This window comes from Ylistrum balloti, unplaced genomic scaffold (assembly GCF_031769215.1).
Source record: "Ylistrum balloti isolate Yb309-2 unplaced genomic scaffold, AGI_CSIRO_Ybal_v1 Utg369840, whole genome shotgun sequence".
Classification (NCBI taxonomy): domain Eukaryota; kingdom Metazoa; phylum Mollusca; class Bivalvia; order Pectinida; family Pectinidae; genus Ylistrum; species Ylistrum balloti.
This window is the reverse complement of record NW_026781998.1, coordinates 1,559,272-1,631,360: the sequence shown is the minus strand read 5'-3', so window position 1 is coordinate 1,631,360 and position 72,089 is coordinate 1,559,272. Positions and strand designations below refer to the sequence as shown.

General features: G+C 36.7%; 2 protein-coding genes and 1 pseudogene across 3 annotated transcripts; 1 reads left to right on the top strand and 2 right to left on the bottom strand.

Moving 5' to 3' along the window:
- Positions 1-37,295: 37,295 nt before the first annotated feature.
- On the bottom strand, positions 37,296-38,270 carry LOC132545330 (uncharacterized). The gene has a single exon (XM_060209006.1). It carries the CDS (start codon positions 38,268-38,270, stop codon positions 37,296-37,298), a length of 975 nt encoding a protein of 324 aa, XP_060064989.1.
- A 17,656-nt stretch (positions 38,271-55,926) lies between these two features.
- LOC132545329 (uncharacterized) lies at positions 55,927-60,193 on the bottom strand (annotated as a pseudogene).
- Positions 60,194-64,906: 4,713 nt separating this feature from the next.
- LOC132545301 (cholecystokinin receptor type A-like) lies at positions 64,907-70,724 on the top strand. Of its 2 annotated transcripts, XM_060208978.1 has the most exons (3): positions 64,907-65,018; positions 66,495-67,715; positions 70,278-70,724. In XM_060208978.1, exons 2-3 carry the CDS (start codon positions 66,518-66,520, stop codon positions 70,289-70,291), a joined length of 1,212 nt encoding a protein of 403 aa, XP_060064961.1. In that variant the 5' UTR covers positions 64,907-65,018; positions 66,495-66,517; the 3' UTR covers positions 70,292-70,724. The 2 variants fall into 2 exon arrangements, with proteins under 2 accessions (XP_060064961.1, XP_060064960.1); XM_060208977.1 differs by lacking the exon at positions 70,278-70,724 and having other exon boundaries at positions 66,495-70,191.
- The last annotated feature ends 1,365 nt before the right edge of the window (positions 70,725-72,089 follow it).

The window sequence follows — 72,089 nt, the reverse complement described above, 5'->3', positions numbered from 1 at the left end:
AATACTGTAGCATTAAAAGTCCCGTTTACCCGACTAACCTGAGTAGACTATGCTTGATAGCCCTATTTACTAAATCAGCCAAGAACATTAAACGTAATTGTAGAAGAGTGGTCAAACCCAATACGATTTTACCTAAAGCTGAGTATTTAACGGAAGGAGCGTGGCTCGTGGCCACCCAGATTAGACTGCGCTTTACGATCGTGTGTAAAAACTACAACGGGATAGCAAAAGCTAATGACCGTACTATTAACGTCGATCCACCTATGGGTGTAGTCCGTTTAAATAACTCGTGTTCGGCTTCCAACGATTACATAACACTGTTACCATCCTCGCAAAAAGAGAGTCAATATAACATCATTGATCCTATTGATAAGTTGATTGAAACCTATACTAATGTAACTAGTGGTGATTTATGGACACCACTACGTGTCGCGTTACCTAACGTAACCCGTATAGAACTGCCGGACGCCTTAAAGGATATCCAGCAAATATCGATGGATGGCTTGATCAAAACGTTGCATAACTTACGATCTATTGAGAAAGACGAACCATTTCCGGTGTGGAAAACGGTTGTCATTGGCGCGGCCATAGCTATAGGGGTGGGGCTAGTAATATTGATTTACTGTTATTGTAAAAGGTTAAAAGGGAAAAAGCACTGGTTGACCATGTTTAGGTATGGTAAGAAAGATGCCAGAGCTGCACCCAGCTACGAGATGGCTGTCTTGCAGAACAGACAAGGAGCATCACCATCGGATAACGTTAATCCAAGCGCTCCTACCATGAGCACAGAGGCGACGGAGCCACAGAGGATGACAACATCAATATACCCGACTGCATTCCAACTAAGGACTGATGAGACTGGTTAGGGAAGTAATATTACTCCCGTTAACAGGGGCATGGGGATTGCCTTCAGTCCATGGCAGTGTAGAGGGATTGGAGATATATGTATACATGGATGTATACCACCTGACAAATGTGCCTAGAGCAGAACTTGTGTGCAAAGTTCAAGGTCAGGGAGTTTTGAAAACGTTGCTGATCAGCGATGGGCTAGACGAGGGAGAGACAGTACCTATTTGTCTAGAGCCAGAAGAAAACGTGTTGTGATTGGAACTCTCTGTGTATTCGGCCGTGCCTGAGGAACTGTGTTAAGTATATATATATTCTGTGAAGAACTGTGATAATTATATCTTGTAAGTGAATTTATATTTCTAGGTAATATAGGTGGTGATAAACGAACTGTGTTAATTGAACTGTGTTAAACTTAATTACAGGCCTATTGTTTTGGAACTTTTTATATGGATTGATCTCCCGATAAATCTTAGGCAAGGGAGGAATGTAACACAATGGCCTTATTACGTAATGATTACATGATCATTACATGATCCTGTTTCATTACTATTTCAAGATATGAATTCTATATTATATATATTAGTGCAACATAATCATGTTTTCCTGTGGTAGCGTAAACAATACTAATACGGTGTGTATTGTGCATTAGGGTAATGGGTTAACTGGACGATAATGGACCATGGAGATAACACAGGCTAATAAAATAGATGGGTAGAAAGAATGAACGTACGTGGCAGTTGGTCAAGAGCCAAATAGAGTACCATTTCAAGATGGTCAAAGTATCAATTAATACAAATCAATTAAGTTCAATTTACACAATTTGATTGTATAGATACAGGTCAGCCGACCTGGGGCAGAACAGGTATGCTGACTCCCGCTGGAATGTTGTGGGCAGGGGAGTTGACCAATCGCTGACATTCATATGTCACAGATATTATAAAAGCAGCCTTGGAGACTTGCGGAGTTAGTCAGCTCGGAGAACCTTTGCTGACGCCAACCTGCGGTCTCCGGCTACTCACATTCGGCCATATGTAACCTAAAATGTTATAGGAACTTTTGAACTTTTCGCCAAGAAAATTACTTAGTTATACACCAGTGTGACGGGTCGTCGGTCCACTGTTTTACTATAGTTGTAACGTATCCTGTTGTTATTCTCGTGGAGCCATACCTGGTGAATTATGTTAAATAAAACTTCGAACCTTTGGAACTTGGGTTGTTGAACTTTTGTCATTTCAATACGCATATGAACACCTGAAGTGTTATAAAAAGTGTAGGTTTGAAGATATGATTGAAGGTACTTCAGAAGATCATAGTTTGATAATATTTTTACGATATCCGGTATGAAGCCAGCTTGATGAGTTGGACTGTTTTCAAGGTACTGATACAAGCGCGACAGAAATATTTGCTTTGAAAGGGTGTTCGTAGGGAGATCGATCAATGAGCGAAGGAATAAAAGTTTCTTTCTGTCTAACTCCGCAGTTATTCTATGTATGCCGAGCATGGATTCGGCTATGTCGGACCGCGTTAACTTACGAAAACACTGAGTTCTTTTCGCGATTTCATGTTGGAAGATATTTAGATTGTTTATATCTTTTCGCAAAGGATTATTCCAAAACTGTGATCCAAATAGTACACTCGGTAAAATGACTTTCTTATAAAGGTCAGCTGTTATGATTGGACTTGTAGTTTTACAGTCTTGACCAAATCTTGTCATAAGGTTAAATGTTCTTCCTTTTTCGCACCCGTTGGTAATCGCCTTCTCAGTTTTTAGATCATTCGATATAATCATCCCGACGTGTTTATATGAATCACATATTTCCAATTTTATTGTGTTTAAAGTCCATTCAAAGTTTGTTTTATTTCTGATTTTCCCAAATATCAAGACAGCGCTTTTACTTGCGTTATATTCAAATTTCCAAGTTTTTGAATATTGACTACATAAGTCGAGGAGAACCTGTAGCGAGGCAGGATTTGTAGCAAGAAGAGCAAGGTCATCGGCCAGCGCTGGATTACCACAGTTAATATCCGAGGTACGGGCTCCAGCTTTTGAAGATTCAAGCTCAACTAGTAAGTCATTGATATATATGAGGTATAGAAATGTTGACGTCACTCCCCCTTGACGTAATCCGGAACTGACCGAGAACCACCGAGAGCGAATCCCGTGGGTCATCACGGCACTGCAGATATCCAAATAAGAATTACGAATGATTTCAAACATGTGTCCTCTCATACCAAAGCTGTGTATTTTTCTGATTAGTCCCTCCTGCCAAACAGTGTCAAACGCTTTCCGCGTATCAAGGAAAGCGGCGAAAACATTACTGTGTTTTTCAATATTGTAATGGATACATTCTCTAAGATTGAATGCAACAATTTCGCAACTCAAGTTTTTCTGAAAGCCTTGCTGCTGGGTACATAGTTTGTGTTCGGTAAGTTTCATCCAGTCTTGCAGTCTCACATGCATTACTTTTTCTAAGAGTTTGTATAACACCGGAAGTAAGGAAATTGGCCTGTAATTGTCAGGGCAATTTTTAGATTTTTTACGGTCTTTTAGAAGTGGGATGATAATTCCACATTTCCATGTTTTCGGTATGTAATGCTGTTCTTGTATTGCATTGAATAGACGAAGTACACACATCAGTAAATTGCGGCCACCATAACGTAAATGCTCATTGCATACATTCCATCGCATATGACCACCAGAATAGGAAATCGAAGATACGTCAGACCCTGCTGCATCAACCTTTCCCCTCGATATTTTCCCACAACGAAAACAATTCGATTCCATTTACTCTATTGTAAACTTTCCTTTTCTGGATAGCAGCATTCCTTAATCCTTGACCTATGGGGTTTTAACACATATCACAGTTGACAGTAGTGATATTATAATGTCGGCATCATTCTATTACAAGGTTTGGCTTTTAAATGCAGATTGTGAAATTCCGTAAAATGCATTTTACTGAATACAAAACCAATATGAATTTTCATGACATTTTGTTTGGTTTGGTTTATGCTAAGTGAGTGCATTATTTGTTTTAGAGGCTGCAATGTATTCAGAATTCCCCGTTTAGCCTAAACGATTTAAGTTATTGATAAGAAGTTAAGCAATATATAATCCCAGGAAAACATCAAGAAAACGAATTCTTAACTTATGGTGTTTAGACTTCCAAAGCACAGATTCCAAACCCGCATCTACACATTCATTACTTCAATATGCAGCTTTCCCTTTCCTTCTCCTCTTGTCCAAATCTTAACTATAAGATAAGCGAAATTAACCAGATGAAGGAAAAAGGCCTTTATCCTCCCCATTTCCCTGGAGTCTGAATAAAGAAAATCAAGCTGTTATAACATAAATGTTAGAGTTCTCTTTCATACCGAAAAGAAGTAAATGTCAAACCATATCAACGAGATTGTACTCACTAACGAAATTAACTTAAGTCTCGACTCCACAAATTAAACAATATATTGAAACAAACATCGATTTGTTTAGAAATGTCATATTCCCCTGTGTGCCTTTACGTAACCCTGAGATGTAAAAAACAACAATTGATGGTACACGTAGATGACAATTCTATCCCTTCTGAAATACAAGGACGAGGCTTAGTAGATTTTGTTTTTGTTGGCGATTTTGCATCTTTGAAACATCAAAGCCTTTTAATTAATGCGCATTCAATTTCAAAATATTTTGCATCCTGATAAAAACAGGTAAATAGAAGACAAAATACACAGCACACAATACAAAGAGCTAAGAGCAAAGAGTTGGGAAACAATTGATTTCGAAAACCTATTCCTTACTTATCAACAACATTATATATTCAGAATAAAAAACATCAGCATTTGTAACTGTGTTAGTCCTCTTGACAAAACAATCATCAATGTATAAAACAAGGAGGAAACTATCACGTCATTTCATAATTTTTTATCATATCATACGTTGTTGCATATATATCCTTACATATTTCAGTTCATATAATATTGTCACGATCGCCTGTAGATTTTCAGTATATTCTTTTGTATACCACTTGTGTTTGTTTATATTTCGTATATCACGTGGTCCGTCACACAGGTAAGTATAGGTAAGGTAAGGCGAGATTTTGACGTGCGCGAGAGCGGTGGGACGCTACGGGTAAGCGAGGTACAATGGCGATATTTTGATAGACACCTGTAGCCGAGGAATCTCATACATGGATATATATACAGGCATGGAATACAGACCATGGTAAGTTACTAATACTTTCCTTATATTTCTGTTCATTAATCTGATTTCTTATTGTCTTTATACCAGTTCAAATACATTTATTTTGATTATATTGACGTGCGGTCCAATCAAGCGTGACGATTGATTAGATGTAGTGTACGATTGTGTAAAGTTACATTTTGTTGTTTGTATTTGGTCATTTTAATTATGTATAACTGTAATAGAACGTGGTTATATCATGTCATGAACCTTGTATTTATAGTGTAATTGGTGATCACTTATTAATTTGTTATTTAAACGTAAAATTAAGATAGTGATTTTGACCGTTGTTTAAAACTACGGAAGCCTTGAGATGCCATATAGTGTTATTAGTCGTAAGGAAGTTTTATGTCTAATTGGACCGACACGCTGGTAAAGTTTCAGTTTATAGATAGTTATATAGTATATAGGGAATAGGAATGTTAATTTGTGTTTAAATGTGAGTAATATATTGTATTGCCTTATACAGTCTATAATGTGAAAATTAATGTATGGAAGCCGTGAGCATGCATGCATGCATGGTTGGTATATAAATGTTATGTTTGTGTCTGTTTTAAAGCTCTCCATGATGAGTTGAGTCAACTCCACACAGGACCTAGCGAGGCTGTGTACTTCGGCAGCAGGACCAGTTTATGGCATTGGTCATTTGGTCAGCCACAGGGAGTTTCATGTCGCCGTATTTCAGGCAGGTCGGAGTGACGTTCATTCATGATTCGGAGCGGCCGTCTTACGCCGTGGACGACCCAGTGATATACGTATAGACGCTTTAGACCTCCACCCATAGAGGTGCAGTTGCGTCCATATATGTCTTTGTACAAGGCAAGACCTGTCGACAGGAAGGTACACTTTGTGTATTCTGGGAGGAACACTTTCTATGGTTCTCTGAGGTGATTACTGCGCGGGATTCGCCCTCGTGAGTATCGTGGGATGTTTCCATGTATGGCCATAGACTTTATGAACTTTATTTGTTTGTTTATCTAGTAAAGTGAATGTGTGGTTTGAGTGTGTATGTCCTCTTGTGTATTGTATATAAGCCATTGTGTGTCCAATAAATCGTATATTATTTTTTGTATATGTAGTTGGTTTCTTCTTTTTTCCGAACATCTAAATCTGACACTTGTCCCACGTTACAATATAATAAGGACAAATATTGGTAAACATTATTTTGGAAAATTCGTAGTTATTCAAAGGTTCTAATTTGGCTTGAATCCATAAGTTCTTTTAACTTTATTGCCTTTGGGCCTTTTAAACTGAATATATTTTATTTTCGTTCTATATGTTCAATATAGAGATTGAATGTATTACAGCCAACAAATATTACAATGCATATGGAGGACCTTTTTCATACTGGACATTGGTAAACTTTAAGAGATTTCTTGAAATTTGGACATTGTTAGAATTAATTTGTTCTGTGTTTATCGATAAACATTTTTTAGAAGTAACAAAACGAAAAAAATCCTTTTCCTTTGTATAACAATGATGAAATTCTTATCTTCTATAACAAACTGATACCGAGGAATGTAAGATATTACTATTCCATTTTCTTGATTGATCCAGTCATATCTGTTTAACAATCAGTTTTGTCTTTTATAAATTGATATTTTCTCGACATAGAGAATTCCATTTACATTACAACATATTTTTGGCATTATTTTGTAGGAAGCTTAAGTGGAATTCCTATTAATGATATGAGAATATTTGATTATGCTCTACAAAAGTACGTTGCCTTTCTTTAGACTCTAATAGTCTTCACCAATATTTTTATTCTTCATTTTATATCAATTAAAGTGGACTTGCATGTGGCCAATCTACATAAACCGTGCAATTTGGCGTACTTTTTTTTAATTACAAAAACATACTTCATCATCTATTTGCTGGCTATTAAAATACGTACAAATGTTGACGTTCAGTATTGTTATCGACATAATTGTTCGTAACTTACAAAACTACTAGGGTTTTTCCTCTTTGTTTCCATTACTTTAATCTCTTTTTCAAGGAAAAAAATAATTCCGTTTTATTGTCTTTTGTTGTGTTGTATAGTGTTAAAACAACCAATATAATCATTTGTCTTATATATGATTTAATGCTGAACAAGCAAATTTAATTTCTTAAAGCTATTACTCTGAATAAAAACATTTCAATGTTTTCATCTATATATTTTAAGAAATGTTTTATATGACATGCAGGTAAATGTCGGGTAAAATCCAGGTGCAGAAAGACAGCTTACATACAATTGACCGGCCTATGTTTCCTAAGCCACACCTTACTTGTTTTTTAATATTGGCGTTCAGAGAAACACCTAATGCAAATCACCGACGTTTACGCCGACGCCCAGCACGTGACTTCTGACAAGATGGCGTGCAGAGTGGACAGGTGCGCGACGTAGGCTCCGCGTGTAGCGAGCCTGTACATGTGTTTAAAACTTTCTACTGAAGCTGAAAAAATAGTCTTGGATGAAGTTTATGATGCTGTCTATCATCATTGGTATTTAAATGCCACCCAAAAAGAGAGCCAAAGCTGAAAAGAAGAAAGAAAGTAACAACAAAGGAAATCAAGGTCAGTCATTGAACATTGTGCAAAGTCACGACAGTGTTACGTGTTGGCCGTACTCGGGCCAGGTTAGCATGAGCGAGCAACAATGCTACCCAGCCCCTAGTCCACAACCATCACAGTTTTTCAATGCTGCTAGTCCGCCACAATTTATGAATATGAATTATCATAACCTTCAGTCCCCGCCTATGGTGTACCCCGTGCACGGGCCACCCAACGTTAACCCCACCATGCATGCAGAATCGACCCCTAGCTGGGCCCATGCACTAATTCTTAAAGTAGACGAGATGAAAGACAAATTAAGTAGACTGGATGTTATTGAAAAGTCACTCGTCGACGTTAAAGAGGATGTTAAAAAATCTCAATGATAGGGTGACCGAAGTTGAAAAAAGTCAACAGTTCATAAGTAAAAAATACGAGGACAACAGAAAAGGAGGGGATGACGTCGGTAAAGATGTTGAAATGTTAAAGAAGGTTTTGGATTCGACTGTCGAACGTTATCATAACTTATCGGACACAGTGGTTGATATAGAATCCAGAGCCTTCAAGGATACTTTGATTTTCTTCGGGGTACCCGAGGGGGCGCTCAACGACGAGGACAAGATGGAGGAGAGCAGTCAAGCGGACGTACATGTATCAGGAAGCGGGGCGACGAACAGGGACAGCGGTCAACGTAGGGATGAAGACAGTGTGGAACGCGTAACCAAGATATGTCGCGATAAATTACAAATTCGTGAGGAGTGCTATTTATATCAACGAACAGTTCCCCAAGTGTGTCCAGGAGTCCAGGAGAAAGTTGTGGCCTGTGTGTAAGAAGGCGCGTGCCGACAACAAGCGAGCAGTCCTGGTGAGGGACAAGTTGTATATAGATGGGGAGTTGTACACGGGTCACGTGTCACCATCATCAGTACCTTCCAAAGGGCCGGGCAAACGTACTACAGGTGACAGTAAATAGGATCACGCAGAGAATGGTCAATTACGGATAATATCATGGAATGTCAACGGAGGTCTATGTACAAAAATAACTGATCCAGTATTTACAAACTATATTTCAACATATGATATCATTGTTCTAACTAAATGTTGGATACCGAATGATTATAACTTAGATATTAATGGTTTCTATTCTATGTGTATACCAAGAACATTGTTAAATCATACACAAGGGGGTGGTATCGTTGTTTTGATACGAGAAAAATACAAGAAGTATATTTCAGTTGATAAAATTTTGTATGATTCAGTTGTATGGTTAAGATTAGACAAAGTAATGTTTGAACACAGTAAAGATGTCTTTATGGCAGGAGTTTATATCCCGCACAGTAGATCAAATTATTATGCAAAATATAATTGTGATTTATTTTTTGAAATTGAAACCTCTATAGCCGAGTACTCAAACTTGGGTGAGGTCATTTTGATTGGAGATTTTAATAGCAGAACTCGAAACGATGATGACTTTATTGAAAACGATGATTTGGTTAAAAATTTGAAACAAAATGTACGTAACTTTTTCAATTATGAAAATGATGTTATTATGGATAAACGTATTAACCCAGACAATGTCCGCAATGAATATGGTACAAGATTATTGAATTTGTGTAAAAGGTCTGAGGATACTGAATGGCAGAGACCCAGAAAAGTTATCAAATGTTTTTACTTTTAATGGTACAAATGGCATGAGCACAATTGATTATCTTATAGCGAACCCTGTACTTTTCCCGCATATTAAAACTTTTATTGTATGTAACTTCAATGAATATTCTGACCACGCCCCCCTGCACGTAGAACTACGTGTGAGGGTATCGCGGGACGCGCCCATCACAGACGAGTCAATTGGTGTAAGTAGACCAACATATAAATGGAATGAACAGTGTAAAGTACAATGCTTAGTTGCAATCAGGGAAAATATAGACAAGATTAATCAGGTTGCTACTATTGACGGGGAGACAACACAAGAGGCCATAAATTCCAGTGTTTACAAATTCACGCATGAACTATTACAAATACTATCACCGTTTACTACGAGGTCACGCGGGTCATCACGTGACAGCGCGACAAGGTCATCGGACAAATCCATTCCACGTGCACGAGTTCACCAAGATAATAAGCCCTGGTTCGACAGGCAGTTGCGTGCTTTGAGGAGAGAATACCTGACTGCATTGAATAATTTTAATAGAAATAAATGTGATGTAACCCATGAACTTTTAATACGAAGGAAACAGGAATACAAACGTTCTGAAGCCGCCTGTAAAAGGCGATATAGGAAGTTCGAGGGAGATATGATGGAACACTTACGGAAAACCAATCCACGGTATTTTTATAAAAAATTCTCAACTACAAAATCCAATGTTTCAAATGTGTCGTTGGATGACTTTTTTAATCACTTCAAGGATTTAGCCATGAATCTTGACCCGCCGGATAATGAACGTTTAGAGGATAATGTTGATATGAACACCGTCTTTGATGAGCTTGACCGTAGTATATCTAGGGACGAAATTAAAAGCGCTATTAAGCATCTAAAACGTGAAAAAGCGCATGGTTTAGACGGTTTATTAAACGAATATTTTATTGAAGCTGGTGACATTTTACTACAAGCCTTACACACTATTTTTAATAATGTATTTAACTGGATGTTTCCCTGAAGAATGGTCTAAAGTGGTGATGGTCCCGGTGCTTAAAAATGGTGATAAAAACGATCCTAATAATTATCGTGGAATAAGTCTCCTGAGCTGTATGGCGAAAGTTTTTACATCTGTACTGAACAAAAGACTAGTAGACTGGTCGGAGGCGAATGACATTATCACAGATGCACAGTTTGGCTTTCGTCCTGGAACAAGTACGGTTGACGCCATTTTCGCGCTTCATGCCATTATTACAAAATCTCTAAATAATAGTAAACGTTTGTATTGCTGTTTTTTGACTACAAGAAAGCGTTCGACTCTGTTGATCGTTGTAAATTGTGGTATAAATTGTCAAAATTAGGAGTTCGAGGAAGGCTGTTATCAATTTTGAAAGTCATGTATAAAAAAATTAAGACATGTGTCTCATCTAAGGGAAGATGTTCCGATTTTTTTTGTAAACAATATGGGTCTCGCCCAAGGGGAAATCCCCAATTATGTTTTCAATGTATGTAAATGATTTTGAAAATGACTTTATTGCTAACGGTATTAGGCCGTATGATTTTGGAGAACTCAGTCTCTTTTTATTAATGTATGCGGATGATTTGGTGCTACTTGCAGAATCAGCCAATGAGCTACAGAATATGTTAATTAGTTTGTCTATATATGCGAATTCATGGAAATTGACCGTTAACACGGCAAAAACTAAGATTGTTGTCTTTAGAAATGGAGGCCGCTTACGTAATAACGAGGAATGGTTCTTCGATGGAAACAAATTAGAAGTCGTTGAACAGTTTACTTATTTAGGTATCGTTTTTAAATGGAACAATAAATTTAATGTTGTACAAAAGCAATTATCCGGGCAGGGTCGAAAGTCAGTATATACAAAATGTAAAAATTTGAATTTAAACTGCCATACCTTGATTAAACTTTTTGATACATATGTTAACAGTATACTGTGTTACGCATCTTAGGTATGGGGCTCGTGCAAAGGCATAGATATTGAGAAAGTTCACCTGGAATTTTGCAAAAGGATATTATGTGTTAAGAAGTCAACATGCAATGTAATGATCTATTTTGAATTGGGTAGATTTCCAATTGTACATACCAGACATTATAATTTAATTAAATACTGGTTCAAGCTTTTAAATACTAAGAACTGTGTTCTTAAAACTGCTTATGATGAACTCATGTATATGCCACAGCGAAATACTGTTTTTAATTGGGTAACTTTTGTGAAAGACAAACTTTTTTTACTCGGTCTTGGCGAAGTGTGGTTGAATCAACACAATGTGAACCCGTCTGTTGCCCTGCCAATTGTTAAACAGAGAATCTTTGATAATGCACGGCAAGAACTGTTTGAAATATTAGAGAATTCCTCGAAATGTTTTTTGTATAGACATTTAGTTGATAATTTAACATTGCAACAATATTTATGTAAATATATACCAAAGCGAAATAGAATTGCTCTAACTAGATTACGTTTATCAGCGCATATGCTGTATAGTGAAACCGGGAGATACCGAAACATTGTTAGAAATGAACGTATATGCAGAATTTGTAATTCTGAAGATATTGAAGACAAATATCATTTCTTGTTTATTTGTCCATTTTATCAAGCTTTAAGAGAGAGACGTATAAAATTGTATTACTGGAAAAAACCATCAGTTTTCAAGCTGATACAATTATTGAGTACAACGAACTTTAAAGAATTAACTATGTTAAGTAAATATATATATGATGCCACCCAGTTTAGGAATAGCATGATATAATGTTAAAATATATGTAACTACATGCATTTTCTGTCCATTCTCCACTGCGGTATTGCATTGCCTGCCACTGTATTTATATGTATTGTGTACATACTGATGAGCTGTAAAGCTCAAAGTCAATAAATGAATTTGAATTTGAAGTGGCTGCAAGGGCCGAACGAACGCTTTGAAAATTCTTTCAAGTTTTACGATGGACCACTAGCACTGAGATCAATTCACGAGAAAAAGATATACGGTTCAACATCTAATATAATTCTGCTAGGTTGGATTGTTTCGATATTGATGATATTTTGGATAATTATCATTAAATGGCGTAGAAACTGTACACAAGGTCCACAGTCGCGTAGTGGAATCTTAGAAGATAAAGGGTAATATTCGTGATAATTAAAATTATCTTTTGCCAAATTATCAACGTAGGATTCAAATTAAATCTAGTCACAAGGTACCATGTAGTACTAGCTCAAGTGAATTGGTTAGGACCGTTTTAATAGAACTCACCAGATCTTGTTTAATAGGGGGAAATGTAATAGTACCTTTTTATTTGTTTGGTTATTTTGTTTTTACACAAAACAATGTTCAAGTTTAAACAGTTGTCATGCTAAAAACATACAATTTTCATGTAAAAAGAATATGAATATATTTATTAAGTACAGTTTTCTTTCAGATTTCTTTTCTTTTTATGAATCTTTCTTTTCTTTATAAATAAATTTCACTACCTTCCTTGATAATACATCACGTTCGGCCTTTACTTCTGCGTCAGTGTTTGTCCCTTGGCCGATCTATATCATATTCTTCAAAATGGTGGTAACGACTCTGCTTAACGATTAACATAGTGGTAAAGACAGATATGAGCGCCGTCCGCATACTGTGACCGGTTATGGTGTCCTGCTGGCTGCTTTTGGCACTTATCATGCAATCAATATGGACGTTCTTAAATCATCATAGAAGTTAAGATAAGACTGCGGGCAACTTTCTAGATAGAGCAATCCTCTCCCATTCTATCACAAAAGATAAAAAAACCTTCCTTTTGACGATGCCATCTGATGTGATAGAATATTTCATATACAACCTTAAAAAATCTTACGAGAGAACGAGCCTTATTCCACAACATACCAATGTGGCAAACGTATTAAATTGTTATTCCCTTCTGATTATAATCTATTTAAAACCTTTTTGGAAAAGAACAAAAGTATGTCCTTCGTATTCAACTGTTGTAACAATGGTATGGATTCCTTATTTTGTATTTACTGTAAAATGTGTTCGGACTTATCCATGTTATATAATGCCAAATTGGAGAGACTTCATCAGTATAAAGGAGAGGTTTTTTTTAAAGAAATAAGATACTTTGGTTGACAAGTCAGAAATTATATTTACTTTTGCTGACACTGGCTCTGCATATGCCATTGATATAAGAAGTATAAATAATTCCATTCCCTTGAAACAATTACTGTCCCTCTCTTTCTTTGTTGATGAATATGACTAAACAAGTTGATTTTGTTTTTGTTTTGGGGGGTTTTTTCATCCTATTTACAATAATTTTGAAACTCGGTCAGCATGAATTCATCCAGAATTAATCCAATATCATTCAATCGATGTCGAGGATTAGTTAACTGTTAAAGCATTAGAGGCGTTTTGTACTAGGTCTGTGGAGATGTGTTGCCTGGAGGCTCAAACATTTTAATGTGTTCGGGTTTTTTTTCAGAGGAGACATAATTGGGAATCTGGAAATGATAATTGGACGAGATATCTCACGATCAGTTTTTGCAAATATCAATGTTATCTAACAGGAAGAATAAAAATTTCAAAACGAGATTATGAATCAGTTACGCTGTATTATCTGAGAAGAGCGTTTCTGTCGCTTTTCAAGTTTATCAACTTCCTATCCGGCAAAAATTATAAGATTTGGCTGATATCATTTCCATAACGTCTCCAGCAAATTATGCATAATCAACCATGGATGACTCAATTGTTGTATAATATAAAATGGAACAGTTTGTTTGCAGTTATTTGAATCGAGCAGGAAAAGTAGTCGAGATGCATTCGAAGCAGAATTATCAGTGTATTGATATTTTTTCAAACTATATCAGATTTACAAAAGACAAGTGAATAGCACCTCTCACACTTCACAAAACAAAGACGGAATTACTGAAACTTGCTTCGTCTCCAAATATTTCTGTGAACGCAGATCTAGCACTGTACCGCATTGTTTCCATGCAAGGACGTTGTAAGCGAAGTTAAACGTTCCAAAAAATTTATAGACCCAAATACGACCTTATAAAGCGACTGCGGTGGCGTCGGACCGTTTTTATCACTAGCTTTCCACCTCTGGCATCTATTAATTGAAATGATCTTTTCCGTATGGCATCTATCCTGAAAATAAGGCTGATTGTAATCATGTGACCTTTTGCATTTGAAACGATGTTTATATTGCCGTAATCATTACTCCTCCAATCACCACAGTTTTGACAAGAACATAAAGACGGCATTCAAAAAACAGAAATGATTATTTTACTTTGCGTATTATTTCTTATGACCCCCAAAAAGGCCAATAACGGACACCCATTTAGGAGCAGAATATTTATACCAGCTATATCTCATTGTGTGTTGTAACAGACAACTCGTTATGAGGTTTCCTGCTGAATGGTGGTAGTCATATTTCGATGATCTTGGAAAGAGCAAAATCGATCTACTGACACGATTGCTATCATTGGAATTTCACTTTTTACCCAACAGCCTGAAAGGGTGTGGGATATTGCGATCACGCACGGCGTCCGTCCGTCCGTCTTGCCGTCCGTCCACAATTACATACCGCTTATTATCTCACCGGTCACCACCATTTTCACTGGGGATGTTGGACCTATGGACCTACACAACTCTATTGTTTTTCGTCGCCGCCCGATATCCAATATGGCGGTTACGGGCGCCACCTTGAATTTGCATTCCGCTCATTATCTAAAGAACGACATCACCGGTGACCACCATTTTCACTGAGGATGTTGGGCCTATGGACCTACACAGCCTATTGAGGTTCTTCATAATCTCAGGCCTGAATCCAACTTTATATTTAGGCTATAGGGTATTGCCCGCGTTTGCGGAGCTAATTTTTTCTTTTCTCTCCTGTCTATTTGTCTTTGTATTTTTCGTTCTGTTAGTGTCTCCCTCGTTATTTTGGGAGCAGTGCACAGTTTCTTGGTGTAAATGCATGTAGAAAAAAATTAAAAGAGGTGTGTGGGGGGGGGGGGGGGGGGGGGGGGTGAGGGGGGCTAAATTTGGTATATTCCAAATTCTGATGTCTGGACACGAGGTAATGTTGTGAAAAATTTCCAAGTTACATTTTCCTAAAACAGAAATAATTTTGCTCTCATGTATGTAGTAATAAATTTTTGATATGTGTCGGTTGACATTGCTGCCTTATTTGGTGAGAGTTTCAGTAAAAAATCATAATATTTTGCTATTTCAGTGCTTTTTTATATGGTAACCATGGTTTCCAACAGTGTTTTATACAGAGTAAACATGTGTTTATACAAAGCTCTATTGTATATTAAAATTGCATGTGGTGTATAGTTTATGAAAATATATACTTTTATATGTATGTTTTGCACGGTAAATCTACTTTGTGTAATTATCTGGAATGCGTCCCTTATTTTTCATAAAAATGCCATCTGTTTCCTGCTAGTTTGGTACTTCTAAAATGGCCACATTTCAACGGTCAGCTGCATCACACTTTCCCACTTAATGACCCTTGGCGACTAGTTCTGGCCCCACTTGTATAAAACATCTTAACTTGAGATTTCCTCAAGTCGAGAACAGCTTGTATAAAATTTCCTTAAAGAACAGGAGAAAGTTATCGGCTAGGATGTCCTGAAATTCCATGAGGAATTTTCATACAAGATATTTTCAAGGAGATGTTAACTGAGGAAAATCTCGACTTGAGGAAATCTCAAGTTGAGATGTTTTATACAAGCGGGGCCTGAAGTTCAGATTTGATTTTTTTAACTTTAGGCAGAGCTGTGTTGTCAAGTTGTTTTCACGTTATTACAATAAGGAAGGCCACCATGCTTTGAAATGATACCGGTGTGATAGCTTTCAGGAGATTGTATAAGGGACAGTATTTTTGAGGTAATTGAGATATTCTGAAAATTCTTTAAAGTAAAAAATATCAACATGATAAAACAGAACAACCTGTCAACCGTATTTGGGGGGGGGGGGTCAAATATGTAGCAGAGACACCCAAGAAAGTCAGCCATCTAAGCAAAAAACATACTGATCCAGTCCTTTACACTTTACAACAAATATGTAGACAATTTTCTTTTCATACATGATAAACGGACCTACAGTTCTTCTCATCAACCATCAATCTATTTACACATGATCATCCAAAAGTGATGATTTATTCAAATATGGTTCCGATCATAATACACATTTGTTTACGTTATCTGTTCTCGAAACTTATCTCACAAAACGTGTTCCTTATGACGTCCATCAAAGAAAAGAAATTCTTGGATTTTATCATCAACTCACCTGGTCTTAAAATCACTACCATCTACGAACGACTGAGTAGAATTTTACTAAATTTGGTCACGAGCATCCTTTGAGGAATGGGGAAATAGTTTGTGTAAAGGCCGATATGTGGATCCTAGGGCCTGGGAATTGAGTTTCAAAACGGGAAATTTAGAACATTCTTCAGAATCCTTCTGTAGGAATATATTTCGTCCAATTTTAATCAGAAACCTTAAGTTATAGGGAATTGATTTGGTAAACCAATGGATCTGGCCAACGGTGTTTCGCCTAATAGAAGAATAGATTTTTTTCTTTTATGTGGTTGTCTGGATTCTGGGTCAATATGGTCTAAAGCATCCTTTGGTTAAGAAAAAACAATTTCATATTAACGAAGGGTCTTGGTCCCCCGTGGTGGGATCCGATAAGGGAAATAGAACGAATTATCTTTTGTCGCAATGTCACACAAATGTCTCTCATGATTTGATATGAATGTTCCCTGAGTGAACGGGGTCGTCTTTGTATTAGCAGTTTGTATCACCCTTTAGAGAGCTATGTTGCTTGGCCCTATGTTGTAGATAGCTGTAATGTTTAAAATCACTCTTCCGTCGCAACGTTGCTTCAGATATCCTTGACTAAAAAGGACTTATAAGTTTATCATTGCTTCGTTTGGTCTTGTTCGTCACTCGAATGATAAAGCGAGATTAAACACCTGATAGCTTGTAATATTAATTTCCTTTGCTGAAATAAAACAAACCTGTGGTATATTGGCACCACCTGAACAACAAAAGCTACACGATCGATACAGCTTCATATAAGTATTTTATATAACCGTAATGTACATTGCCTTCATCAGTCTGTATGTTGTGTGGACATTGACGGCAAAACTGTTTTCCCATTATTTTGGACTATGCGATGAAACTGGTCGAACGCCATCAGTCATTGTTCCACAGTTATGAGACCATTAATCCTCATACAAACACGATCCAGTGAAGGTTTATGGAGGTGTTTTGTCAGGTTTGTGCTGAATCGTACTCTGGAACGAAATTGTACTTGTTCGTTTTTGATTTCCTGTCTTTTTTATTATGGACGTAATTTCACGTTTACGAAATGGATCTTGGCAATAAATAATAAAATGTTGATACTGTTCGGTTCGATAAATACTATTATGACGCTTTAAGACAATATCTTGCGGTCTTTATAAGTGTTTTTACGTTAACGTGCGACGTGCAGATAGATATTTACGGGCGCTACATGCGTCACATTCAAGATAGGCCATAAACAGCTTATAAAAGAGCCAATTTTTTGTCTGTGGCTCTTATAAACACGGTTGGTTTGTACTTTTGATAACAGAGCCCAAAAGTAACTAATAGTTTCATTTAAATGTCTAAACTCTAAAAGCTTTCAAAGTTTAAATTGATTATGTTTAACGACACAAAACCATTTTAATGCATAATGCTTACATGTAAACGAACTCTTAAAAGAGCTAGACGCTAAATATAAAATATGAAGAAAATAGTATTTATTTTAAAAGACTTCTTCCGCAGGAATGCCTGAGTAATGTCCTTACTTTGTGCAAGTTGTAGATCTCACCCTTCTGAGGATGGAGGGGCGTGGTCCAATATCGTTGAAGATGTCTGACAACATCTCGTTGTAAATGTCTTTAGGCGATCTTATTCCTCAATTTTATTCCCAAGTGTCTGCATAGGAAGAAGAGGTAAGAATTTAGTCTATTTTACTTGATCGATGTATTTTGTCAAAAGACTTTGAAATTCTTTTGAACGTAACATTATGCTAGCGATTAAACATGATTTGAAGTAAAGTCGAAATATTCTTGCAAGATGTGTAGACCCCATATGGGCATTTTTTGTGTTTAATGTTATTCGCTGATGTCTGTTTATCAATATGATATTTTGCCCGTAGCATCAATTTGATTCTCGATTTTTCAGGTTTTTAAAGCTTATTTTTCTTTTTTCCTTTCCTATTTTCCTTTTTTAAAAATATTTTTTAGTCTTGAACGGTGTTAGATTTTCAATGTTTTATTTTGTTTATATTTCTTTACAAGCAACGTCAAACCGACAACACTAACTTTTAATACCATGACATGAAATTATAATTTCGTAAATGTTAATTGTTTTTATTTCAATCTTTTCCTTTAATATTCAACTAATTCTTTTAAAACATAAAGCACTGCCTTCCAGAAATATACTCAACAACTGCACTCACCTTGAAAACACAATGATTACGTCCTTTAATAACCAGAGTTGTTCATAAGTTGTTAAACAATATGCCAGAAAATTTTCCCTTCTTTCCGCTCAGCATTGTGGTAGTGTAACAACTGCTTCACCATCTGACAGTTAAACGTTTCAAGGTGTGGCGTTCTGCTGGATGTCTTCGGAAGCATAACCAGGTACTTCAATGAAGTTGCACTGTAAAGTTGGCATCTCTTCCGCACTATCACAAGAAGGCTTTCACTAATATATCCCAGCCTCCAGAAAACACAAATAGGATGAACGTCCTTATAATAAACATACATGGATAGGATGTTGAGAAATGTAACAGTCTTGGCAACCTGGCCTGGATATAATGTCAATAGCTAAAGAAAATACATTGTATAGCCGCTGCTCTTATCATGTACATTCTAAATAAGAAACGTTTGTTTTCCTTGGCGTCAAAGGTCACTGCAAACCGCTGTCGGTGGCATAACCTTTATGCCATCAAAATTTTCAACCCGTAATGACTAAGTCTTCAACAGGCACATAACATACAGCTGTAACTAGGTAGACATTAACACACTTTGAGTATAAAGGATATCAGTTTTAGAAACATAAATGAAAGATACATCAGAATATCAGGCCTGTTAAAATGAAGTGATTGTAAGGGATTTGATTCTATTACTCATTCTTTTTTTTACCTCAGAAACGCATGCCTTATGCAATGATAATATATACCTTATCTCTCGTCCATTCGCTCGTTTGATCTTCTGTTCCATTCCAATCGACCGTTTGTTCGTTAGGCCGGCTACGATATCTACCGTTCGGCTCAACAAGGCCAAAACTGGGCGACAGGCTTTAGCCAAACCAATCGACCACCGTTCGGCGCGACAAAAATGGATACTTATTTCTAAATATATTTTTTGTCAGATATATTTTTATTCAATCACATATACACACATAAATGTTACACAATGTAAAACAATGATAAAGTGCATCCAAATCCAAAGATTAAGATTATTAGAAAGTGAGATACAAGTTTAATTAGAAATAATAAAGTGATACCACCTATGATTTTTCAATGCATTTTATACGTTAACAATAGTGAGGAAATTACATTTCATATTCTAATCAAATATTTCATTAATAAATTTCCATTCCCTTTTGATTTTCTCCCTTTTATTAGGACTGTAAAAGTACAAACCAATGTCCTTTATTTTTATATAGTAGTATAAATATAACTTTCCTGTTGAAAAGGACGGAATAGTCTCCCTTTGTTTACAATAATAGACGAAAAATTTCAAAAGAAGCAATAACAAATTCATCTCGTAATCAAATCTAGCAGTACCAATCCCAAAAAGTATTGATTGGGAATTAAAAGGCAGTTCTATACGATGTTTTGTTTACAAAAGATTAAAGAGTGACGACCAAAAAGCCTTGATGTAACAACAATCCCAAAATAAATGCAACATTTTTTCTCTTCCATGTTCACAAAATGTACATCTTTCGGTTTCAACCAATCAAGCTTGGATTAATTTAACATCAGAGTATAAAATATTGTGCAGTATCTTAAACTGAAAATTCTGAAGTTTAGTATCATCAGTGATAAGTCTAGAGGATAAATAATAAGTTTGCCATACTTCATCAGTAATATTGACATGTACAACATCAGTCCACTTCCTTTGACTAGTTGGTTTTGTTTTATTATTACAAAGCAATGACTTATTAAAATGTTTTGTTATTTCTAATAATGAATGCAATAATTTTGTAAGTAATAGTTTGAATAGGTACATCATTTTGCTCTCTTATAATCATTTTCCATTCTGTTGGTATGGCATTTATCATACCATAATACTCAACAAAAGACGTATCAATATCATATTTTCCTTTAAACATTTCAAAAGTCATAAAACTGTATTTATTATAATGTCATTAATAAAAAAAAATCAATATAGGCTTTCTATCTATTTTAACACAATCATTTTACCAAATTAGTTGAGAAACTATTTGTTGAGGGGTTGTGAGAGGTGAATTTTCGACCAAAGATGACCATAAACACAGTACTTCTTTCCAAAATGTTTTGAAAAATGGTAAACTCTTGTCAACCCTTCTTTTGTCATTTTAAAAATTTTTTCTCCGCCAAATAATTCTATCTTAATCAAAACGAAAGTTTTCCAAGGAGAGCAATAAATGGGATATAACATCCAGGAGAGTTTTCCAAAGTACCTAAAACTGTTTCTAATACATTAGGATTATCTGAGAGGGTAAATGATGTATCATTAGCAAATTGGTTTACCAAGTACTCAGAGTTATTGATATTTATAACCGTTATGTTAGGGTAATATTTAATTGCTGCACTTAATCATTCCACACATAGAATAAAAATATAAGGACCAATGGGATATCCTTATCTAACACCCCTCTGCCTTTCCGAAAACGGTGAACAATGTCCATTAATTGCCACACAACATGTATTGTTATTATAAAACGTTCTAATCCACTTAATAATCGATGGACCAAAGTTATAAAATTGCAATGCTTCGAATATAAAATTTGTTTCTAAAGAGTCAAAGGCTTTCTCAAAATCTACTAGTAAAAGTAAACATGGAATATTTTGTTTTTCAGTCAAGTCCAATAAATCACCCAATAGTCTAGTGCATTCCTCAATATACCTTCCCTTAATAAATCCTTTTTGTGTTGTACTTATAAGAATGTCTAAAACTTTTTTTAATCTATTTGCTATGACAGAAGAAGCTATTTTGTAGTCTACATTTAAAAGCGTAATAGGCCTCCAATTTTTAATATATAGTTTAGATTTTCCCTCTTTTGGAATACTGGTAATCACACCTTGTCGCTGAGTACATGATAGTTGCCTCTCGGCGTAAGATTGATTTACAGAACGAACAAGAAAAAGAATGAATATCTACCCAGAAACAATTGTAGAATTCGACAATTCCTGGTGACTTACAATTAGGCATACTTTTTAAACAATTTAAACATTCCTGATACTGAATGTCCCTTTCTAAACTATTCTTTTCGTCCATTGAAGGTTTCTTGATAAAAGGATTTTTATCATCAAAGAAATGACGCTGAGTAATATCATTGTTAGATTTTGTATACAGTTTTCGATAAAAGTTCTTTTGTTCCACTAATATACCTACTATGCTAGTTAATTCATTACCGTTGTCATTTATTAATTTGGGGATAAGTTTTTCTTGGTAGTGACGTTTCCCAAGATTACAAAAATACTAAGTATTTTTCTCACCCTCTATTTTCCACCTAGATTTTGTTCGTAAAATCATACCATTCATTTTTTTTATCTCTTCTAATTTTCAATTTGTTTTCTAGTTCATTATTTCTCTCAGTTGGCCTATTTTCTGCAGTTTTTCTAATTCTGTTTCTAGCTCATTTTCTAGCTCATGTTCTGATTAACCCTGTTCACGTTTTTTGAAAGTGGAATAGGCAATAGTTTATCCCAGAATCATCAATTTTAATGTTTCCCATAATAATTTGTCATTAATAGTAAAAGTATTCGGTGAATCTTTAATTGAATATTCTTTTACAATATCTACACACGCAGGATCATTTAAAAGGCTATTATAAACCTTACATGTCCCCTTTCCACGAGTCTGATTAATTAAATCTAAAGATAATAAAATAGGGGAATGGTCTGATTCATAACTTAAACCAATATTATATTTATCAACACAAGATCACAAGATGATCAGAAGATACAAGAAAATAATCTAGCCTAGCTTGTTTTCTATTTGGACCATTGTTATATACAAACTATATGAGATGGTTTATTTGCTAATCATATATTAAAATACTTTAATTGTTTAATTGTACCTTAAGAGTTATTTCCCTTACCATGTTAATTCCGGAAATTTCATTCCGTATCCTTTTTCATTTAATTATAATTTACTTTTTCCAGATATTTGGTTTCTTATATTATGTTATCTTTGTCATAAGGAAGTTTGAAATATATAGAAGTTTGAGAAGCTTTGTTTTTTTTTAATGTTTTCCTGTACTGCACACAATGCCAAGTATAAAGTCCTTTCTCTGGGTTGTTTTCCCTCCAAATATCTACTAAATCAAATGTTCCCATAAGTTCTATTATTTTACTCTGATAAGTAACGTTATTTCTATTAGTATAATGTTTGTTTCTAGTCTATAATCCTGTGGAACATTCCAATCACCACCAATAATAAAAGAAGTATTTTCACACAGTTATAATTGCCTAACTAGTTGTTCATAGAATAAAACACTGGTTTCATTAGGACCATAGACAGCTACTAGTGTAATATATTTATCACAAGAGTCTAATTTTATGTTGAGAATAAGAAAATTACCATTGTGATCATGTTTCATAGAAATATATTTATACCCAAAGGATTTTTTGAATAATATTGCAACGCCCCTACTGTTAGACCGGAAAGAGTTGAACCATATTTCATATCCCCATTCCATTTTCCAAATATGTTCCGTCTTCTTATCAGAATGAGTATCTATTAAAAAGGTAATGTAATAAAGTTTTCTACATTTTTCAAAAACTTTTCTTTTTATCGAGTGAGAAGACTACTTTAAGTCCTACCATATGCTGAAATATACAGAAGATTAAAAAAAAAAAGAAAACCCAAACAAATTTTATTTGCTGTTTCTATATTTACGTATATATATGTATGTATTATATATGCAGATTTAGAGTACTACAGGTACTTCGACATATGCCAACTGAGGCCCAGTACGAGTGGGGAATATATATATTCACAAGCACTTTAGTATGAAAAACCAACATTTACAATAGTCAACTCAAGTTCACCACGGACTGGGTTAATCTTTTTTATTTACGATTGTTGTGTTTTCCCCCAAATAAAACATAAGAATATCGACTTTGTTTATACTCCAATAAATTTAGTCCAGAACGTGCTAGACGAAAACGTAATAATATTGGTGCAGGAATACATTTACACACAAGTCAAAGGTTGCGGCCCATTCATGTTTACAAACAAACACCACGTGTTGCTAGCATCGACCAAACGAGACTTTTAAATAAACGGTGATTGAATTTTATAAAATATTGCTTTTGTAATTTATTAATTACTGCACACAAACTATTCCATTTGTATGACCGATTTCCTTCAGAAAACATGAATAAAATAGTTGAAATCGGCGAACTATTTGTTTGGTTTCCAAGGAGAAAAAAGTAGCGGAGTTTAGCTGTCTTGGCAGCTGTTCCCGGAATTCAACTGAATGGAACGTCACTTTCACTTTCGTATTTAATTATTTGGAAATGGCGAAATTGAAAGAGATTTACTGGATTATTTTTCAAAGTAGAAATTGTAAATAAAAGGATTATCTTTTATTTCTTTGTTTATGAGGTAATGTAGAATTTGAAGTTGCAAAATAGTAGGGAGAAACTGGTCTAAGCAAAAATATTCAACTCTGTACATGATTCTAGACCTGACTTCAGCTCGTTATACTGATTCATAATATAATTTCCATATATATATTTAACGAAACATTTTGACTTGTGACAATAGGACGAATGTATTTAAATATACATCTGTATATAACCTCAAGTCAATGCAACTAACTATATGCAGTTATTTTATAGGTCGTATTAACACACCCTATGATCCTAAGCAATTATATAACTATTTACATATAGATGTATATGTATATTCACCATCATTAATGTGTTAGTACTTTATTATTATGATCAAAATAATTGTTATATTTGAACATAAGAACCTAATAACAGGAGTTACAAACCAAAAACAAAATCAGCGTATTTGCATATGTACCAACATACCATAGGAGCTGATACAAAAAATAAGTCATTTCCAAGAGAGGCGTGTATAACATCCGGGCATAATGCCTATACGGCATTGTTATAGTTCAAAGTCTACGATCCATTCTTTTCTCTAGGGGTAGAAAAGGAGCACGCTTTAAGTAGACAAGTTTCGTTGCTTTCTTTTCAGCATCGGGGAGTGAACGAGTTTTCCCAAGAGTTCCTACTGAAGTTTTGCGAGTTCAGGAGGGAGATCAGGAACGTCCGCATATCCGGAACCTTTAGTGAGAACTTTTCTTTGCCTTCTCGAGATTCCAGTCTCTGTCCATGAGGCACACAAATCTAACGATAATGTTCCGTTTTCCTGTCACGCCGTTCGGTAAACGGTGTACGGCCTGAAATACCGTGTTCCGTACTCGTCCGTTATCCAGGTTTAGGGTATTAACCATGAAGTCACGGATGACGTCATCAGTGTCTTTGGGCTTTTCCTTCACGTTGCCTGGGATACCACGGAACAGAAAGTTCCATATTTGACCCCAAAGCTCTAGACTAAGTCTTTCATCTGTCTCGATTTGAATCCAACGTTCCAACTCCGGTGCTACAGCATGTACGATCTCGGATAAGTCATCATTAGTTAACTCGACCGAAGCCTCCATCTCACCGACCCGTTTACTCATACCCTTTACGTCGGATTTAAGTTTGGAGATATCCTTCGATCAATCAATCATCAATCAATCAAGAGATATCACCGGACAGCTTATTTTCCGAAGTTCAGAAACATTTACTTATGTCGGCCATACCGTCACACTTATAATCATTATCGGGTTTCGACTTGGGCGGCATAATGCACAACGGTTAGGCACGGGCATTCACAGGTACACACCGGTCACTCGGTACTCACTGTATACATGTAATGTGTAATAGTTCGTGCGTGCAAGTGTCCACAAATGCGAATTAAAAAGTTAATGAGAAATAGATATTCGATGAATATACTCCCTTATAAAGAAATTGTCCGGCAGGTTGTCACATATCACGTGCATAAGAACTTTGAATTACGCGCGCACGGTAGAAAGTCGTGTACCGGATATTTGGAAACGAGGGGAGGACATTCGAATAAGGGACACTAGCAGGTGCGTTGTAACCGTGGCCGGTTAATAAACGTAAATACGGGAATAACACCAACGGAAACCGCAGCTTTCGGTGAGTGCCATACCCGTTAAAGGTTTATATATGTATCGTTTAATTCATGAGTTATTTTATCCATTTTGCTGTGAGATAAACAGCCGTAAACAGTGTCATTACCTGTTCTATTTATAGAGTCGCAACTGTACTGTACAGGTGTATACACGTGTTAGCAGGTGCGCGTTTGTTATTGTTAGCTAGTAAGGTGGTGACTCTACATTTGTATGTTCAAGGAGTGATACGGCATAATATGTAACATTATAACAAACCCAATTGTAGTTAAGTAATTACTGTTTATAAGCTGGAATAATTTTTAATAATTATAAAGAGTTTCGTAGAGTGATTACATCTATTGTGGCTTATGGTATTACACGCAAAACGGGTTACGTTGTAGCGTTGCTAGTAATAGCGTGTTCCTTAAAGACGGTTACTGCAATTTACTCAGAATAATAGGGAATAAGTTTGTGATTAGTGGATGTCAATTATATTGTAGTTTAACCCGATATTGTTGGTGCCGGTGGGGTCTCACATTGACGTTTCCGGAGTGTTACGGACCGGTGGCCGATGCTATTAACCGGTGAGGTAGACCAAGGTCCATACAGTCCTCCAACTGGGGATGGTTATTTGGGATGATCGTCCAACCCTTGAGTCTGTTGATGTAGGATTCGTCTTCGGCTTGGGAGAGTTAAGGTTGTGGAGTACCTGGAGTAGCTATGGTAGCTAGGGACTCGGTACACCGAAAGTGGAACTCAGCCCACTAGTAAGTGTGAGGACGTTTGGCCGTCAGTGTGCAACATGATGGATTACTGCCCACTTGCATTGTGATCTGAGACAGTAGTGTTCATTGTTTGACTGTTTTATAGAAAGTGTGGACCACAGCCCATCTTTACCAGTGTTATTGTGTATTTTGTTGTGTTGTAGCAATTGTAAATAAATATATGTACAGGTATACTAAGGAACAAGTGTCAGTTATATATTGTCAGAATCAACACAAAACCGCTCTTCCCGTTACACAGGTCTAGTCCATCGACGGAGTAATTTCTGCAAAAACTTACATATTTCTTGGAGCCATCTGAAACGTGTCGCTCACCTACCCAGCCATACCGGAAGTCGTAATTCCAAATATAGCCTGTTATTTATTGTCTTCTTTTCAGAATTGGTCGGAATAACAAAAAATGACCCATATTAAGCAATTCTGGATTTGTCAGTATTTTCTGCTAGTAAAAGTGCACGGATCTTTTGTTTTTCCTCAGATCCCCTGTGTCCCTTCAAAGAATGGATGGACGATTCCCAAATTGTATTCGAATGCTGTCTTTGATCGGTGTCCCTAGTTGTGCATTGTCTATGTAACGACCTCTTACAAAACAAAATGGCCAGTATGCCATTTATTTTCGTTTTCGCGCTTTCTTGAATAGCGATGCATAGATCTCACTTACATAAACCAGTTCCCAGGATTTGACACTCTTCTTATCAGTAAATATATATAGTGCAATTGTTAGACTCCTCAGTAAAAGAAGAAAAAAATGAAACCAAGCACGAAGGGTTTTCTATGATGTAAATAAGCATATTGAAAAGGATTTGTAGAGATATTAGAATTTCACATTACTTTTTTAAACAAAACAATATTCACAGAGGGATCTGCGTATGGTCTTGTACAAACATCTCATTTCTACATATAAACAAAGCTAACATGCTTAATTTGAGGAAATTCTATATAAATATCTTAAGATCGTTTTACAAATGTTGCCTTGACCATGATACATGGTACAGCCATTGCATGTTTGCTTCTATTAGCCGAACATTTCGAAATTTATCTATATGAAAAATGGATGCAAGTCCGCAAGGGGTCTTTGTAAAGGAGGAAACCAGATAACCCGGGGAAAACCTAAGTGGGCGTGTTGGCGATCCCATACCTTTTCACATCTATTCTAGAAATCGAATTTTGGTGAAAGGTGAGTTGCCAAGTAAAGCTTTTTTCAAAGATGAAATAGTGGTCATTAGATAGCAACAGACCAAAAAATAACAATTCTTGGTGAGGAGATCCCATAATAATTTGAGACAAGTTTGCGCTAGTGGTATATCTTTAGCCGTTTAAAATCATTGTATTCACATGGAGGGCATATTGGATAGTTGCGAACCTAACCGAAAAATAAAAACGCTTTTTCAAGATCATGTAAGGATAATTTCTGGCAAGTTGGATCTAAATCCCACTAGTGGAACTTTTAAAATTATGACGTATTGTTTAGGTTAGTCATAGTTGCACATTCATGCTATGAAATCGACGCCCGGCCAAAAGTTTTGATGTGGCCAAAAAGAACTTTCTTTGATTTTATCTATTTAACTTAATGACACCAATGGATCCAAAGAAGTTTAAAATGTGTTTATCAAAGTGGCGGTCATTGACGGCCATATTGGATTTTGGACTGATTATCAAAATAACAACACTTGGTCCTGACCACCTCATTATTTTTTCATGTTAGTTTGAAGGACATCTTTACATTGAATCTTCAGAAAAAGTTTGAAATGGATGTTGTGCTGGAAAACCACGATTTTGCTGTCATATCGAAATTTTTAGAAGACCGAAAACTAAAACATTTGTCGATTTCCTGTCCTTAATAACTCCTCCATTTAAATTGAGCTTAAGAATTTGTTCAAGACAGTTGCCATGTTTGATGTAGCAACAACCTGGAAAATAACACTTGATCAGGACCATATCCGAATCATTTTAGGCAAATGTGAGCTGGATCCCACTGGTGGAACTTGATAAAGTTCAAGTAGGTGTTTTTTTTAACGGTTATTGTGCAACCGTTATACAAAATGGCCGCTCTGGCAGCCATATTAAAGGTAACAGCTCATATCGGCTTCCTGTCATTTACATTCATGCCATTTTCCAGTTCATTTCCACCAGTTAAACATAAGAAGCAAAAATATGTTTTTAAGACGGCTGATTGTTCTGGAAGTACTTATCTTCTTACCTATCACATTTTCACCTAATCAATTTCAAATACGTATGGTTTTCAAACGAAATATTTTGAGCACTTTTTTCTTTTCTGTCTTCAGCATTTTAATCTAGACTTCTCATGCTAAACTAAGTTTCCCGTACCATATATATCTCCGCATCACGAAAATGATGTGAATATACTCTTAATAATGAGAATAGGGTCCGTATAGGCTATGTATATTGTCCGATTCCTTCTGCACTAATATTTGTGCGATAAAATATTCTGAAATGAGAGAAAAATGTTCAGTTTTAAGAGACCCCATGGAAAGAATATCTCTAGCAGTATTCCCCTGCAGGTTTGTAGTAGATAAGTGCAGAATTAGTAGTTTTCCTCTGTATCCAAATCCAAATCTAAAAGGACATGAACTTTGTTTTGTTGTTGTAGGGTTATGTACTTCGGAAGATATGTTGTAATATTTTTGGAAATTTAAATTTTAAGATCTTGTTTATAGTTAGAACATACGCAATTGCAATATATAGACATATTTTCATTACGATCTACTGCAAGATTGCATCATTACATGTGGGCAGAAAAGAATGACTTTTGTAAAAGTCGATACTACATTACCAAATGTAGCTAGCAACTTTGTTAAAAAATCAATTTCTATCTATTTATTTATTTATTTTTGAGAATGAAACTGAAGAGTTTATATTTCTTTAGGAAATTTTGTCATATAAAGTCTGTTTTTGCAGTGAATGTCATTTTCATTAGAATCACTTGAAATATAGTGATTATGTAAGTGATGTACTATTCTCTGAAATTCTCATAGCAGGTTATGCAACAAATATTTTTACAAAATTAACTCAATATCATGACCAAAATATTTTGTTACTAATCTAAGATTTTTTTTCCGGCGTTCGACAACGTAAACCTATGTTAAAATAATCAATATGATCAATATCCTAGATTTCAACATCGTATCAAAATTGACCCGGTAATATGTATATTGTAGTGTAAGTAGTCTGCATCTTAAGGCTTTATATGAGAACTAGACCTGCTCAGAGAAATCAAGAGACTATACTCAAAGACACAAATGAATGTCACTTTTTAATGCAACTTCAGAATACAGTGGTGCAAAACAAAAATTAAACTGCCTATACCAAAGAGACGATAAGGGTCTAAATATTGAAACTTATGAGGGGAGGGATGAGCATTCAAAGTATTCGAAATGCAATTCAAAATCTAGATACGAAGATGCGCTAATCCCGTCATCAAATAAAATTCATAATGTTCATATTTCTGATAATCTCTGAAGAACGTCTAGTACATGGCATTTGTAGGCAAATCATGTCTTACTATTATGTATCCTTTGCCTATATGGTAAAATCGCAAAGTTGAGTTAGATTCCCTAAACTTCACAATGATTCGTTAAATCCTTTTACTGCTGGTTAAGCTTATCGGCACTAGACTTTGTCCAAGCATTTCACTTGCGAGTATATTCTTATAATTTTCACATATTGCTATATTCTTAACTACCTATCCACCAAAATACGGTCTCATTTGGGCCAAGAAAAAGTCATGAAAAGACTATCAAACGAACATCAATATGAAGTTAACACAAACGTATATACCTTCAGAATGAATTTTTTGCATGTCTTGCGGGACCGACCAACTATTTTAAAATTTGATGACCTCTGTCACCTTGGCGCCCATTTCGCGAATAGAGAAAATAAGATTACTTGTCATTGTACCACATGCATCACTATAATACCTGAAAACTCGAGGTCGAGTTATTACATTACGTAGAATATTTTTCCATGCGTTGCAAGAATTAATGAATCTTCTCTGTTGCGCCAAGCACTAACCATAAAATCCCACTACCATATTAAATGAAAAATAGGAATAAACAGTACGGCCTCATTTATTATTATCCACTGCAAACATTAATTATCAGTGTTCGTCGTTCTCCCCAAGGAATCCATATCAAAATTTTCAACAGCTGTAAATATTAATATGAATACCCTTTTTACTTCTAAATAGATATCGTAGAAAGATACCCTGCTATACGTTGCCAAATTAAGCATTGACAACCGACTTCTATTGTAGTGACGGCATAAACATTGGCTCACTGCATGAACGTGTGTTTTCTTCCTCTTACTAACGAGACCAAAGGGGTACCTTAACCCGATTGCAACACTTTTGCCTCGATCTTTTCTTTCTGTGCGACATTTTTAAACTATTAGTGTGTCCCTGAACTCCTGTCCTCATTCCCTGGATCTTTATATAGATTTACTGCGTCACTGAACATTTATTATGAATATCTTCAATACTTTCGAAATCTCTAGAAAATGTTCCCATGAGTCTCTTTCAAGAAAGACATGACGTATTGTTTTTCCAAATCCCAGCTAGGTGTTTAAGTCATGCTACGAAAATATTTGGGATCACTGAAGAATTACTCCTTTAAGTCTGTATTGAGGGCTATTAAAATGTCGCGCGTTCGAATACAAAAGTCATCTATTTTGTTTATCGCATCTTGTTTAGTAGTCTCGGTGGTTAAATAATGGTTCATATATCACCAAACCTGTCTCATGGATATCACCAAACCTGTCTCAGGGATATTACCAAACCTGTCTCAGGGATATCACCAAACCTGTCTCAGGGATATTACCAAACCTGTCTCAGGGATATCACCAAACCTGTCTCAGGGATATTACTAAACCTGTCTCAGGGATATTACCAAACCTGTCTCAGAGATATTACTAAACCTGTCTCAGGGATATTACTAAACCTGTCTCAGGGATATTACTAAACATGTCTCAGGGATATCACCAAACCTGTCTCAGGGATATCACCAAACCTGTCTCAGGGATATTACCAAACCTGTCTCAGGGATATTACTAAACCTGTCTCAGGGATATCACCAAACCTGTCTCAGGGATATTACTAAACCTGTCTCAGGGATATCACCAAACCTGTCTCAGGGATATTACCAAACCTGTCTCAGGGATATCACCAAACCTGTTCAGAGATATCACCAAACCTGTTCAGAGATATCACCAAACCTGTCTCAGGGATATCACCAAACCTGTTCAGAGATATCACCAAACCTGTTCAGAGATATCACCAAACCTGTCTCAGGGATATCACCAAACCTGTCTCAGGGATATCACCAAACCTGTCTCAGGGATATTACCAAACCTGTCTCAGGGATATCACCAAACCTATCTCAGGGATATCACCAAACCTGTCTCAGGGATATCACCAAACCTGTCTCAGAGATATTACTAAACCTGTCTCAGGGATATTACCAAACCTGTCTCAGGGATATTACTAAACATGTCTCAGGGATATCAGTTTCCAAATAAGGACACTCTAAGGATGGAGTAAAATATGATTTAAAAGTGTACGGAATGTATGAATACTACACGGTCAATCAAGCTGTTATCTCCCTATCTGCATTAATTTGAGTTTGTTTCTAATTACCCTCTAGGTTTGTATGATAGACGTGGTGATTTCAAACAACCTTTAGTGAATTTTGACTTACTTGACCTGTTCTCAATATTACGATTTTCACGCATGATGTCGACAATTGATACACAATCTCGCAACACAGGGTTTCGAGCGATACAGTTTGAAGAAAAGTATGGGGAAGTTTTACAGTCGTCATGGTGATAGGAGGATTACTATATGATTCAAATATGACGTTAGTTTGAATTGGCGCCATGTTGACTGAAACGTTCTCATGCAATTGTTACCTTGCCTGTCGCCGATATGAATCCATTCCATATAAGGAACATTATGATAAATAATAAATTTCGATGATTTCACAATATAATTAAATTAGACCATTATGTAACTTGTGATGTCCCATGTCAACATGATTTTATTTCATATATAACAGATTTTCTCCACGTAAAGTTTTTAGATGATGTCTATGTTGAAGAAACTCGACAGGAAAAACGTGAAATTCATTTGTATTGAATTCTATTCACTTGTCCTTGATTTAGGTCATGGAGGCATCCGTATAAAGTATAATGATACGTTCCCTGATGGAGCATGTCAACAGTATATTGATGCGTTCCCTGATGGAGCATGTCAACATTTTATTGATACGTTCCCTGATGGAGCATATCAACAGTATATTGATGCGTTCCCTGATGGAGCATGTCAACAGTATATTAATGCGTTCCCTGATGGAACATAACAACAAAATATCGATGCGTTCCCTTATGGAGCATGTCAACAGTATATTGATGCGTTCCCTGATGGAGCATGTCAACATTTTATTGATACGTTCCCTGATGGAGCATATCAACAGTATATTGATGCGTTCCCTGATGGAGCATGTCAACAGTATATTAATGCGTTCCCTGATGGAACATAACAAAATATCGATGCGTTCCCTGATGGAGCATGTCTACAGTATATTAATGCAGTATATTGATACGTTCCCTGATGGAGCATGTCAACACTATATTGATGCGTTCCCTGATGGAGCATGTCAACATTTTATTGATACGTTCCCTGATGGAGCATATCAACAGTATATTGATGCGTTCCCTGGTGGAGCATGTCAACAGTATATTAATGCGTTCCCTGATGGAACATAACAACAAAATATCGATGCGTTCCCTGATGGAGCATGTCAACAGTATATTAATGCAGTATATTGATACGTTCCCTGATGGAGCATGTCAACAGTATATTGATGCGTTCCCTGATGGAGCATGTCAACATTTTATTGATACGTTCCCTGATGGAGCATTTCAACAGTATATTGATGCGTTCCCTGATGGAGCATGTCAACAGTATATTGATGCGTTACCTGATGGAGCATGTCAACATTATATTGATACGTTCCCTGATGGAGCATGTCAACAGTATATTGATACGTTCCCTGATGGAGCATGTCAACAGTATATTGATACGTTCCCTGATGGAGCATATCAACAGTATATTGATGCGTTCCCTGATGGAGCATGTCAACAGTATATTGATGCGTTACCTGATGGAGCATATCAACAGTATATTGATACGTTCCTTAAGCGGATCTTTATTCAATATACGTTCAATGAGGGCATATGTTTACAGTATATTAACACTTTCCTTGAGGGTTCCTCTATACAGTATATTGATATACTTCATGAGGGGACATGCAAACGTTATATTGACATGGACACACTTTCTCGTAATCATTTCGGGCAAGTTTTCGATAAATCCCAACGATGGAATTTAACGACAGACATAAAACATGGCTAATAACCAAAGTAGAATCGACACAGAAATAAATATCTTCCATTGTATCAAAGTGTGATTGCAAAGTAACTACCTGCCACACTTTCGCTTTAGCTGCACCCCAACCGGTAAAAGTGATTGTTGTTTGTATTTTGGCCAATCATAGCGCCCGTTATGACATTAAAGATCTTCGTTGGTAAAGAACTTCAATGCAACACTATTAGCAGTTTTTCGAACATGAAGTAAATGAATCTGTAACACGGCATGTATTTGTATAGCAGCACATTCAGTGATCCCAGTATAGAGGTGAGTTAGTTTGCCAGGTTCAATATTTCCTTAATGTTGCCCAGGAGTAGAAGGAAAGATACGTTTAAAGACTACTGTATGCATTGGGGACATTATAAAGATGAATACACGATGATGTTGATAGCTAACATGGCTTTTAAAATGTATTGTTAACATAAGTAACAGTAGACAATAATTACAGAAAATTGGTCATGACGTACAAGACTCTTGCTTAAGGTCCCTGATCCTCTGAGAGGAAGTATCACGTGTTACTAGCATCTTCACCATTCGTCGATTTAAATCATAAAAGATTGTAGTTACAATAACCGACATGAAACTGAACCGTTAGCTATGTAAACGTAAAACTGTCAAAAAAAGGATGGCACAAGTGAAATATTGGTTATACCAAGATGGGAAACAGCAACATCATGTCCCTAGTTTTCACCCATGACGACACAATCAAAATGTTTGATGTAGAATGTTGCTACTAGGAAAGGTAGATGTTTTTGAAGACGTATTAAGATAACATTAAAGCTATGTTCGATACCATTAAACACAATTGCCTTCAGGTTACATTTCACTAATTAGATCTGAGATCAAGTGTTGTGACTTCTGTGCTGTTTTAATGTTAAATTTTCCGTGTGTGAGGTAGAGGGATAAACCAGGCAATGAGCTACAGAGATTCCTTATTTAATGATAATACCAATGGACAAACGGGAAGACAAGAGTGGCAATGCAGAAAATACATTTTGGCTATCTTGAGCATTGGGATTCAATGTTTCTTCACGCAGCCATGCTGCCATACAACCACATGTCATTTAAACTTATATTAATCGCCTAAAACATTATATATATGAATTGAAACTAGAATCAGTGTATTCAATTAAATATCTTTATGTAACGGTGTAATAGATTCTATCAACGTTTTTTTATTTACAAATCTGCATGTGTTCGTTCAGTTTCTTTTTTTATTTGGATAATGTATTTGATATGCACCATGCCCCTGTTGCATGCAACGTGTTAGTGAGGAAATTTAAACCGCTGAATAGTAATGCTATTTTTAATAATAATAATCATTAATATCCTCTTGACTAAAAATGTACCATTTCCCTTAATTTGTTCCAAAAACGTATCTGTCCTATTCTGTCATCACATTATGCAGATGATACTTCACTAGTACTTGATGAATCTGAAAACTACATAAATTGAATAATTAGACAGATTTGCAAAACAAACCAAAAAAACAAAAAACAAAAAAAAGCAAAAAAACAAAAAACGAACGTTGATATGTTTCAGGTAATACGAATGGTCAACATACACGAAGTGATGCCCTGTTTTCCTTCAGAGTATAATCTAATCTGTGAAATATCAAAACTTAATTTAGACAATAACTAAATCTAATTTAAGATATGGAGCAGAAGGTGATTTTTTCTTGTTGGCAAATAAACACAACAAAGTAATTACTCATATCACAGTTTAATCGATTATCAATAAACGCAGTGCAATATTATTTGATTACTTGTGAAAGGGAGGAACGGATAACATTGAAATGGAAATAATTATCCAAAATTGGCTTGGAAACTGTTTTGGTATCAACATTTTTTTAATTCTTTAAAACTTGCTTGAGTGCGAAGACTTTTTCAAAGTACATGGAAAAGGCGAACTATATTTGAAACCTTCATTGATACGGGATTTTCTTGCAAGTTGTGTTAGTGACTATATCAGTGTATGTATAACGAAATACAAACATGTATTTTGCCTTCAACTCATGGTGTCTTTTTAACACTAAATACTTAAAACAGACTTGATTAAGCAATCTATGTATACCCATCAACTTGGAAACTTTTCACGGAGAATCGAAATTTTTTTGTCATGCTGATTAAATCTCAGAAAAAATGAACACACTATTTGACGACATAGATAAACAAATATAGGAGAAACTGCTGTTTTTGTTTTTTTTAGTACTAATACAAACCTACAGTGGTTACAGTTCAGAGTTGTCTATGTATAACTAACCCTTTTTTGTCTAAAAAATTGTCTCCCTTGTGTGTGTGTGTGTGTGTGTGTGTGTGTGTGTGTGTGTGTGTGTGTGTGTGTACGCGCGCGCGCGCTTGCGTGCGTGTGTGTGTGTTTGGACATATGTATGTATGTGCATTTTAGATAAGTGGGTTGGTAGGGACGTACGTACGTATGTATGACTATGCATATGTTATATAGGCATACATGGAAGAGAGCAATTGCCTTATGTAAGACAATACCATAAGCCACCACAGTTAATATCCTTTATATACTACTATGCTACCTTATTCCCATAAAAACACAACCACCATATGCATGTGAGCCGAGCGGACGATAGAGCCGGCATTTAATGTCATATTCTCTCTTTTTTTTTTAATATATATACATTCCTTTACTCACTCATTAGCCTCTCGCTACCCTAATTCTACCATTGTATAACAAGCCTTAGGAGAACCAAGCGAGCCACCCAACCTCAAAACCGTTATACGGGATGAGAGGAGGTGCACCAGCCCAAACTGCTTCAGGCTCCCGAAATAATGCTGGGATTTCAATTGTTCATTCATTTTAAGCACCTGCATTTTAATGGTCTACAATGGTATTTCTACCGGTCGTTAGATACTTTCACACTTTATATTTCTTCAATACCTTTACTGAAAAGCGAAAATATGTAAATTATATATTCTATACTATATATAAGTGCATTGTATACGTTTTCACCCGAACCCTAAAACTATAGCAGTGAACGCTTTGGAAGTCCGCGGCTAGAATGAATACCCGATATACCCCTCACGTGCGCGTCGGTACCCTAGTACTCCACGTGGCACGCCAATCAGTCTCCTGATTGGTCAGATACTATACACTGCCTTGCACGCCTTGCGTACATATGTACGTGACCGAAACTATAGGATAGCAAATTTCCGCTATTCTCCGAAACGCGGAATTTTTTGAAATCCTTTATATACTACTATGCTACCTTACTCCCATAAAAACACAACCACCATATGCATGTGAGCCGAGCGGACGATAGATTATAAAAGAACGGGATGCGACAAACCGATTTACCTTAAAGCTAATGTAACCTGCCTAAAACGTCGATAAATCAATTACCCTATAAGCCTAGGCGCTTTGTAACCTGCAACCTATGCGACAAAGAATCTGAAATGTACCCGTCCTTGGAAATGTCACCTCTCCAACGACCATGGCGTTTCCAACACCTCTCATTCACGTCATTATTGGCAGCCTCTGTAGCCCCACCAGCTCTGAGTGAATGCAAACCCAAATTCTGGTTAACTGCAACTTCTCGCAGCCTCCTCACTATGCATTCTCGAGCTCGAGTATAACTCAATGCCTTGTTCTTATGGATAAGTTTGCAGCTGGCTCTACCACGCACCAGAGGCATGAACAAAAAATAATCTGGATCGGTGCTTCCTAGTAAAGACATATACTTCTGCATGATTCTATAAGGACAAGCTACTGTCTCGCCTCTTACTATCACTAACTCATCACCTAACCTATATTGATCCGTTTTGCTTTTCCTAATAATAAGCTTAAGATAGGTATCTTGAAATGAAATGTCTCTCACCCTCAGCGCCCTCAACTCATCATACCTCAAAAATCCCGCGAATGCGAGCACAATCATTACTAAATCTCTAATGACAAGCAGATCTGTTTCGTCTTTATACTTTTCACAAAGCTCTATAATGTCACTGGTTGAAACACAGTTCTTCTTAACCCGAGGTGGCCGATCCTGTCTCTTGGAAGATTCCATCAAACTTTTCACAAAACAGTTTTCCGTAGGATCCGACATCCCGCTAATCCCATGTGCCCATTTTATAGAATACAGAGCCGTGGTCAAAACGCTATGTGAACATCCTGTGTCTAGCATATGTGTTAAATACAACGCCACATGGATGGGTTGCCCCGGAAGCGCGCAACCCCCTTCCCGCGTAATGAATTGGCTCCATCTCCGAAAACCACCATAATACTTGGACACAGTATTGTCAGCTTTAGAGCTCAGCACGTATCCAGCCATCTTTGAAGAAAGAAGTTCTAAATGTTGAGATGGCGACCCTGCCGCCCGCATCGCCTCGTCTATCCGTGCCTGTAGTCCTAGCCCTGAAGCATGAAAACATCTAGATGAGCACCTGCTAGCTAATTGAACGTTATACGCAGTGCAAACATTACGGGCGCCTTACTTCCGGTAAACACCCCATTATTACCCTTCCCCTGGATCATACTTCTCGGGGGTAACTGCTTATAATCTTTGACGAAACAGGCAAATCGACCCTCACCAGGGGCGATAATTGGCCAGAACGGCGCTGACGTCCAGTATGGGACCACCAGAACTGCTTGAGCTTGCTCGTCTAGTAATTTGTTAACTACTTTGGGTATCAACCACGGGGGTGGTACTAACCAATTATTTTGACCTGCCCAAACTTGCAATAAACCATCATCACCCGCCGTACCGGGACACCACCAACGCGAATTAAACAAATCGCATTTTGTATTATGTGTCGAAGCAAACCTATTCACCGTAAATGGACCCCATGCATCGTCCAAGCCTAGAAACACGTCCCTGTGTATTCCCCAGTTATCACTGTCCCCAGACTTGCTATACAGATCTGCCAACTTGTTCTCCGCCCTAGGTATCCAGGAAATGACATTCTCACACCCCGCATTGTTGCAAATATCACGAATTTGCCTTGCCTTCCCCTGTACTTCTTTTTTCCTACTGCCATTGTGTATTATACTAGCTACATTCTGGCTGTCAGTCAACCACAACACCTTACGCCCTACCAGGCGTGGCCCTACCAGGCCATCCATGTAATAATGTCTCAACAAGCGAACTACCGCCTCGAGCTCGAGCCATGTAGAGCTCTCCGTCATCTCGGCCTCCGACCACGTACCTATGACCTCACTGTCGTTTACCTGTAGCACATATCCACCGTACCCTGTGCCTGATGCATCACTGTAAATTGATACGTCATGGGTATTGTCTCTGATATGGAATGGCCTCCCGTTTAGCACTCTAACATTTCCTGCCCAGAACCTTAGCTCGTCTAGTGCTTCCTTGTTAATAAATATAAAAGAATCCCATCCTGCCCGTGTCAGTATGCATGCATACATATACCTGGTCATGAGACGCACAACGGTCCCAAAGGCAACGCCCATAGAAATTACCTGACCTACTACCCCTGCTAGGACTCGAGCTGGTACACCTAACCTCCCAACCGACACAGAATCTAAAACTGCCTTCACCGACGTCTCAAACCTTACTAACCTTTTTTCTGTAATATACACCATACCCTCTGTCATATTCCATCGCAACCCTAGCCATGTAACCTCCTGGGTTGGTTCCCATTCACACGTGTTCTCCGATATCAAAAACCTGCCTAAATCTTTATGTACCTGCCTACTAAGATCTACTGCACGTGTCTTATTCCTGTGACCCCCAATTCCATCATCGAGATACATGATGACCCTGTGACCTCTAGCTCGCCAGTACTTCACGAGCTCCCTAGTAACTTTCGAAAATAGGTACCCGGCCGTGGACAGTCCAAACGGTAATACCTTGAAAACGAAATACCTCAATTTTCCATCAAAATTCCATGCAAAACCAAGGTAGGTTTGGTGATCTGGATAAATTTCTATGTGGTGATATGCAGATTTTAAATCGAGTGTGAATAGGAAATCTCCCTTACCAAACATGTCCAATGCAACCGAAGAATCCTCGTATCGGAATGCAAATTTATATAAAAAAGGGTTTATATGCCTACAATCTAGCACCAAACGTAACTTCTCTTTATTTCCCGCTACTGTCAGTGGATTTATAACCGCCGGTTTTACAAACACCTCCCGAATACAACCCTTCGAAAGAAGACTGCCTATTTCCTCCCTCACAAAACCACTGTTCTCTATTGATGACCTATTGTTTCTCAAAAAAACGTCCCTAGGCAAACAATGAAACGGTAATTTATATCCCGACCTTATTATATCTAATACGACCGGACATGCACCAATGCTTTCCCATTCATCGATTACACCTCTCAACATTCCTAATGGTGACCTAACCTGTGAACTCTGAACCCCTACTGAACTTAAATTGCTCTTGTCGGTACGAATACTCTGTAACAGTAATTGACATGCATGTTCAACATCGTAATCAATTTCATCATCGTAAGCTATGTTTCTACTTATCTTATTTTCCTGCACTTGTGACGCCTGCATCTTGAAACATTCCGCCCTCCAGTGTCCGGGTTTCCCGCAGCTGAACCACAGTCCGGGTCTCGACACTGGGACATCCCGTTGCTCCGAAACGTGTTGCCGTGGGACTCCATAAGGGTAAACACGTCTGCCTCTGAATAACCTCTGGGTCCTGGCCTTACGCTGAGCTCTGTTTTCTGCCCGAATGATGCGCTTTTCGTCCTCCGAATCGGAAGCTAGGGTGTTAGTCTCGTATTCCTCGACAACCCGCCAACCTGTTAACTTAACAAGTTTTTGCCTGTGAACTAACAGCTCCATACCTTCTACAATTTTTTCCGAAGCTCTCTGTGTGTATGTATTTGAGGCAGGATTTTCTTGCAGAGCGGACTGGCCTTCCTTAAGCTTCACCACCACCTTGTAATTAATCCTATACTGTTCCTCGTTCCCCTTACGCTTGAATTTATGAGTGTCCGAGGTCATTTCAGCTATTTTTGATAACTGAGTTTCCGAAAAATCCCTCTGACTTTCCTGGAGCTCTTGTCGTAGGCAATTGAATTTGGAAGACAACATCACTTCCAACTGTGACAGCATATCGCTTTGCTGCGAAATATTTGGTCCTCGTTGAGACGGCTCCATAACTATAGCAGTCAACACTTTGGAAGTCCGCGGCTAGAATGAATACCCGATATACCCCTCACGTGCGCGTCGGTACCCTAGTACTCCGCGTGGCACGCCAATCAGTCTCCTGATTGGTCAGATACTATACACTGCCTTGCACGCCTTGCGTACATATGTACGTGACCGAAACTATAGGATAGCAAATTTCCGCTATTCTCCGAAACGCGGAAATTTTTGAAATATCATTACTTCTGGATGTAAATGGTGAAGGGTGTAGATGGACATTTTAAGTTTTACTCTAATATAATGTAAGTGTGTGCATGCACTTGTATTTTTATGGCTTGTTAATAGACGATATCATTCAGTATATATTTGAATATAAGGTAAGTGAAGAAACGGCTGCGTGAGATAATACAACTTCATGGTGCATAAGGCTACTGAGTTTGAAAGAAATATGTTGAAATCTCCGAGAGGCGATGTTCGGACAGGATTAAAATGATATACAACAACAAGGAGTAGTAATGCTTCCAAATACAGCTGAAACCAACTATCATTTTGGAAAGCACGATTCAATATCCAATTAATTATTCTTACCAAGTTTGAGAAAAGACCGCTTGAAATTGCGGAGAGAGATCTCTGACAAAGTTAACACTATGAAAACAACAAGGGGAAGCAACTCTTCCACATATAGTCTAATCCAATAAAGTTCATTTAATGGTGATGAAGCTTACCCGGTTTGAAGACGATCGGTCGAAAACTGCCGGATAAATAAAAAAGCAAGGACAACAAAGTTTATGACGGACGAATGGACGGAAAACGCCATAACATAACACGTCGATTTTTTTTTTTTTTTTTTTGACAGGTGTATAGAAACAGTACTTTTCATAATTGAATATAAAACTCATCTTTCTTCATACGTTTTCTGTGCGTGTAAAGAGATACATTAGCCCAGGGAAGCAAACTGATTTAGAACCGGATGATTTATTGCGTTTATCCATTAATTCTTAAAAATAAACCTTTAATATGCACGGGAACGCGTGAGGCGATTTTGAAGAGAGTAAGAGGAATGAGTGGGCGTTTCACGTTGATTTTATACTCCCTTAAAACCAAAAGAATTAGCAAGGCAGCTATTCTTGACGCCAGTGTCATGTTCTAAGCGACATTGGACTTGGGAGAATGACAATAGGTAGGGATTGTGTGTTGGAGATTTGTTGCACAAACTTTGTATTGCCAAAGTGGGAGGATTATTATAGCTTTTGCGTTTATACTCCAGAACTTAACAGGAAATTACGACCACCGATGCTAGAACGGAATGCCTATCATCTGCATTTTTGTTGTGCTTGTAACAAAGGATATTACCCCGTTATTCATTTTATAAGGTGAAACCTCCTAACAAAAGCCATCAAGAGTAGAAAAAGATATGCAATCGGGAAAGAAACCGAAACAATTAACTAATAGCTGATCTTTGCCAAACTAAATCCATTTTAACGGGTAATAACCATTCCAGTATTAAAGTGTTTGCTTTGATGATGATTTCTGTTGATAGTTAGATTTAGAAAGTATATTTCACGCAAAATATCTGTAAGTTGCTGCGACTTCTTTTTATGACACAAACGTCTGAATATGTGACAAAAAAAGAAATAATTCATAACAACAAATTATTCTGGCTTTTTTCTTGAATAACAGACACGTTTACTTTTTTGACAACAATCTTTTTTTTCAAAATATTTTTTTTTCGTTTTTAATTAAAATGTAATTGTTTGTTGCTCGGATAGTATAACAAAAATTGGAAAAGCTAAATTTCCATTGGATTTAACTAAAGATCATATTTTGATAAAATCACTTAATCTGTTATTTTACAATTTTCTGCTATTTATTTCTCAAAACATTATTGTTGGACAGAAAGTTTCGAAAATATTTTTCATATTAAAAACGGAGGAGTTGCAGTGCTTTAATTTTTGTAATGTTCACCGAACTTTTTTTTTTAAATCAAGCAACAAGCTGAAATATTTGTTTTTTGGTTCTTACAAAAATAGGGAAAGTCGGAATTTATGAATTTGAAATTTGTGATTTGTGATGATAATTCGTGCAGAATTTAGTTGAAATCTTCCCCATACCTCCAGAACTATACTTAAGAGAAGTTCATTAGGAACAATAAACGTTGAGAACTGCTGATGCTATTAGCCGAATCGAGCCGTCAACTATGCTGGCAAATACGTGGTCCACAAGAAAAAAAAATCTTCCAAACATATAAAGTGTCCTATTGCAGCATGTGAGCACAACGTTATATAACAGAATATGTAAAATACAAAAGGAAAAAAATATGTTACATTGAAATTCATTTCAAATTGAATTATGTTGAAGGTGGCTTCCTTAACCAACCGCCTGTGGACTATTTTGCTTGTTTATTTTTTTCTAGTAAATAATATGATTTTATTGTACGGAATGATCTGTAAGAGCACGTCTGTTGATCAGGGATTGAGAATGTATTCGCTCTGATTTAGTGAATTTTTTGCTTTCTTTGGATTCCGCATCTTTCTTATGTTTATTGAGTCAGACACTGAATTTCCTGCCTGTTTCCCCGATATATGATGCGTCGCAGTTCTTGCATCGGATTTTGTATATGCATTCTGTGACGTTCTATTTCGGTGTTTTATCCCTTGGATGGACTATGATATTTTGGAGAGTCTTGCCAGGTTCCATGGCTGTTGCAATGCCATGACCACGGTAAGTCCTCTGAATGATTTTTGACAAGCCTTTGGTGTAAGGGATGATAACTTGTCCTTTTGTTCTTTTCTTCGGTGTTTCGTCTTTTTTCTTCGTCTGATGCTTTTGGTGTTATCTTCTGTATTAGAATGCTCAGTTAAATCTTTCTGTAACCCTTTTATGACCATTTCCAATATGTCATCATTATTCAGCTTCCACAGATTGGGCTTGCATTCAACTGGGACCCTGACTATAGTTTCTTTCTTAAAGTGGTTCATTTATCAGTTGGCTACAATAGGAAACACTGGGCTGATGTTGTAAGCACAAATTCTGGTTAATCCATGATGTATAGATTATGAAGATTCATTCGCCATAACCGGTCTTGCTCTAGGCGACTTCAAAAGATACAAAGTGCTTCGTCAGTGGGTGTGTTTGTGAAAAGAGACACTGCACCGTGTTAAATGATTTCCTGGTCGTTCTGGATAAGCATTGTAGATATACTTTGTGCAAGATCTTTCGAGTTTTCGACAGATGTTCAGATTTCCTCATCAAGGGTCCTAGAATGTCTGCTAATGACCTGGAGATATTGAAACTAGTGGAACCAGTGTAGTCCACTATAGGCCGTAGTGGATTCCCTTCTTTGTGGGTATTGAGTTTGGAGTCTATTCTGGATGTGGTCTGCGCAATGGGATACAGATGTCTATATTGTGATTCAGTGATCTTATTTTCATGCTTTAGTTTCAATCAGATGGCTATCAGGCGCTTTTTTGGTAGGGTTGTTCTTGAGTTACTCCCTATGTCTACGGGTAAAATTATTTTTAAGCTATACGTTCTTCATTTGATTTTGTTTGCTTGTAATTCTGTAGATATTTTAAGACGCCTGTCACTTGTGATCTCAGATAATCAGCTTCGGCATAGCTCAAATTGGTCGATTCTACAACTACAGAACCAACCGGCCTATCGCCGCTGCAAACTAGAATAGGAAATTATTTTTCTCCCGAAACACTGTGATGTAAATTAATCTGTCAGCTGTCGATATCTTTACGAAATTCGTGATATAAGGATCAATCCTTTGGATAAGGATAAGTTGGATAAGTTTGACATGAGGAAACTATCTAAAATGTGTTACAACAGGGAAATTGTCATCGTTACGTTTATCATAAAGTTTGGTGGAAAACTGTCCCTGTTGGTCTAGTTGAAGGAAAGGATCGAAGTTAGCGTCTGATTTGGAGTGTGTTGTTCCCTTGACTAACAACTTTGGTTGGTACATATCATTGGTATAGGCAATAGATATGTTATTTAAATACAAGACAACATCCGTTTATCTGAAAGTGATACTTATGGTCTTGTCAAGGTCGTTGTGCCATGTATTCTTGTTTGTGAAGAGCTGCTATGTTGTGAATTACAGAACTGACCTTATTGATAAAACCTAGGTTTAAGGTTAAGTTATACAAAATAGGTAGTAAAAGAACGAAAACGGGAATAACACAAAATAACAGAACAATTATAGAACTTGTGCTGTAAAAACATGATTTGGATTTATTCATGGCTTACTAAATGTAGTGAGAAACAACAAGCCGTCCATAATCCCACACAAGAGAATGATGTCTGTCTCTCCTTGGTTCGTTCTCAATCTGACCTTTTACAACATTAATAAATCCTCGTTTAATATCTACCACGTATAGTGATTCGACATAAGGTATAGGTCTTGATATAATTATTTCCGAGTCAGTTGCTGTCTGCTGACAGGCGATGTTATAAAACAAGCCATGCTGGTAGACGAATGTTAAGGGTAGTTTAGTTTGGTTTGCTCGAATTCCAATATTTAATTTTGAAGCATAAGAGATGATATCGAATTGCCTTCAATTTCCATAATAATAGCAGTCATTACAACATTTTTACCTAAAATAAGTCGTAATTTCCTGTTTATATGTCGTGAGATACATTGTCTACAATGTTCGTGGTTATGTAAAGTCTTCTTTGCATATTGTTTACTCAGATGCTCTTTAGTCATTGGAATAAAATGATAATACATAGAACCGAGATACATAAGATATTTCAAACAAAGGTTAAACTGTCACGTATTCACAAAAATACTTGATTCTTGTTGATAATAACTCGAAACCATTCAATATTTCATATCTTACTGTAAATAATAACTATTGATCATGATACTGGCTGAGCGGGCCTTATGTGAAATTCTCTCTGCTAGGCATGTCTTTGTATTGTTTCATCGATCGTGATATAGAATTATGGACTTGTTTACATGTAGTGTTTTTCTTATTATTTGTGCCTTTCGATGTCAAATCATTTTGAGGCTAAGCAAAGTAAATGACCTATATCCCTCTTGTACAAAGCTCTAGGAACTCATAAATATAGATAGTAATGGCAGTTAGATTGTATCGTTTTTTAAATGTGGTGTTATGAAGGACCAAACAACACAAAAAGACTCAAAATGAAAAGGTAAAATTCTTGAAGCCTCAAAGCAAACGACATGGATGTAATGTATAACATATCCTACGGTGCAAATCTATGGCACATAAATAATCGAAATTGACTTTTTTCTAATATTGAATGGATTTGTTTGAAGCTAGAGCACTTGTCTGACGGTAAAACGTTTTCACATGCATGATAAAACTAAGATCTTCTCGTAAAATAATCGCGGGAGATAAAGGTTTGACATTTGCGCAAACGCAACTTCGGCTTGATTGATGAAAATAATTTGGGAATTTTTATGGTCGTCATAGTGGCCTCATTGTGAAATATTTCATTCCTTCGAATGGCGGAATAAAGCTGGACGAGTTTTGATGTTCGTTATTTTGCCTCTTGGTTCCGTTGCTTCATACCTTGTTCTTTCTCATTTTAGAAAAGGTGGCAATACTAACTTGGATTGATCAAAATTTGCAAGGCGGGTGTTGTCGATGAAACAGAAGACGTGAACTCTAAATGACCTTGGTCTACAAGAGATATTTCAGTGAAAATGGACAAAGACATTTACTATTGTGTTAAGCCAGAGAGTTTCCTCTAATCTTCAAAACTATGTAAGCTGTTCGATTGAGATAAACACAACACTTGCATAAGTGTACAAAAAGACGTTTTTATTTAAATTGTAGAAATCCACTATTAAACTAGAATATATTAGTTAAGTGTTCGAACAGTTACATGCAAGCTACATTTTATCCAAGAGCAAATCACGTTATCATTATAACTTGTAAACATGCTTGTCATGTGTAGGGAAAACTCAAATGTAGTGGGGATAGCTTTGGGAATTTCTTTGACCTTGAAAAATGTCATTACATATAGTATGTTGATTTTAACGATGGTTTGTTGCCAACCACAGACATGGTGCCGTCTTCTCCGATCACGTGAGCTTTTTTAAAATCATTTCCTTGTTATTTCAGTCCCACAGTGACATTGATGATGTATGTTTTGGCAGAAGTACCAAGGGACGTATTAAACATGAATCCTAGCTTGGTACATGCTATGCTTTGCTAGTTCCACCGAAAAACAGCAGAAAGAGCCGTTTCTAAATGCTGTACATTAGTTGGATTGACATTGCGCTGCTGAACATAACTTGAAGGACCTTCCAGTTATGTTCTATCGGAATGAAGAGTGACGATGTCGACCATTCTATTCGCTCGATTGTTTCGGTCATAACATATACTTAGACAACATTAGCCCTATCATCCATTGGAACAAAATTTTGAACAAGATACCTGCAAAATGATGAACGATGTTGTGAAGATCAACACTGCACCATGCGACAATCAAGGAACCACTCGGTAGGAAGTATATTCCCGTTAGGCCATCAAATCTCATCCCACCCCCAAACAATGACGGATTTCCACCAGAGCGATTGTGCTCTGCATCACGACATTCACGTTATCGTTCATTTTTTTGACGGCACACACCCCGAATACGACCAGTCAACACCAAACTTTTATTCATCAATGAAAGGGGTTAACAGCCGATTGCGTAGTTGCAAGTCAATCCATGGTGGATTTGAAGCCCTGTTCTCAAAATAAGATCGAGTTCAAACTTACAATTCATAATCTGTCCTACACTTCCTTCTCAGATATTCGGCAGATGCATTCCGATTGCGTTCAGCCAACAACACAATTGCACGGCCCTGATTTCAAGTTGTACACTTCGGCCTGCCAGTCCATGGCCTTTTCTTGCACTCCCCTATTGTTCAGTACCTTTCCCATAACATTTCGGTGACAATTTGACTAACGTTAAACTGCAACATAACCTGACACTGGGCCATTCCTATTTGCACTTGCTTGTAGAATGACCGTTACGCTTCTCATATATATGTCGTCTTGGCGCCATATTGTTCTTGATTCGGGTCAACAATTGTCCAATAAAACTGGAATTTTCTTGAGAATTAGTCTTTCAAAATTTGTTCATTTACCTCAACAACCAATTTTCCTAAATTGAAGTTAAATAGAGTTTAAAGAGCCATGTGTATCGAGCCATTTATCAATTCTGAAAATGTAGATAGTAAGAATAGTCAAGGAAGCAGCAAACATGATAATTTGAATTTAAAATTCCATTCACTTCAACGTGTGACTCATAATATATTTGTTGAGTATGTTCTGATTCCTTTTGGTAGGATACATATATATCATTGTCAGTTGTAAACTGAGTTTATTGATGATTTACGTCCTATTAACAGCGAGGGTCATTTAAGAATGAACCAGGTTTGGGTAGTGGAGGAAAGCCGTTGCCCCGGGAGAAAAAAAAACACCGACCTGTACCTGACTGCTGCACCACGTAGGCCTGAAACATACGACCCAGACATGGAGATTGGCGATGGTGGTCTTAACCGTTCGGCCTTATTTATTGTTAAAATTGATTTTAGTTCGTGAGATTACTGTTTTGTAAGGTCATTATCTTACCCATAGTTTGTATTCCTTTGCTTGTTTTTGAACTAATACGAATGAAAAAAATTAAACAGACAAATCAAAGTTTGTTACTACCGATTTGAAATAGACTTTAAAATGTAAAGAAATTGTTTTCCCCCTAACTTACTGGAAAATGATGTCCAGGGATTTAACCAGAAATTTGATATTCGTTCTGAAAAAAAAAATTAAAGCGTTTTAAATACAAAATGTGTCAATGCAAAATACTGTTTTAGTATTTGATTTTAACACATCTTTATCATTTTTATATCTGTTGCTGATTATTTTCAATAGTTTGTTGTTTCAATACACTAAGTATCGATGAAATAAAATTTTATGTCAAATGTTCTAAAACACAATACTTCTTCTTTTCTTTACTAAAATGGTTTAGCAGGTGTCGTTTTAAATGGAACGATATTCATACTTGGTAAAGCACCGATCATGCTGTTCATGAAAAAAAAACTGTCGCGAAAAGATACAGAATTATTTATTCATTTTCCCTGATGAATATGTATCTGATATTGTGGTCCTTTTCGTGGAAGCGAGAATGATGACAAACTTGCAGATTTCGTCTTCCGTTACTAATCTTAGTGGCATTCAAATGAAGACAATTATGTCATTGTTGATGGATGGTTTATATATTTAAAACCAGGAAGAAGTCAACATAGTGCTAAACACACTGATTTTGACAGATGTATTATAAAGACATGATGGATAACATTAAGCCTCCGCGGCAGGTTGAAACAATGGATATTCTTTACAGCTAAACTGTCTTCCAACTTTTTTCTTAACATTTGTACTTTTACCGCCAGTATAAGTGATTAAGAGATTCTGTGCATCACCCAATGCCAGCTTAAATCAGATTCGTGTCTAAACTTCTCTATGAAAGATTTTGCGACAAAACGTCAAAAGAAAAAACTCAAACCTATAAAAAAATCATTGAGAAAACATGGACACAGCAGATCCATCCACTTTAGATGACCACGTGCTTACTCTGGCGTATGGTGCATATCAATTGAAAATAGCCCCCGGGTTACATAAAAGAACATTTCTCACAGCTGGACACAAGACAATTAATATTTCTGCGCATACAGTCGGTATCCGTCACTACTTGGGTATGTACTCCGCGTGATACAAAACTCCACTTAAAATGTGATCTCATGTCAAATTCTACATCCGTATTGAACGTCTATAGCTTAGGCTTCGAGGAGGACGAAGACATTTGCAGGTGCTGCATGGGCTAATAAAGGTTTTAATGATAAGTCTAATATTTTACATAATAATTTATGTCAGAATCACGTAAATGATAAATGTCTTAAAATTATTCATCAATAAAAGATAAGGATATTCGATTATCAATCTTATAAAATGACATTTTCAACACATTCAGAAATTAAATGGTGCCCATAAATACGAGGCCGGTTATAGAAATAATGCTTGTACAAAATAATAACAGGAAAAGGTTTATGGTAAAAAAAACCATAATAAATAATTTTTTATTTAGTTTTCTGCCAAAGGTACATCTTTAGATTATGTGTGAGAAGGACACTCTTTGTTGTAAAATATTGTAGAATGATTAGTGTTCCGGTTAGTTGTAGTATAAAATACAGCTTTACACAATGTCTGACATGGAAACTATTAAAGCATGCATAGAAATAAATAGAAATCAGATACAAGATATATTTTTTACAATATGAGGGACGTACTTGTTGAAGACGCGATGCCATTTGGCCTGATTGGCCTATGTATGTTAACCTTCTCCCTTAGAAGACATCTCTCTTGTTATCATACCCAAAGGGTCATAAACAAAACTGAACAAATTAAAAGTGGATAATACCAAATAAAATCAATATCATTAATAGGAAAATATTGGCCTTCATTGATCACCTATCCTGCAACTTCCAAAGACCTGTGAATTTAATTTTTTGTCATTGAAGGATTTTTAACGCAATACAACATTCAATGTTTGCGACTAACAACATCCCATATTCAGAATTTGAATACTGCACAGTACGACATATATTTAGATAGTTTAAATACCATGATAGCTCGAAAACAATTTGATAACCAAATTCAGACATGTCCAATGACCGCCTTTTTCCAACGGTAATTGAAAGAGTTATGGCCGTTTATTTCAGTGTCTGCACGATATCTCGATTAGTTTTCAATGGATCAACTTCAAACTTTGAAATTTATTACCATTAAGGAAATGACAAGTTGGATAACCGCGAGTTTTGGCTTTTGATTAACAGAATTATGGCCCATTATTTTAATCACCTAAACAGTGTCCGCTCGATATCTCCAGTAGTTCCCAACGGATACATTTAAAACTTCATAGGGAGATTTATTATCACCATATCTCCGACAAGTTTGATAATCAAAATCATTCGCCTGTAATTTATTTCATAATGGCCTTTGCCATATTGAGATCATACAATTAACTAAAAAAAAATGACGTCAGTCGTTCGATCACAGGTATTGACTTCATGATGTCTTTATACTGCTTCGTAATTTTTCAATTAAGTTTTCCAATAAACTAATTATAGTGTTCAATTTAAGTATTCTTTACTGGCGAAAAGCATACCCTGTAACCCCAAATGTTTATGAAATTGGAGACATGATAAATGTCATCTCATGTTCTAAACGTCACATCTTAAGCAGTAATTCGGCCACTGAATCTTTAGGTAACCTCATGGTGATCTGTTACGATAACCATTCGTCCGACGTCATGCGTTCGTTATTTTTTTTAATGATATTAAGATACGTTACATCATAGGCTTATAGTACCTAATACCTTCCTAAAATGCTGGATTGCATAAAATATGGAAATAACAATTCCAGAAAACTTCAGTCACAAATACTACACACTTATTCACACTGTCACCGACTTTTATATCCGCAGATTAAAACAAACATGTTACTGTTGATTATGTGTATAGATTTTTGAACTGGTTTATTTGTTCCAGTAGTTTGTTTTCCTCAAAATGTCATTTATGTATATTGCAGATTAAATTTAAGCTCTAAAAGCAAGTGTCATCGAACTCTATTACATAAGTAGCTGAAAAGCTCTTATATCAAGCATGTGTTGGCGGCTTCATGGTGCAAAAACATAAAACGTTCCCTACTACCGTGTACTGTCGATCAAAAATCCATCTTCAACTTTAAAACCAAACAACATACATACATGCAACAGATCCCAGAGGGGTAACGCCCCCTCCATAGTTCGATCTTTATTTGCATCCTTTCCGTTCCTCTCTACTTTAGCTTTTGATTAAAGGAAATTCTTAATTATAGGGATTCTTCCATTAAGGGTCCTTCCATCAGGGGTTCTCCCATTAGAGGTCCTTCATTGAGAGAATGTTCCTTTAGGGAACTTTCATTAGCTGTCCTTCTTTCAGTGTTCTTCCATGAAGGATTCCTCCATTAAGAGACATTCCATTAGAAGTCCTTCCATTAGAGGTCCTTTGTATTAGGGGTCTTCTATTACGGGACTTCCTTTAGAGGTCTTTCCATCATGAGTTCTTTCATGAAGGGTTCCTTCTATTAGGGGTCTTTCCATTATAGGTCTTTCCAGCAGGGGTCCTTCTAATAGAGGTTCTTCTATTCGGGGCTCTTCAATACGAGTTCCTTCCATAAGGGATTCCTCCATTGAAGTCTCTTCTATTATGGGTCCTTCCATTCGGGTCTTTCTATTAGGGGTTCTTCCATTACAGGTCTTTCGTTTAGAGGTCCTTTCATTTAGGGTCTTTCCTTCAGGGGGTCCTTGCAAAAGGATTCTTCCATTTGAGGCACTTTCATTAGAGGTCCTGCCTTTATTTGTCTTTCCATTACAGGTCCTTCCGTAAAGGGCCCTTCCATAAGCAGTCCTTCCATTAGTGGTCCATCAATTAGGGGTCTTTCCATCAGGAGTTGTTCCATTACGATCCATCTATTAGAGGTCCTTCCATTCGGGGCTCTTCCATGACGTTCGATTAGGGGTTCGTTCATTAGGGATCCTACCATCAGATATTCTTTCTTGTGATTTTCTTCCACTGGGGGCTCTTTCATTTGAAGTCCTTCCTTTTAGAGGTCCTTCCATTTGAGGTCCTTCCAATTGGGGCTCTCCCATTGGAGGTCCTTCTTTTAGGAGCTGCTAATTGATGGACCCCTAATGGAAGGAAACTTAATGCAAGGACCTCAAATGGAAGAACCTCTCATAGAAGATCCCCTATTTTTGTGCAGCAAAAACTACTTGTCATCAGTTTTTTTTCTCGTTGAGTATGTTTTGGATGAAATGGAACTACAACTGCATCTCGAGCCAAACCCTCTTTTGATGTTTTTCGCATTATGTAGTGAACCGCCAGATAAATTTTCCTATTTTTTTTCTGTGTAACCTGATCAGTTTCCTGCGTCGTAGATATGAGGTTTGTACGACAACTGTCAAATTGAATGCTAAGAGCGAAAAGGTAGGTCTCGAATGTGCTAAAACATCACAAATTGGCTTTCATTGAAAACTTGATGAAAATTTTAAGTCTCTCCCTCCCAGTAAATGGTGGAAAATTGTCAATTCAGTGTTCAAAACCAACAATAAATCTTTCTCTTTACCACCATTGTGTGACAATGGATACTAAAGAAGTCATTCCTTTGCTAAAGCTGAATGTCTAAATAACTATTTCAACTTTAACCTCTCCCACTAGTGTTTCTGCTATACCTTATACTATTGACAATGTCATTATTTCTGAACAAGATATCAATGATCAGCTTTGTTTTTTACTAAATGTTAAGAAAGTACCAGAGCCTGAAAATCTCCGAAAATAATCAAAATGCTTGCTCCCTCTATCCCATTACCTCTCATGCATTTTTAATAAAACTCTTGAGACAGGCATTATACCTTCCAATTGGAAATGTTCTAACGTCACTGCTATCTTCAGAGGAAATGGGATAACCAATTACAGACCTAGTTCAGTGACCTCGTGTTTTGCAAGATGCTAGAAAAGATTATACCTAAATGTTTGTTCAACTATCTTTCTTTATCTGAAATTATATCACAACATCAGTCAGGAATTATGCCTAAATATCCAACTATTAACCAACTGCTTTCCTATATCACAATATAATTAGTAGTTTAGATGATAATAAAGAGTTGTGATTTGTATTTTGTGATATACGCAAGGTATTTTATAGAGCCTGCCATGAGGGTTTATTGTACAAGCTTATATCATAAGGAATCAAAGGTAATGTTTTAAGGTGGCTACAAACTTATTTATCTAATAGAAAACAACGTGTGGTGATTGGCGGTTTTGCCTCAACCTTTAAATCTGTTAATGTAGGAGTCCCCCAGGGCTCAGTCCTAGGACATTTTCTTTGTTTACTGTACATAAATTGAATCACTGACCTTGTTAATAGCTCTATTAAATTGTTTGCTGATGATACCTCTCTGTTTATAGTTGTCAATGATAATCCAGTTGAAGTAGCGGTGAAGTAGACGAGTCCCATGGAAATGATTAAAATTCTATAAAAATTAGGCTAAACAATGGGATATTCAGTTTAATCCATCTAAAACAGAATCAATAATATTTACGAGGAAAACCATACCAAACCATCCAGATATTTATTTCAACAATCAACTAGTCACAGCCTCTTCCGTCCTCAAGCATCTAGTTTTAGTATTCAGCAAATAAACACATGGATTTTATGTATCAACAAGCAAATAAAAAATATTCTGAGACCTCTAAAAAAATCAGTCAGACAGAGAGTCCCTTTCAATACTATATATATCTTATATCAAGTAAATTCAATTTTAGAGTATGCTGATGTTGTCTGGGATAACTGTCCAGTCTAGGCTAAAACTCAATTAGAAGATATAAATCTTGAGGCTGCAAGGTTACGCAGAGGTACCTTACTTGAAAAAACTTTGATCAGAGCTGGATTGATGTCCTTGGATTACAGAAGGAAAAAGAACAAAATGATCTTAATGTACAAAATCTTAAACAAACAAATCTGAATATTTATTTGATATTATCCAACATGTTTAAACAATTTTGAAGAGTCAAGGAATCAACTTCGAAAAAAACAGAATTTTTAATAAACTTATTTGTCGAACTGTAAGTTAAATGGATAGTATCTTTCCAAACATGATATCTGAATTTAATAAATTAAGTAATTACAAAACTAATATTCACTCTGTAAGGCACTTTGGAAAAAAAACAAATCATCCAGCTTGTAAGAATAACATCATTGTTAGAGAAGGCGAACTAAGAAAATTATATATCATTCTCTGTCAGCTAATTCCGCAGGCTGGTACCCCAACTGAAACAGCTCAACATTTCTTTGTTGAATGCCCTAGATATATTAATCCTAGACAAAGTCTATTACAAACCCTAAACAACCATAATCATAACCACTGTGAACTAAACTATGTTTTACATGGCTGCCCAATCTGTATATATATTTATGTATGTATGTCTATGGTGTATTATGTTTATGTCTGACCACCATGTTGTCTTGGGAGAAGACGTATACAGGCTCAAGCCTGCTATCTTACCCTACTGATTGTTTATATCAATAGAATATTCTGAAATCAAAATTACATTTTCTTTACCAGACAGTACAACCACAATTCTAGTATTCATATGAATGACCAATAACAACAAAATAAACATGACAAATAATTCCATTAACAACAGAATATATTTAAACAAATAAACATTTCCTGTCAGCATCTTGATCGCAAAATTTCTTTATTTTGCTGTTTGGCCATTTTTAGCAGCAAAATTTAACTACTTCTGAATTATTCCAGACACACATTGTCGAGAGGTTCTGTGAATTTAATTTTTAGTGTGCGTAGTATGTCTTAAGCATGTATCGAACTCGAATCTACACCAATCCTCAGCGGCTATCGTCTTCCAGCATCAATATAAGTTCAATAATAAGTTTAGAACTGAAGTCTCAGATTAGATATGAACTGAATACAAGAGCAACCATATTTCTGTAATAAAAATCAGAAATCATTTTGAAGACATCTGTTCTAACTTTCCTTATTTTCATCTCACTGAAATAACCCATGGGATTAAACACAATTAACTACATATTGGTAACCGTCTTACTTTAAACACTGGTAATTCGAAACCTTTGGTATCTGGTACAAAACCCCTGTCTGACGAAATACCTGGGACTCCTAACAGTATATTGCCTACAGATAAATGTTTTAGCTGTGACCATCATCATGGTTAGTGTCTCTGGGATAGCTATAGTAGCAGAAACACTTAATTATCTCAATAAGCAGAGCAGGAGAAATGCAAGAGCAAACAAAAGGATTTCCTTTTGATCTCAAATTCTCAAAAAGATATTAACACCAGATGACCTTGGGTTGGCCATAGAGTAAAATGTCTCAAAGTACCTTCCTTTGTTTTCGTGGTGTTTGAGTACAAGGCAATGAAGTCAATTTTGTGCGGTTCGTCTTTGAATTGAAATTTTCCCCATACCTCATCAGTCAGCCTGCTGTCTCCCAATAACGTTGTTCGTGATGGATTTTCTACCTCATTAATGCTTAAAGGTAAGTCGATGTTGAATGTGGATGTATGATAGAATATGGCTTTTATGATGTCAGACTATAGTCTCTGCCATCACCTTTTTTGCCATATTGCCACTCTTGAATTGTCAGATTGTTGAACAAGTGACACTAATGTTTATACTACATCATCTGCTTCCTTTTTTATGAATTAGTCCACATTTTTATGATCACCCATGGTCACCCTCTAATCTACCTCTACTTCTGAGTCTATGTCAGTGGATATTTCGATGACGGTGTTGTATTCTGGTCTCCATTTCACCAAACTGTACCAGTTGTCCAAGAAATGCCAATGTTTACTTTCATTTCGACATGGGCACAATACTGGAACTCTTCTGCAGCTCTCGAGGGAAACTGAAATATGTATTTGCCACAAAGCCTCTTCAGGGTTCTAAGATTAACCTCTGGAAGAGGTTGATAATATTTTGTCTTCTTGGCCTCTGGTAAGAGGTAAGGCGGGCTGATCGAGGTTATGAAGAAGCCAAGAAACCATTTCACTGTTCTTGATTCATAGAAGCATTTACTAAGTGCAAGAGTATACCCTAACCTGGTCAGTACTTGCACTAGTATGTACACAATCTTCCTTGCTTCTATATACGAGTTTCCTCCCTTTTACGTCGACACCCAGAATCCGTCATTAATGTTTTGTGAGTTAAGGATTTCTTTCTTCCGAAAATTATCTTTACCGACATTCCGACCGCTTGGTAGGGAGAGTCTTTCCATCCAAAAGGAAGACTGTGGTATATCATGGTGTAATCGTCAAACTTGATGCCAAAAAAACTCACAAGATCTTTTAAAAAGTAGAATGTGGTCATTACCAGATTTTTCATCTAGGAAGATAGTATAGGTATTTCATCAATCATCCTATAAATATATTTTAGAATTTCTAGTTTAAAGGGTTAAACTTTGATCTACAGGTTGAGATAACGTTCATCATGACACAATCTGGGTTAAGTTGGTTCAACATGTAAAGGCATGATAGCTTTTGGTAATACTTCTCCTAACTTACACAGAAGATTGACGGAGCCACTCTCTATTCTGTTATACAGCTCTCACAATAAATTCGGCATGACCTTTACAGTATCCGGAGTACAAATATATCTACACCATTCATTAACCATCTTTTAATATTTTTGCTACTCTCCTCATCATATCCTTGCAAAATATCTTCCCCGTTAGACAGGTTAAAAAGAAGTTGAGCGGTCATAAATCCCAACGGGTCCCTTTAAGGGAACTTATAAACATGAAATTCTGCATTCAACTGAGAATATTGACGGGTATCAGGGAAGAGAGTTCCACCCTCCAATGTAACCCATGTTGGTTTTTCCCTGACCTTCATAGCAATAGAATAAAAACCACTTTCAGGTTCCCATTTTGGAATACATCCAGCATCCTGCAATCATCCTTCTTGCATTTTTGTAATATAAAATTAATGCATGTGATACGGGACCAGAACATTACACAGCACAGTAACATTGAGATTAGGTGGAACTCCCTCACCTGCTACCCACATGAATTAATTCACTAAGGTATAAGTGTACTTCAGGCAGAACAAGAGGCAGTTCCAGTATCTGGTACATAAGCATGATATATTATCTAAACGAAACAGTCTTTCTTTGTCTTGCTCAGAATGTTACTTCTGTTGAATCTCTTTGACCTTGGGACTATCCCTGACCTGGTGGAATGAGCTGTCACAAACAAGGCATGCTCATGTTAGACGTTATCCAGGCTGCCTAAATCAACCCCGCCTGCTGTATCCCTAATTGAAGGCAAAGGCTTTTTACCCTCGGCTTGAGGTCAACTACCTTACAAACTACTGTGAAATGTTTCAGGACATATATTCTCTCTTCCAATTTACCAGTCTTCAAAAATGATATAAAAGACTTCGTGTGACTGGCAATACACTGTATATGTCACTGTAAAATGACAACCAAATGGTCGATATAGATTTGAAACTGGCATACATACCAAGCTAATATTCCATTCCGCCTTACATTACCGACTGGTGAAACACTTTGGGTCGAGCAGTCCAAAATAAAATTATATACACACGTATAATTGTCATGGTCATTTGTGCAAATTTATCGAAAACATTAAGTACGTAATACACTACGATCCATAGTGCAGGACATCGATCGATTTGAGAAAATTGTCTCTTGATAAGCAACCATAAAAGTCATTGCCAACCTTTTTCCTTTATCACGGGTAAAATCGTGTTATACTTACCTGATAGTATCGATGAATCCGCTGTCCTGCATGGATGAATAGTGAAGATGGCCTAACTTCCGGTTGATACGATAACCGCTGGGGATCGTATATGTAATCGTATAAACACCTCTGCATATACCGAAAGCAGTTTGGTTTCGATTATGTTGCTTAACGTCTTATCAACCGCTATGGTCATATATGGACTGCCTCCTGGTGTAAGTACGAGTGTTGAATGCCTTTGTTTCGAAGATTGCTATAACATCGAAGGCCTCCAGCAGAACATCAATACCTTCAATGCCAGGGGACAGAACAGGCGCGAAAGCACAACTACAGGCCAAAACGTAAGGCAGTGTGAAAGGTGAAACAAGTATTAATTTTAACGGAACCCGTTTCCATTAAAAGTACACCTTCAGTCCTGAATGACTCTTATTATTTCAAAATAGGGAAGGTATGCCTGCGGAACAGAACGACGTTCACTTTTAGGAACCTGAGAAAAACATGACACTGGCAGGGACTAACCCCCTGAGCCTATATTTTTTTCCAATCACTATCGTATTTCAAAAGTCATACTACACCCGCACACAAATGTCCACCAAAATCGGACATTAACTGAATTTCGACCAATCAGAGGTTCATTTTGCTGAATATAAAAGACGTTAAAGGTGAAAACGTTTTGATAAAGCAAGGGCCAGCAAAATGGCGGACATCTTTCCAAATCAGAAAAAAAGGAAGTTATTCTGTTTACACTTCTAAAGGCTATATCAGTATTAATCCCTCAAAGTTTCTTGAAGACCTTCAGTTTTGGAAGGAATATGCTGAATACCTTTACGGCGGAGTAAAATCTTTTTTTATAGATATCTGATTAGAAAGAAAAACAGTAACGAGAAAAAAATATTAAGACGACACCTCTGACATTGCACATACGACACGTAAGTGAATTTAAGGTTTTCAATTTTCATGAGGTAATACTTACCATAACTTTAGTAAGCAAATACGGTACCTACACCCATCTTTGTATCCCAATAACAAAAGATTAAAAAATCCCACCCTCCCTACGATCCATGAGCCATCACAGCAGAGACAAAGAGTGATCTCCCTTCCTCACAACCTTTATGGAGCACCATTGAGGGGCAGCCAGGCAGAATACAAAGTGGAGAGAATAGGGTGGGTCTCCATAAAATCATGGTAAGTATCACCTTATGAAAATTAGTTTTACATGAAAAAGCCTCAATTTCATTTCAGTAATAATTACCATAACTTTAGTATGCGAATTCGTCCTCGTGCCAGAGGGTTGAAAGGGACCTCCCCGTGTAGGAGATAAAAATCTGCGAAGGTATCCATGTCCCGCCAGAAGGCTGGAAATATGACTCCCTTGATGGACAGAAACAGACGGAATCCAGAGGAAGTGGCAAACAGGTCTATAAGAGGTCTGTCACACACCTGACAAATTCCTTTGAAAATCAAGGGACACAGCTGTCATTCCGTCAACACCGGCTGGCAGCGCATGGAGAGAGTGTCCACCAACACGTTCAGCATGCCAGGAAAATGCTTGACCGTGACAGTCAACTGAATCTCCTAACAGAGAAGAAGAATGTGAATGGCGAAAGCGCACAGGACGTGAGACCTGGTGCCCCCTTGTCTCTCCAGACACGCGACAACTGTAGAGAGCTGTTCCCCGGACCACTCCTCCGAGCGGCATTGGCCGTCGAGATAAGCTCCCCATAAGCTCCTGTCATAGGCACGTCCGTTAACAGGATCATAGAGGGGACATTCTTGTTCAGAGGCACCCCGCGGAGAACGTTCTCCTGAATGATCCATCAGCGAGCGAACTCCCTAAACCGACTGGGTAAGAGGAATCCAGGCCTCCCACTTCCTGGATGACGGAACCCAGGTGGACAGGAGGAACATCTTGAGAGGGCTGATGTAAAGCCTCCCTAGGGGGACCGCATCTGCCAGGGAGTTGAGATACCCCAGAAAACTTAGGAACCAAGGCAACTTGACATGCGACCAAGCGATGAAGGTCAAAGCCCTGACCTTCTCGAACTTCTCCAAAGATGGAAGACCTTGCCGTTGCACGTGAAGCGGAGGAACTTCTGTGCCGTCTTCTTGCATGGGGATATGGAAGTAGGCATCCTTCAGATCTACTGAAGTTGCACACATCCCATAGACCCAGACATAGGAACCTCCTCAACCACGCCCTTGGCAAGCATTGTCTCTACTTCCTCCTGGAGCGCCCGAGCCTTATAATACATCCTTACACATCACGTGTTGCGGTTTCACATTTATTGTAGATAACTTCATGCAAAAGTGTTTGCTTATAGATATGTCACCGGTATATTTGGCAATTTATAAGGTAATCGCATATATCTATTTTAAAGATGCATGAAATAGATGGGCAAAGGAGACTTGTCCTATTGGCACTCAATTTGACATGCTTTGAACCTTGTAGTTGTAAAAATGTAGAGATCAACAACAGTGGCTGGTAGCCATTAATTCTATACAATGTATATGGAATACTTGTCGAATGAAAGCAATGTTGCAATTTGACAAAAATCGATATATAAGTAATCAAATAACGCAGTTTGTTTGCTGATAGTATTTCACTATATGTTAATTATCAATACTTGTGTCCTTATGTCACAGAACAAATCAGTTTAAATTATCATTTTATAGTTTTGTAGGAATGATATTGGTATTACATATACAACTGAACATCTAGTGATCGGCCTCTCTGTGTCAAGGCATAACAAAGACAGAAACACTGAGGTAAGATGATACAATGCAGAACTAGAAATTTTGATATTATGCTCGCTCATATACATATGGTATCTATTTAATTATAAAAATGGTGGTCACTGTTCAAAAACATGTGAAATATAGATAAAAGGAGGGCGAAATCGTACTAAAATGCCTGACGAACTGGTGTGAAACTACAACGGGCTATTCACAATTGCACTCTCCGTGGTTATCATATAACATTCCACTTGGTTATTCTATTACACTCTTCTTTGTTAATTAATTACATTCTCCGTGGTTATTCCTACACACTCTAATCTGTTAATGCATAACACTCTTCTTGGTAATTCTATTTTTCTAACTCCTAGTTATTCCATGATACTGTCCTAGCTATTCCATTATACTGTCCTAGTTATTCCAATATACTGTCCTAGTTATTCCATTATATTGTCCTAGTTATTCCAATATACTGCCCTAGTTATTCCAATATACTGTCCTAGTTATTACATTATACTGTCCTAGTTATTCCATTATACTGTCCTAGTTATTCCATTTCACTCTCCTTAGTTATTACATTATACTGTCCTAGTTATTATACTGTCCTAGTTATTCCAATATACTGTCCTAGTTATTCCATTATACTGTCCTAGTTGTCCCATTTCTCTCTCCTTGGGCATTTCATTATACTGTCCTAGTTATTCCAATATACTGTCCTAGTTATTCCATTATACTGTCCTAGTTATTCCATTATACTGTCCTAGTTATTTCATTATACTGTCCTAGTTATTTCATTATACTGTCCTAGTTATTCCATTTCACTCTCCGCTATTATTCCATTATACTGTCCTAGTTATTCCAATATACTGTCCTAGTTATTCCATTATACTGTCCTAGTTATTCCAATATACTGTCCTAGTTATTCCATTTCACTCTCCTTAGTTATTTCATTATACTGTCCTAGTTATTCCATTATACTGTCCTAGTTATTTCATTATACTGTCCTAGTTATTTCATTATACTGTCCTAGTTATTCCATTTCCTCTCTCCTTCCTAGTTATTTCATTATACTGTCCTAGTTATTCCATTATTCCACTGTCCTAGTTATTCCATTATCTCTCTCCTTAGTTATTTCATTATACTGTCCTAGTTATTACATTATACTGTCCTAGTTATTCCATTATACTGTCCTAGTTATTCCATTACACTGTCCTAGTTATTTCATTATACTGTCCTAGTTATTCCAATATACTGTCCTAGTTATTACATTATACTGTCCTAGTTATTCCATTATACTGTCCTAGTTATTCCATTACACTGTCCTAGTTATTTCATTATACTGTCCTAGTTATTCCATTATCACTCTCCTCTCCTTTATTACATTATTATTAGTTAATATACTGTCCTAGTTATTGTCCTTTATTCCATTTACTGTCCTAGTTATTCCATTATCACTGTCCTAGTTATTCCATTATACTGTCCTAGTTATTCCATTATACTGTCCTAGTTATTCCAGTTATTCCAATATACTGTCCTAGTTAATCCATTATACTGTCCTAGTTATTCCAATATACTGTCCTAGTTATTTCATTATACTGTCCTAGTTATTCCATTTCACTCTCCTTAGTTATTACATTATACTGTCCTAGTTATTCCATTATACTTCCTAGTTATTCCATTTCACATTATACTGTCCTAGTTATTCCATTACTAGTTATTACATTATACTGTCCTAGTTATTCCATTATACTGTCTCTCCTAGTTATTACATTATACTGTCCTAGTTATTCCAATATACTGTCCTAGTTATTCCAATTATTTCATTATACTGTCCTAGTTATTCCATTATACTGTCCTAGTTATTCCAATATACTGTCCTAGTTATTCCATTTCACTCTCCTTAGTTATTTCATTATACTGTCCTAGTTATTCCAATATACTGTCCTAGTTATTCCATTATACTGTCCTAGTTATTCCATTATACTGTCCTAGTTATTCCATTTCACTCTCCCTAGTTATTACATTATACTGTCCTAGTTATTCCATTATACTGTCCTAGTTATTATTCCATTATACTGTCCTAGTTATTCCATTTCACTGTCCTAGTTATTCCATTATACTGTCCTAGTTATTCCATTATACTGTCCTAGTTATTCCATTAAACTGTCCTATTATTTCATTATACTGTCCTGTCCTAGTTATTCCATTATACTGTCCTAGTTATTCCATTATTCCACTGTCCTCTAGTTATTCCATTATTCCACTTAGTACTCCTAGTTATTTCATTATACTGTCCTAGTTATTCCATTTCACTCTCATTATACTGTCCTAGTTAATCCATTATACTGTCCTAGTTATTCCAATATACTGTCCTAGTTATTTCATTATACTGTCCTAGTTATTCCATTTCACTCTCCTTAGTTATTACATTATACTGTCCTAGTTATTCCAATATACTGTCCTAGTTATTCCATTATACTGTCCTAGTTATTCCATTTACTGTCCTAGTTATTATTCCATTATACTGTCCTAGTTATTCCAATATACTGTCCTAGTTATTCCATTTCACTCTCCTTAGTTATTTCATTATACTGTCCTAGTTATTCCATTATACTGTCCTAGTTATTTCATTATACTGCCCTAGTTATTCCATTTCACTCTCCGCTATTATTCCATTATACTGTCCTAGTTATTCCATTTCACTCTCCTTAGTTATTACATTATACTGTCCTAGTTATTCCAATATACTGTCCCAGTTATTCCATTTCACTCTCCTTAGTTATTACATTATACTGACCTAGTTATTCCAATATACTGTCCTAGTTATTCCATTTCACTCTCCTTAGTTATTACATTATACTGTCCTAGTTATTCCATTATACTGTCCTAGTTATTCCATTTCACTGTCCTAGTTATTTCATTAAACTGTCCTAGTTATTTCATTAAACTGTCCTAGTTATTCCGTTATACTGTACTAGTTATTTCATTATACTGTCCTAGTTATTCCATTTCACTGTCCTAGTTATTCCATTTCACTTTCCTTAGTTATTACATTATACTGTCCTAGTTATTCCATTATACTGTCCTAGTTATTCCATTGTACTGTCCTAGTTATTTCATTATACTGTCCTAGTTATTCCAATATACTGTCCTAGTTATTCCATTTTACTCTCCTTAGTTATTTCATTATACTGTCCTAGTTATTCCAATATACTGTCCTAGTTATTACATTATACTGTCCTAGTTACTCCATTATACTGTCCTAGCTATTCCATTTCACTCTTCTTAGTTATTTCAAGGTAAAACAAAACCGACTACGCTCATATTTATTCTTTATAAAGATGATCGCAATGCATCATACTTGGAATTATTATGTAACAGTTTCCAACGGAGAATCAATACGCTCTCAATCATTTCAACAATTATATTATTGTTTTCTAAGGTCTCGAAAACGAATTATTGTCATCCCTACTGCCCTCCAATCCATGTTAACGGGACCTCCATTGTCTTGAGTTGACTTGAGAGTACCTTCTTCCGGAGAATGACAGTGGTTGTTGTAAACGTCACCTAGCATTCATCCCTAGTCCTAATTATCATCATCATATGATGTGGGATTACTGAATCGTATAAGTGCCACTTAGGTTAAGTTCGGAGCACGATACGACCTTCGGAGTCAGTTAAACGCATTTTCTGGACTATGTGACCCACTCAACTTATTAGCCTGTCCAAGTGATATTGTAAATAACCATGTACAGCTGTTTTGTTGGACACTTCCACGGAGGCTGTACGACATGGATTCAGTGAAGCATTGATACTGTTTTTGAGACGTTTTTTGGTTTGATGTTTACCTTTGTGTTCTTGGTGAATACCGACATATTATAACAGCCTGCGCACCAAAAAAGACTGTAAGGCAAGTGGATTTTATTCATTACTACAATTTTACTTGCGCATTTAAAAACTGGAGATAATTAATCAAAGTGGTAACTTTCAAGGTTACGTCATTAGCAAATAAATGTACAACTTAACGCAAAAGTTTTATAACATATGTTACTAGTAACTGAGCGAATCCCAATCGAGGCGTTAGTCGAGTTTAGGATGATAAAGGATCTTAGCCCGTCCCGTTATAGGTAATATATTTTTTATCATATCAATTACTCTGAAAATTATTCAATACTTCAATACACGGCGTATCCCGTGGGATTCTCAAACTACCCAACAACCTCTTCACTTTTAAACAACGTTTGGGTAGTGCCGCATAAAGGCCGCACATTTTTTACCTCTCAAGAGTGCGGGGTCGCATTTTCGTTGAAATTATTTTTAGTTTATTTTAAACATTTTTTATTCAACAAAGTTTTAAACGGATTGGGCACAAGTTATTTCAACTTATAAAACGCCTCTCCAAAATACAAACAAATAAATACAATGTACATAATACAATCATGACAATACGTAATTCAAATCAACAACAAATGACTGTTTCTAGAAAGAGAGTGGGGAAGTAAGGGTGAGGGAGAGAGAGAAGGAAAGGGACGGGGAAGAAGAGAGAGGGAGAGAGAGAGAGGGGGGGGGTGAAATTATAACAACGCTATAGCCTACGTTTTCGTTGAAATGCACGGTGGTTGTAGGTGCCACCTACGCCTAGAGGCGGGTGCTAGACAGATCGGGCGAGATAGAAAAATGAGGTTACTGTCCTTCTTCAAAGTTGATTATATTCTCTGAATGTATAGCAAGGCAGGCGGAATTCTAAATTGTAATTAAATGAGCAAAGGTGTGTAAATGTATTAGATTACAGCGTCACCTGAGATTTTCGTCTTGTTTAAGGATAGAAGGAATTTATCCCTATAAATAATCATGACATCATTCATTAATCTCTATTCCCATGTTTATTCCCACCAGTTACAAATTGACACAGGTTGGGGAAATCAATCTTGACGTGATTAAATAACGCAGTTGTCTATGTGGTGAAAAACCCCTGACATCAATGTTATTTGCGTCGCTATATTCCTCACCTCCGCATACAGCTCAAAATACCAACATATTTTCTATAATTTGATTTGAGGAAAACGAGATGTCCTTGAACTTGAATGTCAGTTTTAAAAAAACAAAAAAGTAAGTAAAAATATTTTTTTTCCGCGAATGCTTGCTAGTGACTCATGAGATCGTGTCTATGATTGGATACTGAAATAAACTTAAAGCGTACCGCCGCGTGAATGAGGAAGAATAATTAGAGTCTCGGCCACAACATTCCAACCTGTTGTCTAATGTATTGAAATTGTGGCATATTAGAACAAAGGTTTTGAACTTTTGATTTTGTGAAGAAAAAAAAACGGAAACAAGAAGAACTAGTTTTTGTAACATTTCATTTTCGACTGCTTTTTCTTTCCAGGTATACAACGATTTTCTGAAGAGATGTTGACTGGCGCCTTACCCGAATATTCAACGTTTAGCGGTACTGGTGGAACAATCACGTCACAAGGGTTGCCACATGATAATCTGTATGATACTACATCATCCAGCAGCAATGCAACACAATGGTATGACTTTACTACAATTACTCCCGACATTTCTAATGTTACAAAAACTGTCAATTTTCCGGATTTGCACAAATTGGAATGGGAAAAATTTCTTGACAAATACATTCCTGTGGTGGTGTATCTGACAATACTTTGTGTGGTCGGGTCTATTGGAAATGCGCATGCGTTTCTCGTTTACTACTTTCGTTATAAGACTTCGAACCACAAGATGTTTGTAGTGTGGTTGGCTGCCGTTGACTTCGTTGCCTGCACTTTCAGTATTCCATTCGAAATCATGGACGCCCGACATAGTTATACATTTACATCAGTAAGCGCGTGTAAGGTGTTCCGTTTCCTGAACCACTTCGTCAATTTGTGTTCTGGTATACTACTTGGAGTAATAGCAGTAGAACGCTACCGGAAAGCATGTGTTCCAATGGGGAGACAACTTTCTGCTAAGGAGGCAAAATATTCATGTTTTGTTACTGTCATAGTTTCGATTGTTTTGTCCATCCCAGCTCTTATCTTCTATGGACCAACATCCAAACCTGTTGACAACTTTCCGGAGATCATCGGATCCGATTGTACTGTTTCCAAGCTGTATAAGAAAACATTTTTTAAGATTTATTCTTCTTTGCTACTTTTATTGTGCACTGTTGTCTTCATTGTCTGTGTCGTTACTTATACATTCATAGGACGCGTTCTATATCGACAAATGAAATTTCGACGTGCGTCTCAAACGGCGTCGCCAAAGCAACGTCTCAGCAGCTTATCGTCATGCAGAGGTGGAGCAATCAGTTCGGATGGCGGGGTAACGACCACACTTAAAAAGGACGAATACTCTGCACAAGTCCATGAGGACGAATCAAGTTATGGCGATCATAACCGGAAATCATTGACGAGGTCTCTGTCAGCAGTGTCTGCCTTCAAAATGTCAGCGAAAAAAATGAAGATTTTTGACAGAAGTAAACAGATCACTTTTATGTTTCTCGTTGCAACAGCAGTATCGTACGCGGGCTACCTTCCTCATCTCGTCCTCGTCATCATACAAGGTGTCAGTCGCGCAACATACAACAACATCTCAGTTTCAACAGGTGCTCTTAGTTCAATTCTCATACGAGGGTATTTCTTGAGTAATGTGACTAACCCTCTTGTGTACTGTTTCCTTGACGACCGTTTCAGACGGGAGTGTAAAAAGATGTATTGTCAGTTGAAGCACTGCTTCAATCCTAAGCGTTTTAACTGATTACATAATGGCGAGGGCCAGCAATATATTATATATATTATAAGTGTATATCTGTTCATGTCAGTAACTTTTATATTCAATGTTGTTAATACATGTATTTGAATTTTGTTTAACAATTCAAAGGCAATTTAGAGCAATTGATATTTGACAAGGATGTGTTAGAAGCAAATTCTCTCATTTTGATTAATTTTCAGGTAACTGGTGGAAGACTAAAAACTGTTAAACATTTTGTAAACTATTTTAAGCTTTATTCGTGTGTACAATTATTTGAGCTTTTTATAACCTTTCAACAAAATCGCATTAGCCTACAACAAAACCAACTTCAGACAGACAATCTGAACACTAAATAGGGTAGTGTCATCAATTTTATTAGGTCAGTACGGACGATTCACAAGTTTTAATAGTTTTGCCTTCTGACGCCTTCTGGTAAAAGTTATATATAACTGAATAATGTTACTGGTCTTCAAAATATTGTGAAAACTTCATTCCTTCTTTTCCCCCATTTCCCGTTCTTAAAGTGACAGCTTGATTATAGGCATTATTGTAGTAATGGTGATTCAATTTTGAAATGTATCGGAGTTTCAATTTACATAAAATGGATTTTCAATCTATTTGAAGAGATTTACGTTAGGCATAATTTGTACTTGTAGCTAGCTTTAGATATTATAGGTGCGAAAAATCTAGTCAGAGATGGAAATATGTATAAAATATCACGGACATGGTTTTTAAAAATTAATATATAGAGATAAACTCCAATTAAAACCAACTGCGACACAAGCTATCAGCTGATATTTATCACTCTTGCTGGCCCGGACGGAAGCGTGGAAATCTGGCATGGTTGGATAGATAACCACCATATCTTTTTCACTTCCGCTCGGGGATTTGAACCCCAGCCGTCTATAATATAAACTTTATTTATTTTACAACAATTGCGAAACAAGTTATGTTAACTTATACTAATCACTCTTGTTGGCCCGGATGTAAGCGCGCGAGGGGTCTTATTGTAGGAGGAAACCGGAGTACCCGGGGAAAACCCACGTGGTCGGTCAGGTGACCCCTTACCTTTTCACGTCTGTTCCGGGAATCGAACCCCGGTCGACTAGGTGAAAGTTGAATGCGTTATCACTACGTCACCGACTACCGTAATTGATATGTAAACTATGAGTTTGTTGTCAAATAGGACCGAAACGAGGTTAATTATACAGTCGTTTTTACACGTCACTATTTTGAATTTTAAACATTTATATTTTTATCTCCTGACTAACGCAAACGATAATTGTTTTGACAAGGAGGAATTTTACAGACTTTGGAATTCGGATATGATGAAATACATTGCTTTTTTTGCTTACGACAATTTAGAGCGACTCGGACACTAGCAGCATTTCGTTTTGATGTTGTTGACATGAGCGCTGTAGCAAAGTAAAAAACAAAACGTTATTTTGGCGTCGGGCGTTGGAATTTGGTAAGCTATTATGACAACTTTGACTATTTTATAAGGAACAATGACGGCTTTGTATGGTAAATACGGTTATTTTACAGAGGAGAGGGGTCACATGATATAGGTATGAAAATTGTAACACTTTCAGCAGCAGGCATAATCGTATAAGCATGAAGAATCCAGGTTAATTAGTCGAGGACGAAATCGGACAAGTGTGACATTTAGAGTTATTTTTATCTGTGGTACGAAGTTAAATAAGTAAAAAAGCTAGGGATAATTTGTCCGAGACATGCCAACTAAGGTCGTTATTCAAGTAAACTATTTAGGATTATTTTGTCACAGGGAATGAGTTAGCTAGATTTGACAACCGAGGTTAAATTGTCAGGACCAATGTGGGACAGTGTAGATTATATTGTCGGGCCGATGAGATCATGATAGCTATAAAAACGTGGATTAACTTGTCAGGCAATTGATCGGCCTAATACAAGTAAGATTGATGTTATCGCTTAGGTTGTCAATAACAACACTAATTTACCTGCATTTCTAGCATTTTTATTGGACTTTTGCTATTGTCAGATAAAAAGTATCAGTGTTACATAATGTAAAATGTAACGCAGTTTGAACGATAATGACGACACACAAGGAAATATACATCACGATTCTTTGTTTTGCTCTCAGATTTCCCCGAATTCTCACTGCTCTCCTCTTCCAATTTTATATCTATGAAAAAAATGTGTTTGCTACAAAGAAACGTAATAAGTGATAATATATTACCAATGATCAGATACATTACAAAGTGATCTGTATATATGTACGAGACCAGGAAATGTTAAGACCTATACATATTGCTTAGCCGATGCATTAAATACGACGTGGTCCAGAGTAATTCATTGTTGAGGTTTTGTTTTAATTTCATTCAACTTTCAAGTGGTTTTATTTTTGTGTAATTGTTACGTTACGTCCAATTTACAGCTAAGGTCATATAAGGACATGTCAAATTTGGGTGATGGAGGAATACGGAGCTCCTGCAGAAAAACCATCAGCTTGCGGCAGGTACCTGGCGATTTTCCCACATGGGCTTCGAAACCGCGGTCCAGAGGTGGAAAGGTAGTGACAAAGACTGTCAAACCCAATAAAAGCTGTATCACACCTTTCATAAAACACATTGTTACATAATTTTTTTAAAACCTATAAATACGGATCATTTCGATTGATGCTTGTGAGATACTGGTGCATGTTTTCAAATATTGCGATAACAAGCAGAGTGATCTTACGACTTTTCGCTTACTAAGAGACAAACATTGAAACTACTTAAGTTAAAAGTAAACCGCAGAACTAGATTATTTTTTTGTTCGTTTAAAGTGACTAAACTGTTAAAAACACGTGAAAACGATATATATATTTTCCAAAAGCGTGTTACAAAACTAAGACTTTCTGTTAATTACTAAAATTAATAGTCATTGCAACCATTTTTATTGATATCTAAAAAATAAAGAATGTAAACAGTGCGGTCTTGATCTAATTCATACATTACTGCTCGTAACCCTGATGCTGCGCATGCGTATAATCCCAGAAAGAAGCAATATGGCGGACGCAAATACGAAAAAGCGACGAGGACCTAAAAGTCACCTTACAGAAAGTGCCAGAAAGCGTAAGAGGAAGGAGTCAGACCAGAAAAGAGGACTGGAAAGAATTTATATTCGACAGGAGATCGATAGATGGCGAAAGATGAAGGAGGATCTTGGACTGAATACGGATTCTGAATTTGCGAAGCTTCTCCTTGACTGGTTAGCTTAAAGTTAGCCATAAATTTATAACGTATCCGCCTGTCATTGATTATAATCCAATATCCAGTGTTTGACGCGTGAATATGTTATGAACAACACTATTAAGAGTGTTATCTGATAAATGTTAATGAAAATAGTTGTGTTATTTGCTTGAATTCACTATCAACAACATGCGTTTGTTATTGACTGCAAAGTGGGGCCCAATTAGGGGTATTCGTTCTAAGTGTAAAAATATGACGGTACTGGTGTTACCCTAAGAATAAAAAATGTGATGATAAAGGTAGCCTTCATAATAAACAGTACAAGGTCTATTAATGTGTACAGACAAAGTATGTATTTCTGTGCATTTCTGCACAATGAATTTTTCGCTATTGTAATTACCCCCTTTGGGACCCCACTGGTATAGCGCCCGCGATTGACATAGATAATTCCCACACGAAAAAGCCTAAACAAAACGAGTTTCTAAGATTGATTGTTAAAAATTATATATTATAACACTATAGAATCATTTACTCAAACAAGAATTAGCGGAAATGCGCAACAGCAAGTGTCATACATAAGACATGTGCGTTTGTTTACCTCGAAATCCATTTTTTCTTTGCGGCGGAAGTAAACGACTTCGTCACGTGACAAGCCATACGACCCACTCAGCTTTCTTCGTAATCAACCGAATATGTTTACAAACTTAGTCAAGATAAACAATGTTCCGACGCCGAAAATATGTACAAAAACAACAAATTTGACGCTATAGGCGTGTGAATCGCTTTATTATGGATATATTTTATTATGCATAACCCGAATTCTCCATTTCCCGATGTTGAAATCTAAGGTAATAGCCGCTTTAATTAAATGTTAATATTCAATATAAACACAAGCTCCATTTAATCGTATAAGATCGTATGAGATGGCTATCAGCTCCAATCAAAGTCCACTACAGACAAGTCATCTCCCCATCGATGGAGATGTCTCCCTGAGGTGACACCACTTAAGACATCCC

Coding starts and splice junctions, on each gene's coding strand:
- LOC132545301 (XM_060208977.1), top strand. CDS start 66,518: ATGTTGACTGGCGCCTTACCCGAATATTCAACGTTTAGCGGTACTGGT.
- LOC132545330 (XM_060209006.1), bottom strand. CDS start 38,270: ATGCGGGCGGCAGGGTCGCCATCTCAACATTTAGAACTTCTTTCTTCA.